We start from the raw sequence: 71,938 nt of genomic DNA on the forward strand, positions 1-71,938 counted from the left end.
AATCTCTATACCCCAACATGAGGCTCAAACTCACAACCCCTGAGATCAAGAGTCACATGCTCTTCCAACTGAACCAATCAGGTGCCTTGGCTTTCATGCCTTTTTATTTTTTTATTTTTTAAAAGATTTTATCTATTTATTCACGAGAGACAGGCAGAGGCAGAGACATAGGCAGAGGAAGAAGCAGGCTTCTCCATGCTGGACTCTGATGTGATGCGGGACTCCGATATCATGCCCTGAGCCAAAGGCAGACGCTCAACCACTGAACCACCCAGGTGTCCCACTTTCATGTCCTTTTAAAAGACTGATCTTCATGGCTTCCCCACGAAGGCTTCTTTGACAATTTAGCCTCCATTAACCTTTCTGTCTTCTGGGGACCTGAGGGGACTACCCCCCTCCAAAATAAAAAGTTCCAAAACAAAACACGACTTACCCATCTTTTTTGTTTTCTTTGTTATTAGTTGATTCTTGTTTCCTTTGTTGTTTTGTTGTGCACCCTTCCCCTTTCCCAATAGAATTTCAGGTTTTTGAGTTTGGTATATTTTTACACCAAAACTCAATGTGTGAGTATGTACGGAGCATGCAAGCAAAACTTCTTGATGGCACCTTCATTGGAAGAAATATAAAAGATAAAAAATATGAGATACCTGGGTGGCTCAGCAGTTGAGCGTTTGCCTTCAGCTCAGGGTGTGATCCTGGGGTCCTGGGATTGAGTCCTGCATCGGGCTCCCTGCATGGAGCCTGTTTCTTTCTCTGCCTATGTCTCTGCCTCTCTTTCTCTGTGTCTCTCATTAATATATAAATAAAATCTTAAAAAAAAAGATAAAAGATATGATGCTTGTCTTTGCAGAATTTAATACATATTTGGAGAGAGAAAATGCTCACCCTGAAGTGAGAAGCCCATGGAAAGACAGCCCCATATCAATCAAGTATTTCATGGTATGGTATGGCAAGTAGCTTCCAGATATTTTTGGCTTGCGACCACAATGAGAATATATATATATATATATATATATATATATATATATATATATACACACACACACACACACACACACACACACAGCTTTATATAGAAAGCTTAATACAGATATATATATAAAGCTTTCAATTCTTCAGTCTCAGTTATGTAGAGGTGAGAGGCAGCTGGTGTGAATATTTGTCTGCAGGGTACATACATACATATTCTAATCTCTGAAATTTATTTCAGAGCGCATGGGTTGATCAGGGAAATTAAAGAAAGAGAAGCCAAATGTGGCATGACAGCAATGTGCTTATTCAAGAAAATAGTTATCTCAATTTTCATATATATACATATATATGTGTGTGTGTAAACCAAATTTTACAAAAATAATATATTTTTACAAAAAATACTTAATTTCTATACGGAATGAATTCTGATGTTTTCTCCTCTGTGTCAGTTTTCAAAAAAATGCTGGTGGAAACCCTTTGAACTGATCTCACAATCTGCTAAGAGAATATGATCCATAGTTTGGAAAACATTGGAATAGCCAGGTGGTGAGCACACAGAGGTATAAAGTAAAAGAATATTGAATAATATGAACCCAGAGATATCTGTCCTGGAAAAGATAATTTATATATCTTTTGAAAGGAGTGTCCTATTTAGATTATTGGGGTCCATGACAGCGTCGATGCTGAGTTGAGACAACAATATGAGCAAAGAAGGCACAGAGATTAGAGTAAGCAGTAGGTTCAGGGGTCGCTGAGAACAGAATTCTGATCTTTTATATGATTGCTTTTGTAGATTACGGAAACAATATAAAAGTCAAACTAAGGGCCTGAAAACAGATTTTGAGGATACATATTTGAGAAAAATATTAATAACGATAATTGGGAATAGTTTAATAGGACAGCAGACCTATGGCATTTAAAAATTCATATCATTATTTGCATTACTATTTCCTTTTGTCAGAATTCTTTATAATCACAATTATTACTATTCCTCAAAGTAAACCTCTGGGCATAGGAGACGCTATTTCTAGAAGAAGAAACTGGTGTATAGAGATAATAGGCATTGCTCAAGTTATATTTACTTGAAGTGACTTCAGCAGATCAAGCTATTTCTAGCTCAAAGGACTTAGTTGACCCCCGGAGTTTAGAAGACCAGGTACAAATGTCAAGCAAAAACACAAACAGAACAAGAACATTCAACCAATGACCACTTATTCTGATCAGCCTTGAAGATTAGGTTGTCCCTTTTCAAGGGTATAAATTGTTTACCTATGATGATCTGGATTGTTGTTGTGTTTGCTGCCCAGTTTGGCAAAGACCTGATAGGGAGTGCATGATGAAGTTTGGGGGAAGGAAACCTTGAGTACCGAAATACTTTTTCTGAAATTTATTTCAGAGCGCATGGGTTGATCAGGGAAATTAAAGAAAGAGAAGCCAAATGTGGACGTACAGAGCATAGTGGCTTCCATGGTTTCCTAGAGCTCTTCATATTTCCTTCTGGAAGCATCTGAGGGGGGTGGCTTTGTGTTACCATCCACCTTTTGTACTTTAGACAAGTTTTCTTTCTCCCTTTCTCTCTCTGTCAGATGTGTGAAAAGGGAAAGAAAAAAGAGTTAGCATTCCAGGGAAATTCCACATGTTGTATGGAAGTAGGAAATGGAGATTCTTAACCTTATCTAAATTTTGTTTCTAATATCTTGATTTTAGTACTTTTCTTCAGAAATAAAATTTTAACCATTGCCTCTGCATCCAATTTGCTTAAGGCTAAAAATAGATGAGCAAGGTTAAGCATGGAAGCAGTGGCCCAGCTTCTCTTTCCTCCTTTTGATTGTTTTATTTTGAATGAGAAGGAGGTGGCTTACACAATGAACAAGAACAGCAACCGGCTGGATGACTGTGTGCTTTGAGCCAATTATGATATTTTTGTGGGAAAGCTTCCAATTCTTCAGTCTCAGTTATGTAGAGGTGGGAGGCAGCTGGTGTGAATATCTGTCTGCAGGGTACATACATACTCTGATCCAATATGGCATGACAGCACTGTGCTTATTCAAGAAAACAGTTATCTCAATTTTCTTGTATCCTAACACAAGACTTTATTTTCACCATTCAAAAAAGAAAGAAAGAAAGAAAGAAAGAAAGAAAGAAAGAAAGAAAGAAAGAAAGAAAGAAAGAGAAAGGTCAAAGCCAAGGTCACCAAAATATTGTGCGATCTCTCAGCCGCCTCTAGTGAAGGATCCCAGTAACAAAATTAAGGTAAGTCTGAATGGGTCACATTAACTCATTATCTTCAGCTCCTCCATTCTCTACCTGAAGTTTTCACTTAATCAACCACTGGCAAAATTCCCTCCAGTTTTCAGAATATTTTGACTTCACGGGCCCAGGTGGTGACCAAATCCTCCTGCAAATACCTTCAAAGCATTTGTCCATTCATTTATTCATGCACTGGTCATGCATTTATTAAATACTTACTGTGTACCACGCACCGTGCTAGACATCAAGGATGACGAAGACAGACACAGCTTCTGCCATCACAGGGCTGGCAGTCCAGTAGGGGCCCAGACAAAAGACAAGTAAACAGGCATTTTCAATACCTTGTGTGCAAGCTGTGTTGGTCGGGAAGTTATAGGGAGAACCTGGCGGCAAATCTAACGTTGGGCTGTCGTTGGGAGATATCCTAGAGAATTGATGATTTAGTTGAGACTTCAAGGTTCAGAAAGATGTAGCCAGAAGAAAAGTGCATTAGACATTCTCCATTCAACAGATTTTTATTGACCCCTTTACTGTGGATCAGGCTTTCTGCTAGACTTTGCAGAGTTAGGTAGAAAGACAGACTCACTCCCTGCTCCTCTAAGTGCTTAGAGGAAGTCAGAGTGGGGGAAAAATAGATGTGATAATATAGGCACAAAATATCTAATGTAACCATCAATGTATACTAGGGAATTAAAAGGTTCATCATTTTCCTGCGGGCAAGTCCAACTGGCAATTGCTTCTGGGTATCCAGTGCTCCTCCCAGTAGCTCTGAGCTCTGCTGTGGACTCTGCTCCCAATCAGAACCCCTCCAGAAGTTGAGCATGGGGAGGGTTCTCTTCCCTGGACTTCCCTGCCTGTCTCTCTATGCTTTACCACAGAGCCCCTGAGCCTTTACTGAAGAGCTGGGTTAATTAAAGAAGATTGCACTATAGGAGGGGAAAACTATAAATTGTCAGCTAAAATAGTTTTCCTCCATAGTTCATGGGAAAAAGAATCTCATTTATATACTCAGTAAATATAAGCTAGCTGTTGTTCCCTGAGGTGCCCACGACTGATAAAATCTATTACCTCTGGAGCTTTCATGTGAGTGAGAAGGAGACAGATAGGAATAAGTAAACATGTACATTGACAACTTAATGAGAGATGGATGAGAAAAATAAACAGTGATACTTGTGATAGCTCCTCCGGGAAGGTGTTTCTGTGACAACATTCTGAAGGAGGGGTGTGTTTGATCTGGGACCTGAGGTTTGGGAAGAAGCTGGTCTGTGAAAAGGCAGAATAAAGTTGCAGTAACGGGAGCCCATGGAAAACCCTCCCCAGGGGCTGTCTCCTGCCCTCACGCCACCACCTGTCTTCACAGGTGTCATGTTCTAACCTTAGGCTGCTCGCAACGCAGCCATCTCTCCTTCAGGACACTTCAGCCCTATCCGTGGCGGCTGTGGGTCCCCGTTCCCCACCCCCCCACCCCCCCCACCAGGCAAGGCCTGCTTCTTGGTCACAGGCAACGTTTAGTGTTAGCCCTGGCTGGTGGGTCCTTTCACCCCAGTGCTGTGCCGGCTTCGCATTCATGACCCTGCTGTGCATTCCCCTTGTCTGGGAACTCAATCTTATTTCTGTAGTCACTGAGCCTAAGGTTGTTCTTGCAGGGTAAAGTGTTTTGATGGATTATGAATCCGAAATCCTTTGTTTTCACTTCTTGTTCCAGTCAGCCGCCTGTTTTTCCGGATCATATTGTTCTAAGCCTCAATTACACGGAGGTCAGGAGGCCACCCAATAACTACTTGAGATGCCACCGGATTGGCTTAGGCGCCACTGGACGAAGCCCGCTTCGCCGAGGCCCGGGAGCCCCGCGGACCCCGGGTGAGGGCGTCGGGATGACGTCACTCGAAAGCGGCCGGCTCAGCGCGGGCGTGACGTCACGCGGCCGGTCCGCTCCGCCGTGAGGTCACCTGGTGGGCGCGGCCAGGCCGAATCCCCAGTGTCGTCACGGGCGGGGGCGGGGCCAGAGCGTGTCAGCGGAGCCGAATCAAAACAAGCCGGAGACCCGCCTTTTCCCTCCGGCTCGGGAGCTCCTAGCTCGCGTCCCGAGCCCGCGGCGCTCGCGCGGCTGCGAGCCTCTGGTGGCCGCGCGCCGGCTCCAGGAAGCCGGGGAGGGCGCGGCGGCCGGGATGGCGCGGCGCGGGCCGCGCGGCTAGACGGGCTTCCGAGGAGCCGCCGGCCCGCGCCCTCCATTCTCTGCCCCCCGGCGCCGGCTCCGCGGGGGCCGGGAGCGGCCGTGCGGCGGGGAGCCGCCTTCCCTGACGCCGGGCACCTGGTCGCTCGCGAGATGCCCAACCCCAAAAACAGCAAAGGCGGCCGCAAAAACAAGCGCGCCAACAGCAGCGGCGACGAGCAGGAAAATGGAGCCGGGGCCCTGGCAGCGGCGGGCGCGGCGGGCGCGGCGGCCGGGGGGGGCCTGGCGGCGGCGGCGGCCGGCTGCGGGGCGGCGGCGGCGGGCGCGCCGGGCACCGGGGGCGCGGCGGGCGCCGGAGGCGCGGGGACTGGCGCCGCCAACGCCGCGGCCGCCGCGGGGGCTGCAGCGGCGGGCGACGCCAGGAACGGTAAGACGGGGCTGGCGGGGCGAGCGCCAACTTCCTCCCCGACGGGGACGGCGGGGCGCGGGGCGCGGGGCGCGGGCGGGCGGGCGCGGGCGGGGCGCGGACAATGCGAGAGTCAGGAAGTGCTCACCCCGCCTCTCCGCCCCGCGGCGGCTGCCCCTGCCCGGGGTCTGCGCGGCGCCCGGGGTGCGCGCCGCGGGGTGCAGAGCGCCTGGGACCCCGGGCGGCGCCCCTCGGGCCCTGCGGGTGCTGCGCGGGCCGAGTGCGTGCGCCCCGGGCCGTGGGGGCAGGGGGGCAGGGAGGGGGAGAGCTGCCCAAGTTGCGGAGATGACCCGGTCGGCAGCTCCGACACCCGCCCCGTCTGCCCCGCGGCCCGGTCCCCCCGTCCTTCCTCCCGAGTGAGGTCCGGCGGGCGGCGGCGGTCCCACAGGTGAGGAGGCCCCGAGACCTTCCTGCTCCGGGGCGTGTGCGTGCTTGTGCTTGTGCGCGCGCGCGCTCTTCGATTCTCCTGCTCGCTCGAGGAAGGAAGAGAATCTGAACTTGACTTCCGTTCTCAGGCCGGAGTTCAAAAAAAAAAAAAAAAGATCATCCTCTATATGATTCTGTTTTACAGCTGTGGAAGGAAGCCTGCTGGTCGCAGGCAGAGCCTGGAAGCACCTTCCGAGGGGCGCTCAGGGCATAGGAAGGTGTGGCCGGACCGCCCTGGTCACTCCAGAGACGTGGCTTCCGCCACAGGGTGCCTGCAGGGCAGGGACTTCTTTCTTGCTAGGACAGTTCTTTGAATTCCTGCAGTCAGGCAGTTTTTCAGGGAAGGGAATAGAGGTGTATTTTAATGAAGGGGGGTTAGGATCTTTATATCTGGCTTTTACCTTGTAGCTTTTCAGCTTTTGAAGCCATTCTTTATGCAGATCAGTCACTTTTTAAACGGACCCCTGTGCTTCTTAGAACCCCACAGTGCTCTGGACATAGAAGGTTGAAGTGTAGCCTGCCAAGAACAGAGGCATAGGCCCCACTGACTGTGTCTCTGCAATATTGAAATAGGAACGTTTTTCTTTTTTCCAGGAACAGGCATCCTGGTTTTTTGTTTTTGTTTTTGTTTTTGGAATCCTGGTTTTGACTGTTTGGTAGTACAGTGTTTGGCCAGGCAGTCTTCTCCATGTTCTCTGGTTTTGCAAGCTCTCAACTTTGTTTTGGTCTTGATGTGGCAGAGGGGAAGGAAGACAAACTTGTGGCTCAGCCCCCTTAGAGCTCTGCCTTCTTGGCAAACTTGATTTCTCAGACTTGATTTCCTCGCCTTTAAAGTGGGAAAAAAAAAAAAAATCTGTATTTATTACATTGGTTCCCTCATAGGGTTATTGTGAGGCTCAGAGTGTCACTTTCCTGCCCAGTTCGAAGTTTGTTTTAAAGTCTTGTTACATTTCTACCATGCTTAGCAAAGTTCCTCAAGAGAAGTGATCTGTGAACGATAGCTGTTATTCACTCCTTCAAAAAATAGTAAGCACTTAGTGTTACCAGTACTATGCTAAGTATTAAAGGGTACAGTGGTAATCAAGGGAAGACATCCTGATCCTCATGGGGCTTGCATTCCAGTCCTGGTGGTCTGGTTTACCTTTTTATTTTTTGTTTGTACGGAATCTTCAAGTTGGCTATTTCCTTTTTTCTCCGAAAGATTAGACCACTTTAAGGCAGTGTGAGGAAATTTTTTATTAGGCTGGTGATACCTCTTCCTTTGTAAACTTCAAGCTGATTATGGCGTTCCTATTATTACTTTCCTCTGAAATGGCAAACTCAGGTATATTTAGCAGTTATGTATATACCTGTGTGAAGCTGTGTATTTCTTATTTGCAGCTTGTTTTATGAAATGAATGGGGAAAAAGGGAAGAAATGGGCCAAACATTGCCATAGTCAGGGTTAGAGAAGGCACAAACTTTGACCAGTGAGCTGTATTTTACGATGCCCCACTTGGCTCTGACATGATGAAGTCTCCGTGAATGATCCACCTTAATTTGAAGAACCTCTCACTGCAGTTGATGACTGAACATGGATGCTAAGGCATCTGCGTGCAAAATTGACAGCAAGGAAATTACAAATGCATCTTAGATTCTAGAAATATCTTTGTGTAGGAATATTACTGGAAATGCACTAGCTGGACAGTGAGGGAAGCAGGATTGAGCAGAGGGAGGAGTTGAACTGCCACACAGTTAGAACAGGGAGCTCTTTAGTGGGGAAGGTCCTGAGGAATTCTTTCACCTTGAAGCATGGAGGCGGGGCCTTTAAACTTGCTCTCCTTCGTTGACCATTTGGACATGGGCTGCCCCCAGAAAGAGCGTATGACTTGGGGAGTGGCATCTCTTAGCTGGAGAGCCCTCTGTGGAGAGGGGCTCAGCTGAAAGGTTTATTTATTCCCCTATATCTGTTTCTTCTCTTAGACCACTAGTGCCATTCACCTAAGACACAGTTTTTGGATAAATAGTTCTCACTACCCTTTATGGATCAGGCTGGGAGTTCACTACCAGCGTGACATTGTTTTGATGGGAAATACTTCTTTACAAATGGGTTTTTGGGACTCCCACCTGTTCCTATAAGCAAGATTTGTGCTTTTCTCTGTACTTAGACCAGTGAACACATTTTTTTTTTATAACCCTAGGTTTATAGTACATTTTAAATAGTTTCTCTTTTTAGGTGTTTACTTGAATTCTTACTACATTTAAATTATCTATATTCATCAGAAAAAAAAGAGTGCTGTTTATTTTCAAATCAAGGAATATTTATTGCAGGTCTATGGTATGTCGAGTACGATTGTCATCTCGGAATATATATTTTTTTTTTATTTAGAAGTTAATTTTGTCAGGTCTTTAAAAATATCTGCTACTTTTGGATCTTGTCTTTTGAAATTCACCTTTGTAATGAGGATTGGTAGAAAATATTGCCTCATCCATCAAAGATCTATTTTGTGTGTTTTTAAGAAGACTATCCTTTGCTCTGCGGATGGAGTTTTGTGCAGTCTTTACTCTTTATTTGTTAGAGGACCTGAGTTTAAATTCTAGGAACTAAACCTTCAATGTCAGCTTTCCTGTAAGTCCAAGAATATATATCATTTTGTAGAGAATTTTTTTTTAAAAGATTTATTTATTTATTCATTCAGAAAGAGCGAAGAGAGAGGCAGAGACAGGCAGAAGGAGAAGCAGGCTCCATGCAGGAAGCCTGATGTGGGACTCGATCCTGGGTCTCTAGGATCACACCCCGGCCTGCAGGCAGCGGTAAACCACTGCGCCACTGGGGCTGCCCATTCCATAGAGAATTGAAAACAGGATATAAAACTAGGAAGTCTCTTGCAGCTTAATCCTCCTATGAATTTACTCCAGGCTTAGCTGTGAACAATTTAAAAAACTTGAAGGCATCAAAAGGAAAACTTTAGGAAGAGAAAAATCTGTTCTGATCGATTTTGTTCACCAGCTCTTTGGCATTAAAAAAATATATATATTTAATTAATTTATTTGAGAGAGAGCGAGCACGAGTTGGGGGGAGGAGCAGAGAAAGAGGAAGAAGCAGACTCCCCACTGAGCAGGGAGCCCAACTCCAGGACGCTGGGATCATGACCTGAGCCAGAGGCAGATGCTTAACCAACTGAGCCACCCAGGAGCCCTTCTCTTAGGCATTTTTAAGGGATTGATATAATTACAAATGTTATTTCGTTATTTTACCAGTAATAAAATGACCACTGTGGGAAAAGAATTAAAAAAAAAATAAAGAAAATAGGCAAAGTTCTGTTTTACTTTCTAGTCTAACACATAAGCATACTGCATAGATCACCACTGTTAACATTTGATGCATACTCTTGTACACTTTTAATTTTTTCTCTTACAAATTTTTAAAAGTACATATATAGTTTTCAAAAAAAGAGTATAGTATATTTTATAATCTGCATTTTACATATGCAGTATTTTGTGGACATTTTAGCAGGGTGGTAAATACGCAGGTGCATCACCATTTTCATGACTGCATAACAGGCCGTCCTATGTCCACATCTTGGATACTTTGATCATTCTACTGTCTGATCTTTAGGTCCTTATTTAGACATCTGTAGGCATTATCCAGTTACTTATGATAAACTTTTACTTGTGGACCTTCTGTGTTAAAGGATATACATTTAAAAAAATTATTACTTAATACATGCTGACAGATGGTCCTGTAAAAAAGTTGTAGCAGTTTGACCCTGCTGTGGTCAGAGTGCCCTTTCCCCATAGCCTTACTAGTCTCTAGTTCTTGTTTTAAAGGTATGCTGGGAGAATTGCTGGTATACCTGAATGTCTCAGCAATAAGAGGGCCCCAGTGGGATTGGGAGCCTGGAGCAGATGCTACCACACTTAAGGGGACTGCATTTATTTCTTTCGGGGACTTCTGTGCTCTTTAGTGATTTGGTGGTTAACAAGGATTCAACAAGATACCTGATAATGGTGAATGGCATTTTGGTAGTTGGTAATAATGAAGATGAAAGCATAAGCTCTTCAAATTCTGTCTGCACCACTATTCTAATCTTAAGAAATAAGGTCTAAAAATTTTAAAGTTTTAGTCAACAGGCACGCAATCTGAAGAGGCGTGGGTACAAACCTAGGTGCCCTGGTTTACTAGCAAAGTGACTTTGGGGCAAGTTATGTAATCTTTCTCAGACTCCATTTTCTAAATACAACCCTTTAGTGAGTTTTTGGAAATGAAGAAAAACCGTACTAAAGATTTGGCTCAGGTCCTGGCACATATGGGCTCTATCAGTAATAGCTTTATAAGCTTTCTGATTTGTTCAACTTTATTCAATTACAAGACTTTTTCAACTATTCTGAATTGAGAATAGATACCAAGAAACAATAAGATGGTGGTGAAAGGTCTGTGAATATTAATATAGGAAAAGATGGATATCATACAGGTTTTTATTCAAGCACTGATTTGATTACAAATGATCTATTCTTCCTTTATCATCTCTGATTATAGTTTACCTGGAAAGATCAGATGATTTAGCAGAAAAGAAACAGAAAAGAAAAAAGTAGAATGTGAAAACGGTTACATCTTCCTTTCTTCATTTATTTATTCATCTCATATATTTATTCATCAGGCACTGTGTTAGGCTCTGGGATTACAGGGACAGAAGAATTGGGCCCAAGGGGCTTATGATCTACTTGGGAGCCTGTATAGAAACAAGTACAAGTAGGTTATTACATGCAGTACACAAGTGCAGCTTAGAAATAAAGACCAGGGCTTCTGAGGTGGTAAAAAGTTGAATTAAAAGATTGGGATTATTATGGGGGGCCTGAGTGGCTCAGGTTAAGCCTCCGACTCTTCGACTTTTGGTTTTGGCTCAGGTCATGATCTTGTGGGTCATGAGCTCCATGTTGGACTCTGCGTTCAGCAGGGAGTCTACTGGAGATTCTCTCTCCCTCTCTGCCCCTCCCTTCCACCTCTCTCTATCTCTCTCAAATGAATAAGTACATCTTTTTTTTTTTTTTAAGATTTTTATTTATTCATGAGAAACAGAGAGAGAGAGAGAGGAGGGCAGAGACACACAGGTAGAGAGAAGCAGGGAGCACACCCTGGGCTGAAGGCGGTGCTAAACTGCTGGGCCACCGGGGCTGCCCCATTCAAAAACAGAATGAGAAACCAAGAAAATTAATCGTTTTTATTATCATTGGATCAGTTTTAAAACAAACTCTGGTTGAGGTTGGCTCTCATTGTTTTGTACAAAGTAACTTTGTGTATGTGTGTGTATCTTAATTCTGTATATTTTATTTATTCTTTAAGATTTTATTTATGTATTCATCACAGACACACAGAGCGAGAGAGAGAGGCAGAGACACAGGCAGAGGGAGAAGCAGGCTCCATGCAGGGAGCCTGACGATCCCGGGTCTCTGGGATCACACCCTGGGCCGAAGGCGGTGCTAAACTGCTGGGCCACCGGGGCTGCCCCATTCTGTATTTTAGAAAGCTTCCAGTTCTCAGTGGTTGCTGAAATAGCTACTTGATTTATTTAATCAACAAGATGTTTCAGTTTGATTGTACTAGAGAGTTTTTATAAAACTGCAAAGAGTAATATTGCTTCTAATGCTTAATTATGTCCTAATTTATTAGAAGTACAAAAGGGGAACAAATTCTTTTTGCTAAATTATACTTAGGAGGATAATACTTGAAAACAATCTAAGAGTTAGAAACAAAGATTAAGAGGAAGTTTAAAATAAGGTAAGAGGAAGACTTAAAGAGGAAGTGTTATGTTAATCATAATTGCATTGACGGTAATTAATAAAAAAGCATGATTCTCATACACACTCACATAATGTATTTTGTAGGTTTAATTTGTCAGGAGGAAGAGATTTTCCTCTATCTTCTTATGTGTAAGAATTGGAGTCTGCAAATTAAGCTGACAAAAGACAGACTAACAAGAGAAAAGACTGATTTAATCACAGAAAAAGCGACTCAAAGTAGGGAGCTAGAATTTGTGGCTTCTATACCAACTTAAGAGAAGGGGAGGAGAGAGATCACTTATGGAGAGAACAGAGGACTTCTTAATAAGAGAAGTGGAGAAGAAAAAGGCACCTATGGGAAAAATATCTTTCTGGAAAAGAAATGTGCCGTTAGAGAATAGATGAGAGAGATGATGGTTAGTGACAGTGGCTGCTTAGGTTTGGTGTCAAGACTTCTGTCTGGTGATAAGAGTCAGTCTTCCCTGATTGCTCCCAGGAAGGAGACTTAAATCAGTTCCTTTGAGAGGCTCTGCTTTTAGTCAGATAAGGGTTTTTAGGAACTCTGATGCCTTCAGCTGAAACTAATTTTTAGGCTATAGTGGCACATTGATCTCTTCAAAATATTTTGCAGTTCAGATTACATTACCCCTGTAATAACAATTGCAGGTGGTCAGATAGCAAAAGACTGTCATAATTCAGGATTTCTATTTTTAATTTTGTTGGAAATTTATTAGAAATAGATGGTCTTAAAGCATATGCCTTTATAAAACCAATGAAAAGGATAAGTTTAGGCAAAAGTTAACAGGGTATCAAATTACACATATAACTAAGGAAGCTGTTTAAAAAAGTATGTTTTCCCTAGGAATAAGCATAAGTTTGATGATACTTCAGATCATGTCCTTTCAAGTTATAAATGCATCTCAGAAGAGTCTTTTGACACTAATGTTGAAACTCAATTACAAACTCTTTTAGGTTTCTAAATGAGCATTCCTGAATGTGGTTATTTCAGTATAATATTTAGTAGAACTATTATAATACAGCTTCTTATTAAAGTGACATATTATTTGTTATGTTTCAGTGCCTGACGAAGCTCAGTGTCTGGGCAGAAATGGAAACAGGGATGTACAGAATCAAGTTCTGGCTATTTTTGATTGGCAGCATGTGCAGTTTGTAATCTGAGAGGCTGAGCCGAGGATGGTTGGTGATGGTTGTTACTGAACACACACATTGCTGCCAGAAGCCATGGAGAGAGCCTGGTATTGAGAAATACGAAGTGTCCTTTTCTGGTAGAGGTAGAAATGTGTACATCTAACATACGGGGCAGCTCCAAAACTATTCCAAATGGTTTCCAGCTCCTCAGATCTGTTCTTATTGGGCAGTGCTTATGTGTTGCAGTACTGTTAGCTCTGTAATGAATGATATGGTTTCACTATATTAGGCATTTTATTTATTTATTCATGAGAGACGGGGAGAGAGAGAGAGAGACAGAGGCATAGGCAGAGAGAGAAGCAGGCTCCCTAGAGGGAGCCTGATGCAGGACTCAATTCCTGGACTCTGGGATCACGCCCTAAGCCAAAGGCAGATGCTTAACCACTGAGCCACCCAGGCATCCCTAGACATTTATTTTTATTTTTTATTTTATTTTATTTATTTATTTATTTATTTTTGACATTTAGTTTTAGATGTGTAGATAATGTCTGGCTTCCAGAGCAAATTGGGTAAGGTTGCTGGGTGGTAAGTGTGTTGGGGCTGCAGAACCCATAGAATCCACAGAAAGGAGAAGCAGCTGCTTCTAGCAGTCAGAACCATGATGATACCACAAGTGCCCTTTGTTAAGTGCTTTCTAGGAGCCAGATACAAAACCCTGCAGTCGGCAGTCTGGACTTAAAGATGAGGTCCCTGAGTTACGTATGACCTCTTTCCTTTTTTGTAGAAAAGGCATGTTTGGTTACAGAAATGTGCCTGACCCTGAAGCCACAGTTTGATTCTGTGTGGCATTAGGTCCATCTTGACTGACACACATACATGTGCATAAATCAGTGAGTTTTTTTTTTTAAAAGATTTTATTTATTCATAGACAAAGAGAGAGGCAGAGAGACAGGCAGAGGGAGAAGCAGGCTCCATGCAGGGAGCCCGATGTGGGACTCGATTCCGGGTCCCCAGGATCACACCCCAGGCTGCAGGCGGCGCCAAACCGCTGCGCCACCAGGGCTGCCCAATGAGTGAATTTTTAAGTTGAGGACTTAAATGCAGTATATAAACATCAAGGAAGCAATGGGGCTGTTTAAATTACCTTTAAAAGGCCTTATGCTCACCATTTGGGTACTTGAAACCAAGATCAAGTTTGTGAAGCAAAACACTTGACGAAGGAAGCACTTCGCTCATACATTTTCCATTCATGTTGATCTGATTCCTTCTCATTATGATGGAAGGATTTCCTGGTCTTGGAATTGTGAAGGTTGTGAAACATTTGAACTGACGCTTCCTGTTCTTAATGGACCACTGTTTGTAACTAGGATGTGATTATCTTCTTTAGGGTAAAGTCCTAGGTGTGGGATCACTGGTCACAAGGCATATGGTTTTTAAGGCTTCAAGTCAAATTGCCAAACTGCCCCCTGGAAAGGGTTTAGCTGTTTGTGTGACCGCTGCCCTCCATGGGGTATGCCTTTCTTCATAGTCCTCAGCATGTTTTTTTTTTTTTTAATTTTTTTTTTAAGATTTATTTATTTTATTCAGAGAGAGAGAGAGAGAGAGACTGAGAGGCAGAGAGACAGGCAGAGGGAGAAGCAGGCTCCATGCAGGGAGCCCGATGTGGGACTCGATCCCGGGTCCCCAGGATCACACCCCAGCCTGCAGGCGGCGCCAAACCGCTGCGCCACCAGGGCTGCCCCTCAGCATGGGTTTTGAGGATCATTTTCATCTTCACCAATCAGATAGTTTGAAAAATTACAAGTCATTGTTATTTTTATTTGCATTTGTTGGATTGTCAGTGAGTGAGTACCTTTCTGTGTGTTGTTTTCCTGTTTGTGCTTTTTCGTCATTTTACAAATGGGTCATTTGTGTTCTTACTGATTGACACAAGGGTTTTGTATATTTAGGATACTTTTTTCATATACATTTCCCCTGGCTTATTTTTTTCATCTTTTGCCTTATTTCAGGTGTCCTTCCTGGTTAGAAATGTTACGGTTTTTGTATGATCAGAGAACATCCACATAGAGAGAGGACTTGAGAGAAAGGTAGGGAGTATGAGGAAAGTAGCCTGTGTGACGATGGTACCGGCAGGAAAAGGAGTGTGAGCATGGCGTAAGCTTAATGACTGAGCTCACTGGGATATCAGTGCACAGCAGTGCTCTTACATTAGGTTCTGTTTCCTTTTTGTATTTAATTTTCGAGGCTCTGTTTTCATAGAATGCGTTGCAGTTCCTGCTGGCTTCTCTGACCCTCCACTTCCCTGACCGCTATTGTCCATCCAGTTGGCAGCTGAGCTGCAGTGCTCAACACCTGTCACTTCTTGCACACTGCTAAAGTCCCTTGCACTTTCTATTCCAGCTACAGAGGACTTGGAAACTTGTAGGTAAAGGTCCATTAGTTACTTACCACCTCTTCTCAAGAATAAAGATGCAAACTGAGTCCTCTTAAGGCTAAAATTGCCCATAACTTCTTTGTGATAACACACTAAATGCCAAGCACAAGAAAGTTCTCATTTTTCTTGTTACAACTTGGATTGAAATTACATTTGTATGTTAGTAAAATGAAGGTATAGCACTCAACTGAACTAAAATTTATTCGCATCTCCATCATGCTGATCCAGTCAGCCCTTGTGCTTCTCAAATGTCTGTGATTTGGAAGAGGTTCCCAAACTCACTGCTTGTTCTAAAGAGTGTGAGATTTGACAGACACGGGTCATAACTTAAGATCTGGCATTTTGCAAGACCAATGAACTTTTCTCAGTCCAAATGCTCTTTTTTCCCCTTATTTTTAAAAAAGATTTCATTTATGTATTTATTTACTTATGTGAGAAAGAGTGTGTATTGGGGGTGGGGGCGGTGAGGGCAGGGGAAAGAGCAGAGGGAGAAGGACAAACAGACTCTGTCCTGAGCTTGGAGCTCCATGTGGGGCTCAATCTCAGGACCCTGAGATCATGACCTGAGCTGAAATCAAGAGTTAGACACTCAACTGATTGAGCCACTCAGGTGTCCCTCAGCCCAAATGTTCTAATCTGTAGAAAATAAAGATGATAATGATACATCGTTTGTGACCAATTCTTTGCAAACAAAATATAGAGCTATTTGAAAAAGCAGATTGTTGGGTCATGATTTGGGAGTTTTAGGGTTTACTAGGTGAATTGTTGGTCCTTAATTACTTGTATGGTAGTGTGGTTGCTTCCCGCTGTGTTGATTGCATACTCTAATTTTTCGAAGAACCAAGGGCAGGCCTTGGCTTTGCCTCCTTAAGTTCGCAGTGAATGTTATTCCAAAATCCTTATTGGGGAAGCCTTTAGTTTCTCTCCACATTCAGGTCTAGGAGCTCTGCTGTGCAGATTTTCCAGGAGAATCTGCAGTGCTTGCCTGCAGTTCTCAGGGCAAGTCCAGCTCCTTGAGGGAGCTCTTAGGAGTTTCTGCAAGGGCTTTCTGACCCTGCCATGAGGAATGACTGTGGTGAAGCGTTGGGTAAGGTTCTTTCAGCAGAGTGAGGGTGGCTAACTTGGGGATTGTTCTGTTGTGATCTGTGAATCATCTTGTAACCAGGTTTCATCAGTAACAGCAACTTCCACTGTGATTTTAACCATTTTATTAACAGAGCCTTGCTTTTGGCTATTGTACTCATGATTTACATGTATTTGCCTGTATCTGTAATCTTGCCTCACTTAGTTTGTACCTTGATTCACTCAGGCCTTTCTACTTTTTGCTCTTTACCTGCCTCTAGGGTCCTATGGAGTAGGAGTTTGTGTTACTGTAAAAAACATTTGAAATGCTTATATGTGGCTTTCATTTGTTTCCTTAACTCCCTTTTAGATTTTGCATTTTAAATTACATTGAAGAATTTTGGATATACCAAACTATATTATAGATTTTATCAAAGTATCTTCTATAGGCATATGTTGCTTGGTTACATGTAAGTTTTAATGTATGCATAAATATATCAATATATCTATATAGAATGATTGTTTTTCTTGAGATTTGATTGATTAAAAACACTTTGTAAGCTTCATCCTTGAGATATTCAGATTTGAAATTTGACTTTGGACTAAATCAGTTTTCCTCATAACTTTTTTTTTTTTTTAAGATTTTATTTATTTATTCATGAGAGACACAGAGAGAGAGAGAGAAGCAGAGACACCGGCAGAGGGAGAAGCAGGCTCCACGCAGGGAGTCCGATGTGGGACTCTATCCCGGGACTCCAGGATCGTGCCCTGGGCCAAAGGCAGGCGCTAAACCGCCGAGCCACCCAGGGATCCCTCCTCATAACTTTTTAATGTTACAATTTTATTTATTTACTTATTTATTTAGTAAGTATTTTATTTATTCATTCATGAGAGAGAGGCAGAAACAGAGAGAGAGAGGCAGAAACAGGCAGAGGGGAAGGTAGGCTTCCTGGGGGGAGCCCAATGTTGGACTCGATCCTGGGACCCTGGGATGAGGCCCTGAGCCGGAGGCAGATGCTCAACCGCTGAGCCACCCAGGCATTCCTAATGTTCCAATTTAAAAAAATTAATTGGAACTGTTTTTCTCTTGACAGATTTGGAAATACTATTTAGAATTCATTTAACATATAACCATATACATTATATATATTTCAGTAGAATTATATTTACTGTGACATATTCTCCTATAGCAAAAAGAAATTTCTAGATATATTTGGTAACTTTATAAATGGCATACATTATTTTTTCCCTCTAGTGTAGAAATGAATAGTTTTGAGTCTTTGACAGTGGCCGTACTATAAAATTATATCTTTGTTCCACAGAAGTAGTTGAGAAAAGAACGAATGTCTGGCTAGAATGACATCACTGGCTTAATATCTCAGTGGCAGTCTATAACTGAGTTTCCTTAGCAGTAGAAAATCTTATGAAATATATATTGAAAACAGGTCATATAACAGCAGGTTGTGTTGAGTGTGAATATGTGGTAAACTGTTGGATCAGGAGACATGACTGATTCTTGAGTCTAGTTTTTATTCTTAACTAAGGTGTGTATAAGACTTAGACATGCTCTCTTCTTTGACAAGTCTTTTCTTGTTGCAATAGATTCTGTAACTTGCTTGTTGGTTGCTGATGCAGCATTTCAGAAATAGACCAGTGCAGCCCCCAGGCAAAAGCTTTGTCTTTTCTCCTTGGATCTCAGCAGAGTGACTGCCAGGCTGGGAGGGATTGCTATGAAGCATTTTCCCAGCTTTATTTTGAAGGGAAGGCAAGGGAGCAGAAAGTATTTTTCAGGGAGCTGAACAGGGCAGAAAAGGCATATGGAAAACAAGAGTATAAGGTTTTAGTTTAGTTTGGGGGATGGATAGGGTAGGGAAATGAACTTAGTTACGGTGTATTATGATTTTATTGATTTAAATACACTAGTCTTAAATAGTCTGGAGAGTTGGTATATTGACCCAGTCTGTTGACTCAAACAGGGTTCAGGCAAGACAGGCTGAGCTTCTGTTTCTCAACATCTGCTTTTTTTGCTGTGTAGTTCACTAGTCTCCATACCAAAAGAATGGTATGTTTCTTTACATTCTTTTCAAGGAAAATTGCTTTATTCTCATTAATGACTATGTAAACCTTTGTTCATAACTTTTTTTTTTTTTCCTGAGTTTAGCAGTTCTGTTAGCTAGAGTAGATTTATCACATCGTCTTTTTTTTTTTTTTTTTTTTTTTTAAGATGTAATTATCTTTGAGCACTTGTGTGTGGGGAGGGGCAGAGGAGAAGGGAGAGCGAATCCTTAAGTAGACTTCCTATGAAGTGTGAAGAGCCTGGCCTGGGGCTTGATTCCAGGATCCTGAGATCATGACCTCAGCTGAAATCAAGAGTCTGATGCTCAACTGACTGAGCCACTGTGGTGCCCCTCTCTGTGTTTTTAAGAAGTACAAAGATGGGGTCAGGAAATCTTTATATCATAATTGAGTTTAAGCAATTGCTTCCTTAACTTGGGTTTCCTTCTTTATACCTAGTTTTAAGGTAAGTCTGAGGAGTAATATGGGTATTGAACATTTTGAATAAGCTTTTGGGTAATCACATCACAGTAAGTAGTGCTACAATTTTGAATAAGACACCATTCTAGGGCAGCCCCAGTGACTCAGTGGTTTAGCACTGCCTTCAGCCCAGGGCGGGATCCTGGAGACCTGGGATGGAGTCCCATGTCGGGCTCCCTGCATGGAGCCTGCTTCTCCCTCTGCCTGTCTCTCTCTCTCTCTCTCTCTCTCTCTGTTTCTCTCATGAATAAATAAATAAAATCTTAAAAAAAAAAAAAGAGACACCATTCCAAATTATAGAACCGCTTATTTTGATCTGGTTTCGCAAAGCTTGTTGGTCACTGCCTCTTTTTATAAGGTGACTTTATGCTCTTTATTGATCTGTGTGCAGATGGGTATGAGTGGAAGAAGGAATGCCTCTTACCAACTGAGTGACCTTGGGCAAATCACTAAAGGTTACTGGGGGTTCAGGAAATGTTTGTAGAATGTGAATGAAGACATTGTCTTATTTCTGTTCTGTGGAACTTCGGTATTTTATTTTTTTTAAGATTTTAATTATTCATGGGAAGCATAGAGAGAAAGGCAGAGAAAGAAGCAGGCTCCCTGTGGGGAGCCTGATGCGGGACTCAGTACCAGGACCCTAGGATCAAGACCTGAACCGAAGGCAGAGGTCAACCACTGAGCCACCCAGGTGCCCTGAACTTCAGTATTTTAAAGAAACATTCTGGAAAACTATGGAACCATTATCTTCATTCTGATATTCAGCCTAAACCAGGCATATTTGGGTCTCTGTCCTTTGGGATCTTGACATGGCCTCTGTTAAGAAAAGGAAAAATGACTTTTCTATTTTATAGTCATAATTGATACAGATTTCTTTTAAAGATTTTACTTATTTATTCATGAGAGACACACAGAGAGAGGCAGAGACATAGGCAGAGTGAGAAGCAGGCTCCCTGAAGGGAGCCTGATGTTGGACTTGATCCCAAGACCCCAGGATCAAGACCTGAGCCAAAGGCAAACGCTCAACCACTGAGCCACCCAGGCATCCCTGATACCGATTTTTTTTAACCGATAACAGAATGATAAAGCCAGAATAGAAATAAAAAACAGGTATAATAGAAGCCTGTAGCTTTTGATTTAGTTTGAACTTGAGGCTAGATAGGTTGTGGGTTTTAAATGAAAGTAAGGAAAGCATAGGTCACAGAGAAGAAACAATATATTGAGAGAATGTTAAAAACCCAAGTTGTTAAATATAGTTGAGGAGCTCTTTTTTTTAATGTAAAACTTCCATGTTTATTTGTATAGAGTGGCTTGTCTGAGTAAAAGCATATGTTTAAACCCCATTCAAAGCATTAAAAACATGTTTAATAGAATGTAATCACTGTGTACTGGATTTGCTACCCACTTTGGAGCAGTCTCAGATACTAAAATAACATAAGGGAGGATAATCTAAATCAGAGGTTAAGACAGATGTGCTTAAGTGAGCTTATTTGTAGCTCCTGTACTAATTAAAACAAGTTGACAAAATATTTTTGTATTAGCTTTCTTTTATGTATAAAACTTAGTGTCTTTTTTTTTTTTTATGTAATAGAGAAAAGGTCTTAAATATCTGAGAAAGTTAAGAAAACTTTTTAGTTTTCACTTAAAAAAATACCAGTTCATCAAGAAATGATATGCCAACACCTAGTCAATTTGAGGTGTGGTGTGGGGCAGCGGTGGGCTGCAGTTAGCCTTCTACAGGCTGTATCCGTCCCTTCCCCTCTAATCTGCTTTCTGTGCAGGCTGCGACCACAGCCAGAGATCATGGCTAAAGCACAGGCTTCGCTTTTGGGCCTGGTGGGTTATCTGGTGAGAAAGGCCAGTCTAGGGCCTAATCGTGGAGCTACTTGAACATACTCAGAGGACTTGGGGACTTGGGGCTTTAGTCTGGGAGTTTCTGAGTTTCCTGAATGTGTATATGATATAATCATAGGGTAATTTTTAGAAGGCTGATTTCAAAGTGGTTGTCCAGCGCTTTTGCTTTTGTGACCCCTAAAAGAAATAAAAAACACAGAGTTTCTCTTGCACATTTAATGTTACACCCAGTTTTTAAAGCTTTAAATAAATGCAGAGGTTACCATTTCCAGTGTACTGTAAAATATCATTTAAATATATTTAAAGAGAATGCCAATATCATAGTAACTTGATGACCATTTATTAGCTATTTAAAAAATAATACTCAGAAATTTTACATTTTTTCTTTATTTTTATTCAATTCTTACCCATAATTTGATTCTAAGACCAAATATTGCCCTGCTTGGTGGGACGCCTGGGTGGCTCAGTGGTTAAGCATAGCCTTCAGCCCAAGGTGTGATCCCGGAGTCCTGGGATCAAGTCCCATGTCGGGCTCCCTGCATGGAGCCTGCTTCTGCCTCTGCCTATGTCTCTGCCTCTCTCTCTCTCTCTCTCTCTCTGTCTCTCATGAATAAATAAATAAATAACCTTTAAAAAACAAACAAACAAATATTGCCCTGCTTGGAAGTCTTTTACTGATTATTCTATCATATTTTTCTGTAACAAAATATGTATATAAACTTGTTTATTTTGCTTATTTTAAAAAATTTTTTTTTAAATTTTTTATTTATGATAGTCACAGGGAGAGAGAGAGAGAGAGAGAGAGAGAGGTAGAGACACAGGCAGAGGGAGAAGCAGGCTCCATGCACCAGGAGCCTGACGTGGGATTCGATCCCGGGTCTCCAGGATCGCGCCCTGGGCCAAAGGCAGGCACTAAACCGCTGCGCCACCCAGGGATCCCATTTTGCTTATTTTTAAACATTTTATTTATTTGACAGGGAGAGAGCACGCGCACTTGAGCATAAGCAGGGGGAGTGGCAGAGGGAGAGGGAGAAACAGGCTCCCAGCTGAGCAGAGAGTGGGATGTGGGTCTCAATCTCAGAACCCTGGGGTCATGGACCAGAACCGGAGACAGACACCTGACCGGCTGAGCCACCCAGGCATCCTAAACTTAATTTTGTATTAAGAAGCACTTCTGGAATGGCAGAGTAAGGACCTCTAGAGATCTGCATCGCCATAAAATCAAAGAGAGCAAAGGCAACAATAAAATCAACTTTTCAGAACTCTGGAAATTAACCATAGGCTTGCAGTACTCCTAGGAGTCTTTATTCAGGGAAAAGGATTCAATCATTGTAAGAACACTGAATATTGTTGTGTTTTAACTTGCTCTATTCCCACTCCCTCTCCCTGGCTCCGGGGTAGCTTTAAACAAGTAGCCTAGTAGTCATTGGAGGGGAAAAAACAAGTTTGGAGCTTCCCCAAAAGCCCTAGCCCCCGAGAATTGTCACTATTGACTTTCCTGGAAGCTCCCTGGTAAAAGCTCATACATAGGGCTTGTCTTTATTTAACCTGGCTCAAAAATTGCCCCGTGGTAAAGTCCTATTCTTAGGATTTCTTTTGAAAACAGTCAGCAGCAGTTGTTAAACATCACAACTGCCTGTGGCAGTGATAGCAGTTGGAGCAAACAAGAGGTTGGCCAAATAACTGAGAAAAGAAAATCTTGGGAATGAGCTGTCCATAGAGGGCATATGAAAAGCTCTGATGTATTTCCGGTGCTCTAGAAGCCTATGCCCATGGGGAGGGATGCATGCATGCCCAGGAAATACTTGAGAAGGTCCTCCTTCTTACCTCTGGCCTTGAGGCTCTGCACTATCAGCAAGTAGAGGCTGAAACAGTTGTGAACTATTGAAGCATTGAAAGCATGTCCCAGCACACATACAGCTCCTGGCTGAAGAGTGGGAGACTTACCAGTTCAAGGCATTTAAGGCAATCTCTGTTCAGATATTAGCTCAGTTATCACTAAGTCAGCTGAGCAGGAATTTTGGTGGCTGCATATGACAAAAAACAAAACCCCCAAAAAACCCAAAACCCCAGACTTTACAGAATTAGCCCAAGAAAATCACTAAACCAATAAACAGCAATAGCAACAGCAGAATGTCCCATGAGGAGAAGGAATCTGGTTTTCAGAGTTGCCACTTTATATTTTTTAAAGTGTTCAGTTTTCAACAAAAGTATAAGATACTCAAGGAATTAGTGAAGTATGGCTTATGATCTTATTCAGCACTTGCATCTCCTGTGCTAAACTCTGCACTGGCTACATAATAGGTATTCAAAAACATTATTTGAACTGATGTGCAAGTAGTTGTAATTAGCTGATTTTGAGAGCCCCTATGTATTTTCTTTCTTCCGAAATAAGTGTTTAACCCCAAGACAAACCCTGGCATTTTTATTATGTCTCCTAGAACAGGGTCCTTGTTAAATGACATTTTAAAAAGTCATACATTTGCCCAACTGTGTGATGATTGAGTATCCTGGAAAATTTGAAAGCTCTTTCTTTAGGCAATTATATACAGTAACATGATAAGAAAACTGACTTATTTAGAGACCAGATCATTTTGAAATGTTTCCTATATGAAATTTATCTTTATAGTTTGAATTTTTAAAGGATTTTGTGAATATAATTATTATACTTTGTTTTCAGATGTCCAGATCTCTAGTGACCTATAGTCAGGTACTCATATTATATTGTATTTGACTTCTTCATTTAATGATTCAGAGGATTTTGGTTTTATTTATTTATTTAAATTTAATTTAATTTATTTGATTCAGAGGATTTTGGTGTGTCAGACCCAGTGAATTAAGACTGCTTAACAGCACATGCTGATTTAAAAAAATCTGGCCTCAACTCAAATCCGTAGTATTTGTAGATGGCAGACTTTTACCATTTTCATGATCAGTTGTGATGATGGAATATATTCAGGGTTGTCATGTACCATATTGATGTTCCCTGATTCATTCCAGGAGCAGACAAAAGGAAACTGGAAACACTGAAGTCATCACATCTGTGCACAGTGTTATCAATATTTCCTGTTTCCAAATACTCATTTGTGTATATTTTTCATCCTTCTCTTTTTACTCTAGTGTCTGATAAAAGATGAAGTAAATCTACTAGACTGACAAGCTTCAAACTCCTACGTCACTGCAAGGGGAAGATGTGGATTGAATTTGCATTGATGCCAGCCAGGGAGGCAGAGGCTGATGAGGGTCTTGGAGAATGTGGTCAGCATTCTGAATGGTGATGACAGATGTCTGTTGTGGCTAATGCTGTGCTGGTCATTGTCCAGAGTGACACAGGAAAGGGGACCCATAAACAGTTGTTTACTGGCAGTTGTAAACAAGGCCAGAAATGACTGGGGTTCATGAAGTGATCCTGAAGTTAAAACTTAATTGTTTAGGAACTTGCTTAGCAAAACCATAATTCCCTTTCAAGGACTAGTTTGGGTTCATAATAAGTTGAAGGCCCTTTCTTTGTAGTTTTTGTTTCACAATTTTCTGTTTGTAAATGTATAAGAACATATAATAAGTAATTTTCTTGTGAAAGAGCATTTTGGGTTTTCTTTCCTTTTTTTTTTTAAAGACTTTTATTTGAGAGAGAGAGTGAGAGAAAGCACAAGCAGGGGCGAGGGGCAGAGAGAGAGAGGGAGAAGCAGACTCTCCGCTGAGCAGGGAGCTTGATGCGGGGCTCCATCCCAGGGCCTTGAGATCCTGACCTGAGCTGAAGGCAGACACTTACCTGGCTGAGCCACCTAGGCACCCCACAGTTTGGGTTTTCTGTACTAGAGTACGTAAAAATAAAATGCAAGGTTTTTTTGGTTTGTTTTTCACTATGGAAATGGTATTGTCTATGGATAGATGTGTGCATATGCGTGTGTATGCATGTACGTATATATAAGCTTACATGGATAAGGTTGTATCTAGTTTTTTATAGATACACTGATGAACATATGGGTGTGCCATATTTCAGTTGACATCTGTTATAAATTTATAACTATTATATATGAGTATACGTATCTGTGATTACCAATGGATATGACTTTTTCTTATTAAAACAAATTGCCATTATAATTGCTAGTGCCACTGATGAAGACTAGATAACTTCAATAATCTATTATTTTCCCTACTAAGTTACTACATTGACGTTTCTTTTTTTTTTTTTTTAAAGATTTATTTTATATATAGAGAGAGCACACATGTGTACTGTGAGTGTGATGGGAGGGGTGGGTGAGAGGAAGAAGGAGAGGAGCAGACTCCTCACTGAGGGTGGGGACTGATGTGGGGCTTGATCTCACCAACCCAAGACCACTACTTGAGCTGAAATTAAAAGAGTGGGATGCTCAGCTGACTGAGCTATCCAGGTACCCCTAGATTGACCTTTCTTTTAAAAATTTTTTTAAAGGGGGAGGGGCATAGGGACAGGGAGAGCGAGAATCTTAGGCAGACTCTATGCTGAATGTAGAGCCCAACACAGGGCTCAATCTGATGACCCTGAAATCATGACCTGAGCTGAAATTAAGAGTCAGACAATGAACTGAGCCACCCAGGTGCCCCTACGCTGATATTTCTTGAGTAGCCATCCTAAGATGGTGGAATTTGTTGGTCTCCCATAATTGTCAGTGGTGATGACAGGTGTACATTCAAATTATGTGGCCATTTGTTTATCACTTGTCATTTCTCAGTTCATCCCATAGATACAGTCTTTGAGGTAAATCTGAGACTCTCCTTTTCGTATTTGTGGAATATGAATTCCCAGGTTTGATAGGTGAGGGAGGAGAATGGGTACAAAGGATATAAAGATAATGGTGTTGAGAAGAGCAAAGCAAAGACAAGACTGGGCCCACATGAGGATGATAAGTACCCCCAAAAGTCTGACTTTTGTGGGTTGGAACCAAGGGGGGATCTCTTGACAGAAGACAAGGCAGGGTAGAGTTGGGAGCAACTTGAGCCCATTACACTATTGTCTCAGTTTCACCAGTCGGTCTGGGAGCAGGTCGGGGGTGGGGGGCAGGGAGAGGCACCTGTGTGGATAGGGTGGACTGAGGGCTGAGTTGGCTGGCAGAGTAGAGTGACAGGAACAGCCCAGCTGAGTCTGAGAGAAGAGAAATGCTGAGAAATAAACCAGGTGAGAGAGCAATAGGTGGAGACCTGGGTATGAATAGCAGAGTCTGAGGTGGAGGGAGCTGAGCCAAGGGGAAGGAGAGGAGAGGTGTGCAATGGATGAGGTGAGTGGTTCAAGGATGGAGAGTACTTGGCTTGTCCACATGTTTCTCTGAGGACGAGAGCCCAGGGCATGGCAGAAAGAGTGGCCTTCCTGAAAGGTGCTATGTTTCTGGGACCTCGGGGTTCAGTGGGTCACCCTGGCCTCTCCTTTTCCTTTGCACTCTATTCTGGTTGATTTTGAAAAGTGAGGAGGGGTGGGGGTGCCTTGGCACCAGTCAAGTATAGATTTTAATATCTAGTAGGCAAGACTGACTGTAAAGTTGGAGAGAGGTGGCAAATGGATTTTTTTCTTTTTCATCTTTTATACTCTCCTTCCTAAAATGGTGTTTAAAAAAATACATTTAATACCATAAGATAAATAATAAATGAGAATATTAGTACTAGGAGCAGTACTATTAGGAAAAATAATGGATGTCCTGAGTCATTTTAAGAGGTAGGTCACAAATTTGGCTTTCATATTTCTAACAAAAGGAAGAGGCAAACAGAAGCGGTGTATACTTTACAGTATCCATCAGATAAAAAACAAAAACAAGGTGATTGGGTGGCTTAGTTGGTTAAGTGTCTGCCTTCAACTCAGGTCGTGATCCCAGGGCCAGGCTCCCTGCTCAGCAGGGAGTCTGCTTCTCCCTCTCTCTTTCTTCTCCTCTCCCTCTCTGCTGCTCATGTGCATGTACCCCCTCTCGCTCTCTCTCAAATAAATCTTAAAAAACAAAAACAGTCACTTAGCCGTTTATAAGGCATTGTAAAATACTAAGCAATGTCCATGACAGTATCCTTTTATAAATATAAGAATTTTATTAGGTTTGCTTGCATCATTAAAAGCAGTCTGTTCAGAGAATGAAATAATGTGGTCTAAGTAACCAGTTGTGTGACACGTAGCTTAGATGAAGGATAGCTTTTATTTAGCAAAGGAGTCCTACACCCAAATGCCTCCAGAGCCCTGGCATGAATAAGTGTGAATGGGGCTAGAATGGAAGCTTGGATGACCGACCTGGAAAGTACGAGATGCACCCCAATAGGCATTTGGGTTTTATTTCATTACAAAAAAACAAACAAACAAAAAACTTGTACTGGTCTAAGAAGTCACACTGCAGGCCAACACACCCCACTGGAACTCTGATCTAGATTATGTGGATATCACCTATGAAATCTTTCTTAAAAATTGTTTCAAAAAAAAAAAGTGTTTCTCTCAGTTGAGCTTTTGGAAAATATTGAACAGCAATGAGTTACGGATTGTATTCTCTGATAGGTACCTGGTCTGCAGATGACCCATGTTGCCAGTTAATCATGCAGCCATATGTTTTACCTGTTGGACAGACTAGGGAGGAGTTAAAGCCATTTGTCTTTTCAACTGAGGCCACTGGAAATTGTAGGGGAGGAAAACTTTTTCCTTCTTCCCTTTTAGGTTCTTTGGTTGGCCTAAAATTAATTTGACATAAGACAGATTAACAGGAGCAAAACAAATTTAATAGACAAATGAGAGGCTGACAGACAATTGAAGTTTATATGCCACCAGGAGCTAAAGAGAGGTAGGTATAGGAATTTGGGACATCAGAGAGGGGGAAGACTATTTACAGGAAGATGGGAAGAGCAAATGTTTGGTAAGCAAGTGTTTACCCTACAGAGAGGTCTTTCTTATGTTAAAAAAAAAGGTTATCTTTGGTAATAGCTCTCTTCCTGGTACAGACTCCTAGTCAAAATTGTTTTAGATAAGTGGGGAGGTAAAAAGCTCTTCTTGAGTCTGTTGTACCTTGGTTATCTTAAGCTCAAAATAATTTGCATGCCAGAGTGGCACATTATGGGGTGACCTGCCTTGAACTGCATCAGAATCTAGAGGTAAGGGGAGAGGGCAAATTCTATCAGGATCGAGAGTTAAGGGGAGAAGGCCGATTCCACTTTTTGGTCTCCAGGCATCATTTTGGGCCCACCAAGAGAGAAGAGGTGAGCCATCATTTTGGGGATGTTGTGCTATAACTTAGATGGTAAATGGGTATCACATACAAAAGAAATGTAGGAGTTTTGATTATGGCCACATTCTGAATATTTGTGCCAGCAAAGGAGAGGACATTGACAAAGATAATCATGTTCTGTGGTGTTTCAGAAGAGCAAGGAAAATGCTTTAAAAATTGGAATATAAACTGTTGATATCCAGTATATAAAGAATTAAAAAAAAAGAATTTTTACAAGTCAACACCAAAAAAACAATCTGATTAAAAAATGTACAGAGGACCTGAATAGACATTTTCCCAAAGAAGACCTACAGGTGGCCAACAGACACATGAAAAGATGCTCAACATCACTAATCATCAGGGAAATGCAAACTAAAACCACAATGAGAATATCACTGCACACTATCAGAATGGCTAGAGTCAGAAAGATGATAAACCACAAGCGTGGACAAGAACATGGAGAAAAGGGAGCTCTCCTACGCTGTTGGTGAGAATGTAAATTGGTGCAGCTACTGTGGAAAACAGTACAGAGGTCCTTCAAATAATTAAAAATAGAACTACCGTATGATCCATTAATTCCACTACTGGGTATTTACCTAAAGAAAATTGAAAATAGTAGTTCAAAAAGATAGATGCACACCTACGTTCATTGAAGCATTATTTACAATAGCTAGGAGATGGAAGCACTCCAAGCATCTGTACGTAGAAGGATGGAGAAGATGTGGCAAATATATACAGTGGAATATTAGTCCTAAAAAAGGGTAAGCTCTTCCCATTTGCAACAACATGGATGGATCTAGTGTATTCCAAGTAAAATAAGCCAGTCAGGAAAAGACAAATCCCATATGATTTCATTTATATGTGGAATTTAAAAAATAAACAGACTCTTCAATATGGAGAACAAACTGGTTAAATATGGGAGATGGGTGAAGGGATGAATATGATAGATGAAGGGATGAGTATGATAGGTGAATGGAAGCTATGAACTTCCAGTTCTAAAATAAGTCCTGGAGATGAAAAGTACAGGATAGACAGTAATATTGTAGTATCGTATGGTGACAGATGGTCACAGATTCACATTGTTGAATCACTATGTTGTGCGCTTGAAACTAATAAAAACCTTGCATGTCAATTATACCTCAATAATAAAAGAAATGGGATAGTTTAACAATTGTCTGGACAGTTTCTCTGCAGTTACATACAAATGCACATACACTCCTGCATGTACACACATACTTAATCTGGAGTTGTGTTTCCATTTTATGATAATGTGATTTGGTTCTGAGAGCTCCTGAACCTACCTTTCCTTCAGGGTGAGTGCAGGCGATACATGTAATGCTAGGGTGCTGTGTGGTTCTCTGTGATCCAGCATCCTTAGGATCAAAAAATTTAAGCAGAAGAAAAGGCAGCCTGCTAAAAGATTTCCTGGTACAGTGATCCCATTGTATGCAAATTTCAACTAATGTCACAAATACTATTAATAAAAGCTTCATATGATGTGCAAAATTTCAGTGGTTACTTTTCAAATTGTGTATCAAGCTATGTCATATTTTCAAAGTTAGGTCCATTGAATTACAAAGATACTTTGATACCCAGTGGCATCACCTTTTCTTATAAAGAGAAATATATTCTAACCCTTGGCAGTATTATGTGAACTTTTTGTTTATAGAACTTCTTCAAGGATTTTAGTGACCTTTGTGTTATTTTTAAATTAATTATTACAAAGTAAGTATTTATCTTGCAAAATACCCAGGTGTGCTAATGCTGGTGCTGAAAAATATCCTGAAAATCAGTAACTTTTGAACAGAAATGTGATAAAAACACTGATATGCCATGCTGTCAGTTTATGAGCTAAAACTGAGAAATATTAGCGATAATGCTAATATTAAAAAGCAGCAGTAAAGAAAAATACAACACAATGGCTGCAGATTTATGTGTTCTGAGGATGCATTCCCCTGCCCTGCCCCCAGACTTTGGGATAATCAGTTTTGAATTATGTGAGTTCTTCAGGGACACATCCCATGAATCTGATGCAGCCATGCTTTAGGTTTTTGTTGTTGTTGTTGTTTGTGTTGTATATTTGCAGCCCTGCTTTATGAAACCTTGTTGCCCAGACTGGAAAATATTTCTTAGGTTGAAAAATATACATATAGCAAGGTACTTATTTGTCTTGACACAGAGTAGAATATCTTTAAGGGGTTAGAAGGAGAAAATTTTGCATCTATTCCCTTAAAACTTGTCAGTAAATAGTCAATTATTTTATGCATGCCACCCTCTGAAAGGAGGATGGTCACTTCCTGCTTGTAGATTTGCATTAAATGCTTTTAAAGTTCTTTAGTTTTTACATCAAGTAATATAAAGTGATAGGGCTTTTAATAATAATTGCTTATATTTAAATGGTGGTTATTATGTGCCAGGCACAGTGTGAACTGCTTTAATAACTCCTTTAATCCTCATGGCAACCCTTTGAGATGATAGGTTCTGTTATTTCTTCTCCCAGTCTACACGTTAAGACAGAAGCACAGGGAGGTTAAGTGACTTGCTAAAGATCCAAAAACTATTAAGTTGCAGAGCCAGAGTCAAATCCAGGCAGGCTGGCTCCAGTCTCTATATGCTCATTGACCAATCTCTGTGGCCTTTCAGGAATCTGGAGTTGAGGATTCTCTAGTCAGCAACTTTGTACCCTGAAGAGAATTTGCTCTAAAAACAAGGGGCTATGTTCCCACGTAAGAGAATTACTGTATGGAAAAGATAATTGTAATAAAATAGCGGCTCAGAAACCGCACGGTTTGCGTTTGGTAACTGCATACAGAAGGAGGATAGAATAGATTTTGGTAAGTTTGGGGGTGATGAGGGCCAGGCTGTGCTCTGAAATTGGTGGGAGTCCTGGGGCTGAGTATGGAAGACCTGTTGAGAACAGTGTTCCTCAGGGATTCACCTTTCCTCCCTTCTCTATCCTTCAGCACTTCAGTCCCTGTATTTTCCTTCAATAAGACATTCACTCAACACTTGATAGGATTTTTACAGTAGTGGGCTTACAAGGCTGAATATGACCAAGTGCCTACCTTAGATTTCACCTAGGAAACCTTCTGTGACTTCAGAAGACACTCCTCACCCCACCACCCTGCTGAACTCTCCACCTGCTTGTGATGCAACTATTTTAAGAGGGGTGAAAACATTTAATTTTACAGTTAAGCTGACAGTGGCAATGTCTGCCTGGTTTATAGGGCTCCTGTTGGTGTGAATGGGTGTGTCAAAGGGTTTGGGTTTTGTTGGGCAGCCAGTGTAAATGACTACTGTCAGATCCCTCCTTTTTAATAGGTGTGGGAGGCAGGATTCAGGATGAGAAGGCTGGGAGGAGTGACTGCCTAAGTGATGTCAGCGTACCTATCTTATTGTCCAGACTTGAAACTACATGAGATTTTTGCCTGGAATGAGGTGATCCCTAATTATTTATACTTGGGCAGGGAGAAATAGAAGCTGAGTACTGAATATCTGACAGTGAAGCTGTACAAACACAGTGGAGAGTTTCTATACATTTGTAAAGCAGTGCTGACTGCATAAAGGAACATTTTCTCATACTGCTTGTTAGTTCAACCATCACAGCTTTGACGAATGTCCTAAGGGGTGTACATGACACAAACCCTCACTGGATGTGGGATTCCTTTCTCATCTCTCTCCCAGAGGTTTTGTTGTATTGATCAGTCTATATTATATTTATACCTTTACTTTTGTGGGACTGCAGTTGTTAAGAGCTAGGAATTTTATAAGTTTAGAGACCACTTTCAGGAAGTAATCAAATGTATTTCTGTAATACTGCTTGTTTGTGGGGCACCTGGGTGGCTCAGTCCGTTAAGTGTCTGCCTTCAGCTCAGGTCATGATCCTGGAGTCCCAGGATTGAGCCCCACATTGGTCTCCCTGCTCAGTGGGGAGTCTGCCTCTCCCTCTCCCTCTGCCCCTCTCCTCCCTATTCATGCCCCCACACCTCTCTCAAATAAATCTTAAAAAAAAAAAATAAATAAAAAGACTGCTCATTTGTTATAGGTGTGATCTGAAGGGATCTTGTGCTGCTTTTTAGAGTTTCAAAATCTTTCCTGTATGTTTTAGTCAACTATAAGACTTAGGAAATTGAAGAAGAGGCATAGCCTGTTACTTACTGAACCCCTTTTGTATGTCTAAAACATTAGATAGAAAAAGTAGGAAATCTGTTGGAGCAGTTTGCATTTAGTTGTGGAGCCAGATACATGGATATCAAGCTACAGAAGACATAGCTTTGGAGAGTTGTGAGGAAACTTGATAGAGCGCTTCCACATATACATTTGAGGTGAATGAAGGCAAGCATTTTTGTCCTCACTCTACAGATGAGGAAGCAGGAAACTGCTCCATGTCAAACAACTAGTCACCCAAACCCCTCTTGCACTATTCCAGCTGCCTTTCCAGTGTGGACAGTGGGAGGGAGAGGCCAAGTTTGGACTAAGCCACAAAGGTAATCATGTCTGAGTTCAGAGGCCAGCCCATTGTGGCCTCATCAGAAGGCTGCATGAAATATAAAAGCATGTCAGCAGCCCTTGTGTGGTACCCAAGGCTCCCCCTGTTTCGCCCCATTCCTTGGAGCCTCACCCTTGGGCTGGAGGTATGTAACAGGGTCAGGTATCTGTTACACATAGTATTTGGTCTTAAGACCTTGTCTTTGTTTTTGAGGCCTAGCCACAAAGACCACATCAGAGTGGCTGAGATGTCAACAAGCAGGCTGGCAGGTTGGAGTGGGAGCTCTTCATTGCAGAGCTGTGGAGGGGGGTGGAGTGCAGGTGAGGACGGCTGTGGTGAGGATGGGCAATGCTAGAGAGACAGGGACCTGGAGTAGTGCTGCCTCCTCTTTGATTCCCACAAATATTTCTGTTAGAGCCCCTAGCACCATTTGCTGATTCTTCAGCTCCAAAGACCTGGTGCACAGGAAGTGCTCAGTATTGGTTAAATGATACATTTGCAGCTTTTTGAGAAAGATATAAAAAGGACTTTTCCCCTCTTAGTCTACCTTCTTTAATATGAAAAGACATTAAAAAAAATCAGGCTGATCTCAGCATTTAAAATTTTAGATATTGGATGTTGTAAATGCAAAGATATAGTTAGGCCATTCTTCAATTTGATTTCATTATTCCTGGGTTAATAGTACTTTGGTTACTGTCATTACATTTCAGAGACACTTCTCCAAGGCTGTTTCTCTGAAGAATTGAAGATAAAAGCAACTGAACTTTGTTTAATTGACTAATTAACATTTTAAAGGACACAAAAGGTCACAGCCCAGGTGACTACGGTTAATTTACTCAGTTTACAGACCATTTTTCTACTTTTTTTCTGCATGGTTCAGTACATGTAGGTCTCTCTCTCTGTCTAGGATTTTAGCTTGCTCTCTTCTTCTGCCGTGTTTGTCATGTTTGGTTTCATGTGCCAGTGTCGTTTTAATGCAGCTTTATTCAGCATGAGATGTGTGTCAGGCCTAAGCTCAGTGGTGCAGGGACACAAAGATGAATCCTATTTGGAGTCACCACCCTGGTAGGACCACAGTGGAGACTCAAGTAAGGTTCACACCAGATCGAGCTGGGGAAGGGGTGGTTCTGGTGAAATCAGTGTCTAGAGTTGGGCCTGGAAGGATGGGAGGAAGGGGAGAAGGCTTACTGTGTGCTAGGCCCTGCTCTGAGGCGCCACCTGGGTATTGGTAGGTTTTATCCTTACAACAACCATATAAAGTACATTCATTTGTTATCTACATTCTGTACAGGAAATTAAGATTAAAGGAAGTAGCTTGTCCAAGAGCACACAGCTCAACAATGGTACTGCCAGGATTCTAGCAGGCAGTCTGGTTGGGAGTCCATGTTGTGAGTCACTGCACTAGATGAGCGGGATTTGGACAAATGAAGACTCCCAGGCAATAGATGGAGGAGCCACAATGATCAAAGGAATGGAGGCAGACAAGTTGGTTAGGGCCTTTTGATGCCCTGGAGTCCCACACTGAAGGGGATGATTGTAACACAAGAGCAAGTGTCATAGGCTTTAGAGGCTTTAGGGGATCCCATCACCTGTGCGAGTGGAATGTTGTATTTGTAATTCAGTGGGCAGTGGTGAAGTTGTGAAGGTCCCTGAGGACTGGAATTGTAGGGCCCCTTGCCTCCTCCTCTTCAAGCTGTCCTGAATTTCTGGCATTCATTTCTGGAGTGGGTGAACATGTGTAGGGCTCAGCCCTTGCTGGCCTCTTCCCCTTGTTTTTCCTTCCCTTCCTTGTACTTCTGGGAAGCATTTTCTGGAAGATCATCCAAACTGCTGCTACTTTTTTATCTTACTGTACGCTCTTCACCATCCATGTCTGATCTGTCCTTTGTCACTCCACAGGAACTGTTCTTACTAAGGTGTCACTGACTGGCTTACTGCTTCTTCTGGTGAGGACCTTTTGGTTTTTAACTGCCCCAGTAGTTTCCAACCAGGGGCAGTTTTGCTGCTTCTTCCCTTGGGATATCTGGCAATATCTGGAGATATTTTTGGATGTCACAGTTGTTCTGAGTCAGTCCTCTGTTTTTATAACTTTGCAACTGTCTTGATATAATTCTCTCCTGCCTTGTGGTGAATCCTTAGTTCATTACTGACCAGCCTCTGTGGAGGACTCCTCTAGCCTTTTTATTGTTGCTTCTCCGGATTCTTTTCCTCTCCCATTCTTCTTGGGCTAGCTCCTCAGTCCAGGGACTTAACTTCCCTGGGTGTGTGGCCACACATCTGTATTTCGTCTCCAGCTCTTTTGACTCTTTTGTCTTGTCTTTCTCTACCTCAGTGGTACACAGGCACTTTCAATTCAGCAAGTCCAAAATAAGGCCAGCCCAAAGTTGTCATGGTGCAAACCATGTTTGCTGTCCTTCAGCATTTGCTCACCCCCAACATTGAATGCCATTTTACTCTGCTGCTACTGTAGCTCAGGCACGCATCTCTCATCAGCCTCATGTCCCATACTGCCAACCAGGGGGAGCTTTCTAAGAACTCTGAGCGTTCTCAGCTACAACAGATAAAGTCTAAACTGAGCTTGGCATGTGGAACCTTCTAGATCAAGCCCAGTGGTTCCCAACTAGGAGTACTAACTGCTGTCCAAAAGAACCTTTTGAAAATGTTATGGATGTTGGAGTAACTGGAATCTAGTGGAATTCCAATCTCAGAAATGGGTTCTGCTTTGTACCACCAAGTTTTCTCTCCTTTTGGGGAAACTGATTGGCTTTTCAGATGTCCAGAGCGGCATGTGGCTAAATAGGGTAGAAATATCTTGGTGTTTCTGTCTTCTTCCTTTCTGTCCTGATGGCTTTAGGAGAATTCTGTTTTTTTTCCTTCCATGTCCTAGCAGTGTAATTATTCTGTGTAGACCAACAATTAATTGGACCAAACATTCCTGCCATCAGGTATCAGACCATTCTAGAAGAGAAGAGGGGACGAGGTAATTCTGTTTTCTAGCTTCTCTGTGGTATTGAGGATAACCTAAAGCTTGTGATAAAGGGCTTTGAGGGTCCTTTTGGAGCTGGTTGATTAAGTGGCTTCATCATAGTATTTCCTAGTTCACTGAAGTGATTCCTTTTTAAAAGAACCTTGGAACTGCCTGTCATTACGCCCACATCTTTGGGAAAAACTTCATACTACACTATACTGTTGCAAGTACTGACATACGGCTAATTGTACTATGAAGGATTTGGACTTTTTGAAGCTTACTGGTATGTTTTTCAGGCGATAACAAATATTTGAAAATCAAATCCCTTGGCACAACCTAATACCAGGAGAAAGTAGTAAATGTTTTTTAATCCCATCTGGTGTTATTCCAGTGGTGGAAATGTTAACACCAGAACAACGTGCATGGGCTAGCGTGAGGATGGTGGCTTTGGTCTCTGACTCGGTGCCAGCTGGAACCCTGGCCCCCTGCGTGCTGAACCTCTCTCTCTGTGTCTCTTCCCAGAAGCCCCTTGTGCCACACCCCTGATCTGCAGCTTCGGGAGGCCTGTGGACCTAGACAAGGATGACTACCAGAAAGTGGTGTGTAACAACGAGCACTGCCCCTACAGCACCTGGATGCACCTGCAGTGTTTCTACGAGTGGGAGAGCAGCATCCTGGTCCAGTTTAACTGCATCGGCCGCGCCCGCAGCTGGAACGAGAAGCAGTGCCGCCAAAACATGTGGACAAAGAAGGGCTACGACCTGGCCTTCCGCTTCTGCTCTTGCCGTTGTGGACAGGGCCACTTAAAAAAGGACACAGACTGGTACCAGGTGAAGCGGATGCAGGATGAGAAAAAGAAGAAGGCTGGGTCAGAGAAGAACACGGGGAGGCCCTCCGGCGAAGCAGGGGAGGAGGCCAAGAAGTGCAGGCCGCCGAACAAGCCCCAGAAAGGCCTGAGCCACGACCTCCCCCGGCGGCACTCCATGGACCGGCAGAACTCGCAGGAGAAGGCGGTGGGCACAGCGGCCTACGGGGCGCGCTCGCCCTGCGGCTCCCCGGGCCAGTCGCCGCCCACCGGCTACTCCATCCTCTCCCCCGCCCACTTCAGCGGCCCCCGCTCCTCCAGGTACCTCGGGGAATTCCTCAAGAATGCCATCCATTTGGAGCCTCACAAGAAGGCCATGGCGGGGGGCCACGTGTTCCGAAACACCCACTTTGACTACAGTCCGGCTGGGATATCCGTGCACAGGGGGGGCCACTTCGACGCACCGGTGCAGTTCCTGCGGCGCCTGGACCTGTCCGAGCTGCTCACTCACATCCCCAGGCATAAGTTGAACACTTTCCACGTGCGGATGGAAGACGATGCCCAAATGGGCCAGGGCGAGGATCTGCGGAAGTTCATTCTTGCAGCCCTCAGCGCCAGCCACAGGAACGTGGTAAACTGTGCCCTGTGCCACCGGGCGCTCCCGGTGTTCGAACAGTTCCCTTTGGTGGACGGAACTCTGTTCTTGAGCCCATCGAGACACGATGAGATCGAATATGATGTTCCGTGTCATCTTCAAGGTACAGGTGTTCATTCACCTTGCCTGCTTTGTTAAAAAATGGAAAAGCAAGATGGAATTTACTCTGTTCTGCCTTAGTTTTTACTGATGGTACTTTTTAGTTCTAGTCAGATGCCAGGCAATGTTTGAATATTTCAGCTTTGCCCATTGAGGTGGTGGAGGTAGTTGGCGTTGGCTCTTTTTTTCTCTATTCTGCTGTCACTGTACGAAATACAGTTTTTCTGGTGGGTAATTTTATGTTTTTTTTCTGCTGTAATTTGAAGGGGGGATGCCTCGTGTATAGCTTTCTATAATTGGGAGGGAATTTAGACTAGGAATTGCATAATTACGTCATGGTGTAAAATAGTTGCCTTTTAAACCTGTAGTAATGTGCCCTGTATGCTGTGTATTATCTTTTGATCATTGTAAACATAACAGAGTAAGGAAAAAGGAATATCAGAGAGGACTAAAGTGTTTTTATTTTTTTTTATTTTTATTTATGATAGTCACACACAGAGAGATGAGAGAGAGGCAGAGACACAGGAGGAGGGAGAAGCAGGCTCTATGCACCGGGAGCAATCGCGCCCTGGGCCAAAGGCAGGCGCTAAACCGCTGCGCCACCCAGGGATCCCAGCTAAAGTGTTTTTAGATTAGTTGGATTAATCTTGAAGTTTATGGAAGATCAGGCTTTCTTGATAGTGGCAAAAGGAAAGTGGGTGGTTAGTGAAAGCTGAGACATCACCCTGGTGGCCAAGGCAGGGGTGGGGAACTTCATGCTGTGGCTGACATTTAAGAATGTAGGGATAACTTCAGCCACAACTTGAATGATGGGGATTGGTTAGTATAAATGAGAAATCTGTCAATTCATGTAAAATTATTGTATTTACATAAAGGTGAGATACATGATGTATATAACCTGTTTGTAACTTTAAAAATATGCTTAAAAAACCTGTGCTAGAAACAGTATATCCATACCTATCTTCTTCTCACCAGCTCCTGCTGTCTCAGTTCCCAGGGATGAGCACTTTTCAATTATAATCGATTCTCAGGTTCTTACCATCATAATTTGAAAACCACTATCTTTATATCCAATTTTTAAAAAGATTTTATTTATTTATTCATGAAAGACAGAAAGAGAGAGAGAGAGAGAGGGGCAGACACAGGTGGGGGGTGGGGTGGGGAGAGGCAGAAACATAGGCAGAGGGAGAAACCGGCTCCATGCCGGAAGCCTGACGCGGAACTCGATCCCGGGTCCCCAGGATCACACCCTGGACTGAAGGCGGCACTAAACTGCTGAGCCACCCGGGCTGCCCTTCATATCCAATTTTTGATATTGTCTGTTGACTGACTCTTAAGGTGGATGACTGTGCTTTCTTAAATCTCCTTTCTCTCAGGATAACATATCACCATTCTTGGTGAAATGCTTAATGTTTTTGCTGTTAGGATTATGTAAATATTTAGTGCTGAGCAAGATGTATAGGTGTATTTCTTATATAGAATACAGTATATTTTAGGACATCTTTTGTTTTGTTATTACAGCTAATATTTGTTTCACAATTTCATTTGCTTAGTCTTTTTGGAAACATTGTCTGGTTGTTCCCACTCTCCAGCAGCTCCCACAGAGCTTTCAGAGGCATTTGCACATACCTATCATCCATTTAATGAATTACTTTTTGTAGAAATTCCCTTCAATGAGCCTTTCCTCTTCCTGTTCCCATCTGTCGGGCTGCACTCATTACCTGCTATACTACATGGCTGCCCTTCTACTTGCTTTTCTGTTTTTTATCTTCTGTTTCCTAGATCTCATGTTTTCTTTTTTCTTGGTTTATTTCCTCAGTTTGTTAAGAAACATCCCCAGGAGCTTTCTGAGAAAGGAAGCATGGGAATAGGTATTTTCAGACTTTGAAAATCTGGTAATATCTTGATTCTGTCTTCACACTTGATTGCTGTTTGGCTGGGTATAGTTTTCCAAGTTATAAATATTCTCCCCGTAGGATTTGAAGTCATTGATTTCTTTACTGTCTCTGGTCTTCCAGTGTCACTGTTGGGAAGTCAGATTTATTCCTGTCTTTTTGTTCTCCCCTCCCATCCCCTGAAGGTTTTAAGATTCTTTTTTTTTTTTTTTTAAGATTTTATTTATTTATCATAAATAAATGTCTGTCATGAGAGACAGAGAGAGAGAGGCAAAGACATAGGCAGAGGGAGAAGCAGGCTCCATGCAAGGAGCCCGATGTGGGATTCGATCCCGGGACTCTAGGATCATGCCCTGGGCTGAAGGGAGGTGCTTAAGCACTGAGCCACCCAGGCGTCCCAGGATTTTCTCTTTATACGGAGTGTTCTGAAGTTTCACTGTGACATAGATCTTCCTCTCTACCCCCATTCATTGTGCAGCACCCTTCTTGGATTTTTGGCTGTATAAATGTATGGCCTAGTTTGGGGACATTTTCCTCTGATTTATTTCTCTGATGATTTCCTCTTTCATTTTTAAAAACAACCGTGAAACTATTGGTTAGATATTAGACCTCTTTTTAAAAAAATATTTTATTTATTTATTCATGAGAGACACAGAGAAAGTGGCAGAGACATAGGCAGAGGGAGAGAGAGGAGCAGACTCCCTGCAGGAGGCCCGATGCAGGACTCGATCCCAGGACCCCAGGATCACGACCTGAGCCAAAGGCAGATGCTCAACCACTGAGCCACCCAGGCACCCAATATTGGACCTCTTAAACTGATTGAGATGGAGAGAGCTCTTATAAATCCTCTTGTTTATCTCTATCCTTATCCTGCCTTCTGGAAGATTTCTTTGATTTCATATCCGAGTATTTTTACTGAGCTTCAGATTTTCTGTTCTGTAAATATATAAATGATAATTTAGAATTTCCAAGAGCTCTTTTTAATAGCATCTTGTTCTTGTTACATGGATGCAATTTCTTGTCTTAACTTTCTCAGTAGGGAAGAGGAAGTGAAGTTACAGGGAATGGCCTCATTCCTTTCTAGAGTTTCACCTAATCCTTTATATCTTTTAGCCTTGGTTAAAGGCAAACAGCTACAAAACTCAGTGTTTTAAAAGAGTGATGATGATTTATGATTTTTCATGGTTTTATGAGTTGGTTAGGATGGCCTCTTACATGCATGTCTGATGGTTGGCAGACTGGTTGGCCTGGCAGAGAGCCTCAGCTGGAATGAATGGCTCATGACTGTTCTGTGTGATCTTTTATCTTCCAATAGGCTAGACTGTTTTTTTTTCCTGCATTCAGGGTGGTGAGTATGGGGGCTGCATTCTCTCTCGAGAGGTGTAAGCTTGGAACTGAGTATCATCACTTCCATCACATTGTGTTTTTCAAAATAAGGCTAGCCCAGATTTACGGGATGATCAAATAGATTCTACTTCTTGATGGAAAAAGTTGCATAGAATGTATGGTTACTTGTCTACCACACTCTTTCCCTTTTGGCACCTTGTCTCACTCTCCACTCTGTTTGCTGTCCAGTTTCAGAGCTAAGCAATTTAAAATTCCTTCATCTGATGTCTGACCTCCTATTTTGATTCAGGTTTGCAGATATCTCCTAGTTTCCTGGAAGATGGAGTTTGTGTTTTATTTCTTGTTCTTGATCTTGGTTGGGGATAATTTTAGAGGGAAGTAGGTGGAAACTACATTCACTTCATTTTAAGGCTGGAAATATTTTCTGTGAAGATGAGAGTACAGGGGTTCAGTTCAGCATACAAGAGAGGAGTGTTGTTCTTTTTCTATTTGTGATGGACAGATTCTTTTCACTTAACCCATTCATCAGTGAATCAAATTTAATGAATTTCATACATGTGTTGAGTACTCTGTCATTGCCTTTCATCAGTTTATAATCTTAGGATATAAGAGTCTTATAGAAAAGTGTAACTAACTTCGCCAGGCCTAAGGCTCTAGTACCCCCTGTGGAATTAATAAAACTTGGATAATGATGTACTTTAAGCATCCTATAATTTCACTTTGGCCTGGGTAGTTAAAGGAGGCGGTGTGAAGGCAGATATCAGAAGGGGGGCTAGATTTTGATAAGCAGAGGGTCTGGCCACATCAGGCCTTAGTTGATAAGGACAGGAAGCAATGCGAGCAAAGGAATGGTAGTTAAAAAAAAGTCGAGACTAAGAGAACTGGAGAGAACAGACTGGTGAGAGTAGAGGTTCTCCAGTGGAAAACAAGTAGGATACATAGGGAGAACAGATTGTGGATGTCCTTTCAAGCCATAATAAGAGTTTTGCTATGTTCTTTAAGAACTGAAGAAGTTCATTTTTTCTCTTCAAAGCAGATGATCTCTTGGGGGAAAAGTTGTTTGAAAGGGGTGAAACCTATCTCCAGAGAGGTGGAACTTAAATCTTCAACCTAGATGGCAGGAGATGAGAGACTGCTGGGTGCTAAGAGTGGGAACTGAAAGGAATAGCTACAAAATATTATTTTAAATAAAAAATTATGGTATTGGGGACAACTTGCCTGTAGAGGATGAAGATGCATCCTGGTTGGCTCCCTTTGGCTCTAGAGCAGATAAATGATGCTGCAATGGACAGGAGCCTCTGCTCCTGGGAAGGGGGACCTGTCTTAGGGGAAGGAAGATGGGGGCATTGGTATGTGTTGGATTTGAAGGGGTGTTAGACTTTGGGCAAGGGAAGAGTATGTGACAAAGCCCAGGACTACATCTGAAGGGTACCTGTCGTGGAATTGATGGAGAAAGATGAAAATGAGATAGGCCTGGGAAGTGTCTGTATGGATGTGTGAAAACATGGTTCCTATCCTCAAGGAGGAAGAGGGAGCTTTGTAAGCAAATGCAACAAAAAGCTATGCTGTAAGTACCGTATACCTTTCCAGTGGGTAAGGAGCAGGCTGGTCCTAACCATTGAAAGGTGAAGACCCATGATCTGGCTGCTGGCAAGGAGCAGCACATCCTGAAGGGCTACGTGTTCTCCTGAGCATAGTTTTCAGCATGGTGGAGCTACCTGGTCTCTACGTAGAGAGTAGCAGTGTTGCTGTTATACACTGTTGAGGTGGATCCTGGACATGACCAGTCTTTCCTAATGATTTGAATCTTAACCCTTCCATGTAAACAAGGGTGACATCTTTTCCGTCACAAGCATTAGATGTTAAACAAATGATGGAGGAATGGGGTTGTATCTCTTAAGAGCCCAGTAAATACTAAGACATTGAACTTTTAAATAACTACTTAAAAATAGCATATGATTCTGGTTCCTAAATTAAATATGGTGATGGCTGAGAAATTTTGGAGACAGGGACACTCAACACAGTAATTGTGGCTATGGTATAATTCTGGGCCACCAATACCAAGACAGACGTTTGAATTTTTTATGACGGGACTTGTCAGTGGATGAAAGCTCGTGACTGCAGACCAGCATTGTTGGATGGTCTCTGTGCCACACATGGACTTCTGTGCAGAGAGTCCTTCATGATTGCTAGCTGGTTTTTAGCACTTAGGGCTTGGTCATTTGAATTTGGATGTCCATATTATAAACCTGGCAGTATGCCTTTTAGAAAAGTGAATTGAAGCAGTATTTAATATGATAGAAATTTTAAGTATATGTCCCATTGACAGTAGTTAGTAATTCATTATTATTCTAAAAGGACAGCATGGAGATATGTGATAAATATGACCTATTTTGCTTCTTATTTTATCTGGATCATAACATGTCTGCTTATAATCAGTAGATAAGCCACTTGTTAGCCCCATGACAGCCACTCTTCAGCATTGTGTCTTTTGTGCACAGGGAGACTCATGCACCTATATGCGGTGTGTGTAGACTGCCTGGAAGGGGTTCACAAGATCATCTGCATCAAGTGTAAGTCGCGATGGGATGGCAGCTGGCACCAGCTGGGCACCATGTACACCTACGACATCCTAGCCGCCTCTCCGTGCTGTCAGGTTGGTATGGACCCCACAGGGCGAGCAGCGGATGATCTCAGGCTTCTGTCTCCTGGTGAATGTAGTTAAATAGGGAGAGGGTGAGGAAGGTAGTGAGCAGTCCTAAATCTCACACAAAGTCCAGGACTGACGGCTGACCTAGCACAGTGTGATGAAGCAATTGCTGGAATACTGTGCAGCCATTAAGAGGAGACATTGTAGAATCATGTACAATTAATGGGAAATATTTTTAGTGTATTAAGTGAAAAAGGTGATTTATAAAATAGCCTAATAGTATGAAAAGTGACTATGGAAAGGGATCTAGTAACCTGTAACCCAAAGGTTGTCTCTGGATGGTGGGATGCTAAGTGGTTCCTTTTTTGCTTGTAATTTTTTATGGTTTGTATGATTAACACATACCTCGGTTCTAGTAAGAAAAAGTTATTATTTAAAAGGAAGAAGGAGGTTTTACTTTCTTTAATAGACATGATTTTCTTTTTGTTCCCTTTCTGTGGGATAGCACAGTTACCCAAGAACTGCCTGCCTGCGTGGTATTGGAGGTTGAAAGATCTGTAATCCTTAAAGTACTGCTAAGAGGAAGCATTTTCCAAAACTTAGGGGTCACCAGAAAAAAAGGGAAGTAATAGCCTGTAAAAACACATTAAATAAGTCCATGGAAACACCAGAGACAAAACAAAATCCTTGAAAGTACATTGGGTTCATTTAGGGAAAGAGAAAGGGAAGAGAAAGCCTTGTCATTCCTTAATATTCACAGATAGGAAAGAATTTTCCTTTGCTCTTTGGTCACCGAGTTGGCTTTTAATAGAAATAACTGATAAACACCTTTATTAATTACTACATAGCTTTGTATCTTTAGACTATGGTTTGATTTTTTTAAGAAGAATATCCTGTGAAAAACTGTCGGCTGAGTGAAAAGTTTGGTGGAGTGAGTATTTCAACTCTACTTTGTCTCTACTAGTGTTCTCAAAGAGACGTATGGCCATGAGAGACCCAAATGGCCATCCATAGCCTTTCATTTGACTCCAGATAGGACTGACTACTTTTCTGCTATTCTAATATATTGACCACATTTCCATTTTAAAATTCCATCAGCCTTGGAAATGGATCTCAGTCATTTAGTATGTGCTGTAGGATTTTGTAATGCTCACTGCTGCAGTGCCAGGTCTTGAGACGAGAGAAACAGAAGGAAGTGGTTCCTCTCTCTTTACACACACAAGAGAGGGTTCTCTTTTAAAAGAACTAAGGAAGTGAAAGAATTTGGGGCCATTTGTTGGTGCTAGAAAGGACCTGGGAGAGCTAGTTCAGCCTCCTTGTTTTCCACACATAGTGGAGGTCTTTTTACCCAAGTCTTTACAAATGTGTCACAGCCATGCTAAAACCTATAGTTCCCAGTCTACTGTTCTTTATACTATACCACTGAAAGGCAGCGAGTTTATTTCCTTATCTTTAAGGAGGAAAGTAGAATGGCATCCTGCCATAGCTAACCTGTTGGTACTCATGTATTTCTTCCTTAAAACAATGTAAGCCCAGGCCTTTGTTTTTGGGCCTCCAATTAAAATGGAAAACATGTTTAATTACTCTTTGGCTTTTAGAAAAATGTCAGTCAACTACAGTTCGCTCTTGAACAACATGGGGGTTAGGGGCCCTGTCCCCCATGCAGTCGAAAATCTGCATATAACTTTTGACTCCTTAACACTTGACACTTAACTACTAGTAGCCTACTATTGACCAGAAGGCTTACGATAACATAGTTGATTAATCTATTTTGTTAATACTGTATTCTTACAATAAAGTAAGGTAGAGGAAAGAAAACATTATTAAGAAAATAGTAAGGAAAATAAATTTGTAGTATTGTATTACTGTATTTATTTAAAAAAAAAATGCTTATAAGTGGACCCATGCAGTGCAACCCATGTTGTTCAAGGGTCAGCTTGAACAGCTGAACCATATTGTTCAACCCGCTATGAAGGTACAAGTGTTAGATGCTACTAAGGAATCAAGAGAAGTCTTCTAATAAGACTTTTAGCCAAAAATAAGCTAATGGTTAATTATTTGAAAGGAATAACAGACTGAAGAGAGAGGTTGGCCCAGAATCCCGCTTTTGTTGTTCAAAGCGATTAGTCAGCTGAAAGGGAATTTATCTTAGCTCCAGAAAGGTCGTCCATGTCATGGCTAAGAATGTAGACCTTGGAATAGCTACTTTGGTTCAATTCTCAGCCTTTCTGCTTCCTATCTACATGGTCTTGGCCATCTATCACTATGTGCCTGTTTCTTCATCAAAAATTCATCTACTACCACATACCACCCATGAGTGTATTGAGGACAAAACGAGATTATAATTTTTATTACGTTATTACAATGAATTCTAAATTGAGAGTCTGTTGTATTTATCATTTCTGATTATTCATTTAAGTTCTTGGAACCTTTTGAATGTACTCTTAGAGACCCAGGCATGAATGAAGATCTGGTGTGTGGTGGTTTCCAGAAGCCTCAGGATAGACAGAGCACTTCTTCGTGGATTGTTAATTTTGCTGGAGTATTTTCAGGAAATTTTATTTTTACATCAAAGAAAAGTGTAGTAAGGAGTGGAATGAGAAATATATATGAATTTTTAAAATAAATTCAACACATTCCATGAAGTTTCATGAGGCTTTGAATGAGGGAAGTCAGCATCAGCCACTCCTTATAACCCCACAGGGAAAGGGTGTCCTATTGTTAGGGGAACTTCAGTGGAGAAGTTCAGGCAGTGCGAGTTTAGAATTTTCTTCCTACCAGTAGATGCAACTGCTAACAGGGCTGCCTATCCAGAGAGAAATCAGGAGTCAATCTGTCAGATTGATGGTGAATATTTGAATATACATATCTTTTGCTCTGCATACCTTGCCTTCCATCATAAGAGGGATGCTTCGCCAAACTCTTGGTGGGCTTCTCAGGCATAATAGTGTTGCACTTTGGCTTAGGTGACCTTGACAGTGTCTTGAGGCAGGAGGGCATGGTGGCTCACGCATCTGTGTTTTCCCCCTCCCCCCAGGCCCGCCTGAACTGTAAGCACTGCGGGAAGCCTGTGATAGACGTGCGGATTGGGATGCAGTACTTCTCCGAGTACAGCAACGTCCAGCAGTGTCCGCACTGTGGGAACCTGGACTACCATTTCGTGAAGCCATTTTCCTCCTTCAAAGTTCTTGAAGCTTATTGATGAAAGCTTTGCTTTAGTAATAGCTATTTTATTGACTTTATTTCTTTATTACATATCTTTTATAGGGAAACATTCTGTGACATTACCTTCTTTTCTAATTTAAAGGAGGGTTCCTTTGCGTATGTGTGCCACTAACATGGGGTTGGCCCCTTGCCCTCTCTCAACTCCTGAGTGTTAGTCTGTGGTCCCTATGAGAGCCCAAACAGATGGTTCTGGGGTAGCGGTTCACTGTCATTAGGTGTGGTGGGGAGGATAGGGTGAACTTAACTAGCAAAGGGATTCTGTGGTTAGGAACTAAAAGCATAGTAGGAGTTGGAAGGAAAGTCTTATTAAAATGTTAACTGTCCAAAGACCCACTTTCAGATCTTCTCTGGGCCCTGGGAAAACCCCGTGACGTGTGAATGTAAGTCTGTGCCTGGGGATCTGACAGCGTAGTAGTCGCCTGGGTTCTGTGTTCAGCTGTGCACACTGACTCACAGATCGTTCAAAGTGGACATGAGTGCTCCTTCTATCACTGTTGTGATTTAGCAGGCAGTTTTCCTACTGAAAATATATCCAAATCATAAGACATAAGAAAACGAATGGTGTTAACGGATATTTGTAGGTAAAGTGACCTGTAACAGAGAGAATATGCTAAATGAATTTGGAAGTGATGCATACTGACTCCAGGGGCCAAGAACACGCAGAATCCTGTCCTTGGAATTGTGTCCTTGAAGTTGGTCAAATGAGCTCATAAGGAGAATCCACGAATGACCTGGTTTGGGTAGTATGGTTGTATGTCGGCTGCGCTGTCGAAGTGCTGTTTGATGTCACATCCTTCTCACAGGTCAGTCCCACAGCCATAGACCCTAACTGGTGGTTTCAGAACCATCATTACCATGCTTTGTCTTCCACAAAATTGTTATGGCCACATTTTACCCATTTGATGCTGTTTTCCAAATCATAGGTTTGACTTTAAGAAAGAAAGGAAAAAATTGCTTGTGAGGATGTGAGGAAGATGATAATTTTAATATTTTACTTTAAAGTGTGTTTCATTTTTCAAAACCACTGATTGTAATGTGTTAACGTTATGTTTGAAAATAGATCGTTCTGAAGCTCTCCATGATACTTAACCAGTAGTGAAAAAAGATGATAATTTAAATAACTTGATTAATCAGAGCATTGGGCTTTCCAAAAACCAGCCTTTTGTTAATTAGAGCTTGAGGATTTAAATAGACTGACATCCCATATCGTCATAGAATTGGAATTGGAATATGACTTCTTATAAGTGCATTTGATAATTTCAAGTCTTACACACATATGCTAGTAAAATGCTGAAAATACAGTCTTTTATGGATAGCCAAATTTGGGGTTATATGAACAGTTTGTATGACTCATTTGGTTTATGCCATTTTTTTTTCCCTCAGAAAAACAGCTGTTTTTCCTCTCAGAAGTGTTTAGGTATTACTGCAAGCAAGTTTCAGTTCTACTGTATGAAATATTTGATGTTTTGTTTGAAACGAGAGCATTGAAGAATCAGTATATCGACTAATTCTTATCTTTCAGTTTGGATGATTATACTTCGGTTTACTGCATCTAGTTTGGTGTTTGATGGTCTGAAAAATATTTCACAGTGGGGCGAAATGCTCAATGCCTCTGCGAAGCCACAAATCGATATTGCTCTGACAGTATTCAATGCAACTGCAAAGATCTGTAGGACATAGCCCTTGCAAATTTGTCCTTAATACACAAAGCTGCATTTGTGAATTAACTGGTTCCCCATTGATTCTCTCATGTACCAAGTATAAAAATTGGTAAGTTTCTCATGTCCTGAGAGTAATATTTGGATTTCAGTTCTGAATTTCCAACGGATAGTAAAATATTTCTAATGCTATTTCTTAATCCACTTAAGATTTTATCCCTATTATTGCTTATTATTGATGTTCTGGATCTTAGAGTTTATGTATAGATCCCATTCACAAGCCCCTTGGCCTAAAACTGCTGTGAATGTGTTATCTGATGCATACTGTATTTTCTCCTCCTTTTGGTTTCTACTCTCTGAAAAATAAGGAGGAGAAGATTTATCCTGTAATTAGATAAAGTTTGCTTTTGGCCTTTCTTTGGACAAGAAAGTTAGGATTCTGTGGATGCTGTAGTTCTGTAAAAGGAGAGGCAGAGTTATCATCTGAGGGTATTGTTTGCCTTTAAAGCATCACATTCTCAGCTAAAGTAGAAAATCTGGCTTATTTGAGAATAAAATATAATGAATATGCAATAGTGTGGAGAATAAATCTTAGTTTGGAAATCTGCTGACCTGAGTATTTTCACCACACTTTATCAAAGTACCTTGCTCTGAAGACCTTGGTGGAAATTGGAGCATGTCAAAAAAAAAATGACTACTTTTATTATGGTTTGGATATTAAAGGATATCATCACCCAAGAGATCCATTTTCTGTGTTTCTGATAAATAGTGTTCAATAAAATGAACCACTCAGAAGTGTTTAATAATTTCAAAGTGATTTTTCATCTGTTCTAACTTTTTTTTTCCTATCATTTATTTTTAAGAGTTCTGTACCTGGAACAAATAAAGTTTTACCTGCTTGAGTTCAGTGAGAAACCATTTCTGATGGCTTTATCATTTCCTCTTCAGGCTGACTCAGTTCTCTACTCTCTTCTTGTTGCATCTGAAGCAAGTGATACACCGAGTTTATCAACTGCTTGAATAAAAGATAGACGTTGGCCGTGAAATTGAGGAGTGGAGTGTATTATTCTAAGTGAGAAAGAGCTCTCCCTAGTCCTAATTTCCAGTTTTTGCAAAGGAAATTTATTTTCAGAGTAAAAAGTATTTTCATATCTTTTGAGGGGACGTTAGCTCATCAGGAAAGAATATTATTAGGTGTTTAAATACTAATATTTAGGGTGATGCATAACTTATTAGACCCTGAAAACTAATTTGCTGAAATCTGTTTTGTCCTGTAAGACCAACCCTTAACCTACAGTCTGTTTTTCTGTGCTCAGGTCAGGACCTCCACTTGGCTTTTCCTCTTTGGTCTCCCGTTTGCAGCTCTTAAACAGTTTTAGTTGGACTTTTGAGGAGGACTTGAGGAGAAAGTGCATCTGTTCAGTGTTTTGGTTCCTTTAATAGGATGCTGCCTAACCCAGCTCATTTCTATGTCCTGTTGACTTTGTTATTCTTGCAGGTAATTGAAAGAAAATGTCATGGATGGGCGTCATTAAAACCAGCTCAAAAATATATTCCTGTCCTAAAGATTTCTTGTCAAGATGTCTTGGATTGCACTTTTGTTGAGGGAAGACAGTGTAAATAGTTAAAGAATGTTGATAAAACTGAAACATTTGGTTATGGAATTGTGTGTGGTGTTTGAAGGTTTCTGTTTGTGAAATGTATGTATTAAAAATAATAAAATTTCAGAAACTAATATTGTACTCTCTTCAGTGTGTCACTTAATTTTTTGTTTGAGCTTCAAGGTTTCAGAGCTTGGGGTTGTTTGATCAGAAAAGACAGGGAAGACTTTCTGGGGTTTGATCACTGCTCAAGGTCACAGTCACTACTGCAGTTCACAAGAACTGTGGACGTTATATGCTGTTTGATGGTGATGTGTTGCATGCAGCCTACCTTCACAATAAAATAAGTGTTGCTGTACTAGTAGATTGGTCCCATATGGATAGTCCAAAATTATTGTTCTGGTTATAGAGAATTCTATTGAATGGGTAAATGGTCCTATTCTACAGATTTTTCTGTGGTTCTGAGGCCTGTAACAATTTTCATAATGAAAAGACTTGATCATATGCTTCTTCATTGTAAGAAATGAAAACTGAGTTGTAATTAAACCTATTGTGACTTTATGCACTGTGGTCAGGTATGTTTTATCTTTTAAATCTCGTTGTTCCTTTCATTTCAAATATCATTCTCAGCTAGTGGATTGAAATCCACAAAAAACATTAGAATAGGATAAGATGTGGAAATGTGAGTGAGGGAAGTGTCTCTAGTCTACCAGTGGATTCAAAGGCCTGACTTCCCACTTACTTACTACAGACATCTTATGCATAAATTTATTTTATTTAAAGGCTTAAGGACATGGGATATTGTGGGTTCTGCTGATGTAATATATGTCAACAAAATTCCTTTGCAGTTGTAAGAAAAATACACTTCTTACTGTGACAGAGCTGAAAGAAGAAACAAAGTTAAGCAGTGATTGATAAGAATTAAGTTTAATGGGAGAAGAATCTTGTTTGTAGTGGTTTCCAGTTTCTTTAAATCTGGCTTATATTGTTTTCACTCAAATTTAGCAGCAGTTAGATTGCTAATTATGCAGGCTATTTCTCTAGTAAAGAGTTAGATTTTGGAAGAAAAAAGCTGGCTTTGAGCTTGTATTCTTTTCATGTTTCGTTAGCTGGCCATAGTTGGGATAAGTCCTATTTAATGAATATGAAATATCTTTGAAGATAGTTACAAATTATTTTAAGTAGTTTTTTTTTTGTTTGTTTGTTTTTTGTTTTTAGGGAATATTTTTCTTCTAATGATGGCCTCTAGTTTTGTGGTAATGACTTCATACAAGCTCAATCTGGTATTGCTATGCCTCAGGGACAGCAAAATGAAAATTAACAAAGCACTTTGTTTTATGGAGTTCAGTAGAACGACACTGTTTACATTTGTTGGTGTTCAGCAAATGGAATTGGCCACCATTGCATCATTTCCTGGTGATGGATACCATGCCAAGTGGTTCTGATACACGTGATTGATAGTTTAGGTCATATCTTAAAATCAAGTTTAGAACTATCTAGCTAAATTTCTCACAAACCTAAAAGTAAAGAACTCATAAACATAAAAGTCTAGAATTTAGAGATACCAGAATTTAGAGCAAGGGCTATGTTTTCAGTTGTATTCACAGTAGTGCATGTTAAATTGCATTGACTGTTGTATTTATTTTAGAGAGAAACAGAGACCCTGAGAATTTAAATCTATATAATAAATTGACATGGTTAATAGCTGAGAGTAGTAAGCCTGGGTTTCCTCTCAATCCTCCAGATAAGATCAACAAATGGGTATTTTGTTTTCAGGTGAGAGATAACTTTGGGTTTGCTTTCTTCATTGTAAGAAGGCAGATTTAAAAGGTATAGTAGCCCTTGCTTTGGCTGCACAGGTTCAAAAATGGAAATAATTCTGAGAAGCTCCACTGATTCCTGTATAAGGGTGACAAGTACATTTTTTTTTAATTTTTATTTATTTATGATAGTCACACACAGAGAGAGATTGGCAGAGACATAGGCAGAGAGAGAAGCAGGCTCCATGCACCGAGAGCCCGACGTGGGATTCGATCCCGGGTCTTCAGGATCGCGCCCCGAGCCAAAGGCAGGCGCTAAACCGCTGCGCCACCCAGGGATCCCCGGGTGACAAGTACATTTGAAAGCATCCCCTATTTTTAGAAGAAAAAAAATAAGCAGGAACATATTTATAAAAGGGAAAAACAGTATTTGAAATCAGTAATTGTGTCTTTCCTCATTTTTCATGCATTAATTTATTGACATTTGTTCCCTTTTGTTCAGCGTTGCTTGAGAGAGGAAGGTGACACTTCAATAGTCTACACTAAGAATCCATCATTTTATTCGCTTTGTGAGCTGATTTTCAGTTATGTTTTGATTCAAACATGCCCTGCTGTTGGATTTGGTAGCCTTGGTCTCTGCAATTTGGGCAGGGTTTTCCTCTTTTCTAAATTTTCAGTTTGTCTTGCTGTGTTTCATTTTCAGCTTCTCACTATTTTGTCTGAAGCTCTGATATCTCAGACTTTTCTGAGTTGCTAAACCTGAGCACTTTATTTGTATTCCACACAGCCTTTGGGGTTAGAAATGCTGGTTATATATTTGTTTCAGAGACTTAAGATTTTTGATGGTATAGGGGCTATATCTTGAAGTAGTAATTAGCAATACTCCAAATTACTGTAAAACCATGTGTGGGCAATCGGTGCCTTCCTTATACTTGTTTTCATCACATTAACTTCACACATTTTTCTTTTTTTCAAATCACACATTTTTCTGAAGCTCTGTTGTGGTTGATAAAAAAGTAAAGCTAAAGTGAAGCCCCTAGGCTAGAGTTTGAGGCTCCAGAACCCCCTGGCTCTAAAAAAGAGTGGGCAAAGGAGCAAAATGGTGGCAGTTCTGGGGACTACTGTGAATATTTCAAAAAGCTTAATGGGGATGTAACATGGCCCAACCAAGAGATTGCACAGAATATCTCAAAGATCAATTTATTTTTGGCAGGACTTGTTGCAACCTTGGTTATCTCATCAGAAACACTGGCAGTAGCATATGTCTCTGATGAATAATATATGAGAAAACAAATGAATTACTACCTATTAAGTGCTGTTTATTTTACAGACATAATCTTTCAGAACAGGATAAGGTCAAGTTAGGTGGGGGTGGTCTTTGGCGATGGCAGAGTTTGGAAAATGACGTTTTTTAGAAGTGTCTACTTTTTCTAATCTTTTTCTTCCCCTCTGCTGTGATACTTTTGCCTTATCTTTTTCATACCTGTCCATCTGTCTTTTCTACCTTGTCCTTTCTCCTGCCTGTCCTGTTGTATCAAGTTTCTTAACCACTGGAATAATGGTAAAAGCTCCCTGACCAACCCAGACATGAATTAGTTAACACATTTGAAAAGTTAGTTTAAAAAAGAGATCCCGGGATCCCTGGGTGGCGCAGCGGTTTGGCGCCTGCCTTTGGCTCGGGGCGCGATCCTGAAGACCCAGGATCGAATCCCACGTCGGGCTCCCGGTGCATGGAGCCTGCTTCTCCCTCTGCCTGTGTCTCTGCCTCTCTCTCTCTGTGTGACTATCATAAATAAATAAAAATTTATAAAAAAAAAAAAAGAGATCCCTACAATTGGCGTAGGGATAGACAAGTTAGTTGATCACTAGAGGAATACAGTAGACCCATACTTACATATGTGGCCAATTGATTTTTAATAAAGGTGTAAAGAGAATTTGGTGAAGAAAGGGCAGTGAAACACATGATGCTGGAACAATTTGCTATCCATATGCAAAAAACAACTAAACCTGGATCTATACTCACACTATATTTAAAAAAAAACTCAGAGTGGATAATAGATCTAAGTGTAAAATCTGTAAAAAGCTTCTGCACAGCGAAGGAAAAAATAAGGCTAAAAGGCAGCATATGGAATGGGAGAGGATATTTGCAAATGACATATCTGATAAAGGGCTAATATCCAAAGCATAAAGAACTGATACAACTTAACACCCCAAAACCAAATAACCCAATTAAAAAATGGGCAGAAGACATGAATGGACATTTCTCCAAAAAAGACTTACAGATGACCAGCACATACATGAAAAAGTGTTCAACATCAGTCATCAGGGAAATGCAAACCAAAACTACAATGAGATATCACTTCATACCTGTCAGAATTGCTAAAATCAACACAAACAACAAATGTTGGCAAGGATATGGAGAAAAAGGAACCTTCATGCACTGTTGGTGGGAATGCAAACTAGTACAACCACTGGAAAACAGTATGGGGGTTCTTCAAAAAATAAAAATAGAACTGACCTATGATCCAGTAATTGCACTACTATTTATCCCCAAAATACAAAAGCACTAGTTGAGAGTGATGCATGCACCCCTATGTTTATTGTAGCATTATTTATAATAGCCAGACTATGGAGGCAGCCCAAGTGTCCATCAAAAGATGAGTGGATAAAGATACGGTGTGTGGGTATACACACACACAAAACGGCATATTATTCAGCCATAAAAATAGATCTTGCCATTTGCAACAACATGGGTAGACCTAAGAGTATAATGCTAAGTGAAATAAGTTAGAGAAAGGCAAATACCACATGATTTCACGCCAATGTAGGATTTAAGAAACCGGACAAGCAAACAGACCAAGAAACAGACTTTTTTTCTTTTTTTAAGATTTTATTTATTTGTTCATGAGAGACACAGAGGCAGAGACAGGGCAAGAGGGAGAAACAGGCTCCCTGCGGGGAGCCCAATGTGGGAAGCCCAATGTGGGACTCGATCCCAGGAAGCTGGGATCATGCCCCAAGCCAAAGGCAGATGCTCAACCACGGACCCACCCAGGCATCCCCAAGAAACAGATTTTTAACTGCAGATAACAAACTCATGGTTCAGAGAGGAGGTGGGTGGGGAGATGGGTGAAATGGGTGATAGGGATAAAGAGTACAGTTATGATGAAAAGAAAATCTAAAAATCTGAAGATGAATGAGTAGGATTTTAGTAAAATTAAGAACTTCTCAAAGTTACTGGTGAGAATGAAGATGAACCATAGACCGGAAGAAAAGGACTTGTGTCCAGAATCTATGAAGAACTCCCAAAATATAGTAAAACAAATAAACAACAAAAAAAAGGCAAAATAATTGAACACTTTGCTAAAAAAATAAGAATGGTAAATGAACACATAATAAGACATTCAACATAATCATTAGGGTAATGCCAATTAAAACCACAATGAAATATCACTACGCACCCATTGGAATGACTATGATTATAGACAGAATACCAATTGCGGCCAAGTTGTGAGGTATCAAACTCACATTTGCTGCTGATGGTGAACCATCTGGCAGTTTCCTAAAAAGTTAATTGTGCTTATTCTGTGTCCCCGCCATTCTACTCTGTGGATATACCCAAGAGAAATGAAAGCATGTCCATAGGAAGACTCGTTCTTGAGTGTTTATAGCAGCTTTATTTGTAATAGCCACAAAACAGAAACAAACCAAATGTCCATCAGCAGGAGACTGGGTGAACAAAATGTGGGATATGTATACAATAGAATATAACTCGGCAGTAAAAAGGAGCAAACTATTGATAATATGCAACAACATGGGTGAATCTCAGATTACACTGAAGGGAAGAAACCAGAGGAAAACAAGAGTACATACCTTATGATTCCATTTATATAAAACTTGCTAAAATGCAAATAAATCTATAGTGTGCTGTCAGTAGTTGCCTGGGGCTGGGCAGAGAGTTATTATTGGAGAGGAGAGAGAGAAAATGGTGACAAAGGGGTGGGAGGAAACCTTTGGGGGCTACTGATATGTACATAATCTTGATTGTGATGATGATTTCATAGGTGTATACATTTGTTAAAACTTGTGTACTTTAAATGTGTGCATTATTTTATGTTAATTATACCTTCATAAAGCAGAGAGATTCCCCCCCCACCAAGGGATGCCCTATACCATAAACATTTTATTTAAATTAAAATCAGGAATACTCATTCATGACAGATTCTGTTCTTTTGTTTTAGTGTGTGGTTCCTGCACAATGGTGCAGTTGTGGCATCTTGCTGCCTTTGCTGCAATATCTTTTGTGGTGCATTCTCTAAGAGTACTTCCTGTTGAGTTTTCTTTAAAATGGAACAAGAACTTAAAGACACAGGAGAAACCATAAATATAATAACTCTTTACCCTTTTGGGATTTCTGTCCTCTAATATTTAAGTGTTTTATTCTGACATTTAGTTCAACAATATTTTTGTGTATGTGTGTGAGAGAATTGCCTTATTTCCAAACATCCTACTGAGTTATTGAAACAGTATTTTCTTTTTATAATTATGCGTGATTGGTAGGTATTTGTATTAAATTACATTATTGCAGTGACAAATATAACTGGCATGAACAAGATCGGGAACAAACATGGACTAACCCTTGGTTAGCACACAACTGTGTAGTGGGGAGGGAAACTGTAGGCAGAGAGCCTACCAGCCACAAGCGTTCATCACAGTGCAGCTTTATGACATGAGTTAGAGTGATGTAGAGTCATGCATTTGTTGGATTGACTAAGCAAATGTCCGTTGAGAGCTGAAGCTCTCGATGCTTACTTTCTTCACCTGTAAATATTAAGAGTCCCTACCTGAAACAAGGGTATTACTAAGAGTTAAGTGAAACAGTGTAAATAAAGGGCTCTCTGCAATCCCTGGCATGTAGTAAGTGCTGAAAATGTGCCTTATTATGGTTATGTGTGTTATTTCAGAAAGCATTCTTATAATGGCAGGGCAGGAAAGACTCAGAGATTATCTGACTCACTCTGTTTATTTTATAGGTGAAGAACGTGGTTCAACACATCAGCATACAGGGCTGAAGGTCTTGGTGTGTCACCAAAAGTGGGTAACCCTAAAGAAGGCTCTCTGGAGGCTTCTTACAGAGGGGTTCTTGAAAACCTAGGGTGTTCTCTGATACTATGGAGGAATTGCAGACCTTATGTCACTCCTAAAAGAGCTTCGAGAGCAGTCTTCCTAGTTCAGAAGGATGGTCGCTTTCAATAGCTGTGAACATTTTAAAATCAGTGGGCGTGTGAAGCAAGGCAGCAAGGTAAGAAGGCAGTTGAGAAGGTTGTGGGATGAATAAACATGAAATCTGATTTAGGAAGGTGGGTTAGAAATTTTGTGAAAGCCGTATTTGTTTTTCTCCACTTGGGTTTAGCTTCAAACTGAGACCTACGCTCCAAAACCTACTTCTTGGGCTGGAAAACAGTTCATTTCTTCCCCTTGGTGGTGAAAACAAAGAGCTGGCCATCTGTTTTGTTATAGTGATAATATCTTCACTTGAAGCATGCCCATGAAGGATGGCATCCACACTCATGACTTAGTGCAGTGAATGCCACTTGCAAATGATAACACTTGCTTGGAATGTGATAGAAACAGATTATGATCATTCTTTGCTAGTCAGGACAATGCCCTTTGGTGTTGGAGGTTTGCTTCTACTGGCCCCATCCAGCTTGGGTGTTCTATCTAGGTTGCAAGATATGTCTGTTGAAATGCTGGAGGGTCATTAACCCCCCAGTGGGCATCTGAACTCGCTCAGCCAACAGGGCCGTGCCTGGCAGCAGTGCTACTGGTTTCAGAGGCAGGAGGCTCCGGTTTATATTGTGCCTCTTACACTCAGGCAAATCACTTAATCTTTCTGTTACAGCATGCTTTAACATCTGCTTTCTGTTATAGCATGAAAATACAAATACCAAGGCAGCTGGGTGGCTCAGTGGTTGAGCATCAGCCTTTGGCTCAGGGCTTGAGCCTGAGGTCCTGGGATCGAGTCTCACATTGGGCTCCCTTCAGGGAGCCTGCTTCTCCCCCTGCCTATGTCTCTGCCTCTCTGTGTCTCTCATGAATATATAAATAAAATCTTTAAAGCAAATACAAATACCAACTTTCTAATGTTCTTAGAGTGAGATTTAATGAATTAATAGGCTAAATTAATTTATAAGCTCTTCAATGAGAAATAGACATGAGACATTATTAAAATGAGCAAGTCAGTGATATTCCATTTAATTCTACTTTGAAGATGTTTATTTGCGTATTTATTTGAGAAAGCACATGAGTGAGAGCGCAAACAGGGGGCTAGGGGTGGGAGGAGCAGAGGAAGAGGGGCAGGCAGATTCTGGTGTAGGGCTTGATCTTGCAACCCTGAGATCATGACCTGAGCCAAAATCAAGAGTTGGATGCTTAACTGACTGAGCCACCCAGGTGCCCAATTCTACTTTAAAACAGTAGCATCTATCCCAGATGCCTTTGATCCCTGGTTTTAAATAGCTGTGACTGTGTTACTTTCACCTGTCAACCTTGACATGCTAAATGCTATCTAATTCAACTTTTATTGAGATACACTGTTTACTGAGCATGTACTATGTGCACATGCTTCTGCTATTCTTCAATAGCTGTGAAAATCTTTTTTTTTTAATTTTTATTTATTTATGATAGTCACAGAGAGAGAGAGAGAGAGAGGCAGAGACATAGGCAGAGGGAGAAGCAGGCTCCATGCACCAGGAGCCCGACGTGGGATTCGATCCCTGTTCTCCAGGATCGCGCCCTGGGCCAAAGGCAGGCGCTAAACCGCTGCGCCACTCAGGGATCCCTAGCTGTGAAAATCTTTTAAAAACTCTTACTGAATTCTACTTTTGAAGTGTCATCATTCCATGAGAGAGGACAAGCTCCTTGAGGTTATGTACACCTAAAATAGTTCTTGCTGAGAATGACTGCTCATTGGTGATATTACCCTAACATTGAAATGAAAGCTTAAATGTAGATCCTTTTTAAAAGAACTAATTGAAATTCTAACAGAGCATTTGACTTATAAGATTTGCGTTTTTAGGTTAAGATTTTTATTAGACTGAAAAAAGTCTGAAAGGAATTTCACTCCTGGCATATCTGTCATTTACATTTTTGTCAGGTTTATTAATGCATATGCAGCATGTTGTGTGCAGAGAAGCAAGAGCTTCTTGAAGAATTGTGTTGGAATCTCAATCATTTTCCAGATGCCTTTAATCTGGTATCTGGGTAGGCAGGATATGGGCTGTTCTTATTCTTTTAGAATTGGGATTTTTTTTTTAAACATTAAGCATTTATATGATGCCTAGTGTAAGAAGTACTAATGCTTTATTATAGCTTTTGGGGTAAAAATATTGCAGAAGAGGTGACAGGCATATTCTGTTTCTGTTGCTAAAAACTTTATATGATTTCTCTTAAAGTTGATGTGCATATTTAAATTTGCATTAGTTGAAAGTTTTAAGAAAATATCTCTAGCAAATTATTTAAGCTATGTGAGAAAGCTTATTCAAAATTGCTAAGTTTTAAAATTCAAAAGAGATGATTTTATCTAAGAAGAAGAATGTTTCTTCTTAAAATGATCAAGTTGAAATTTTTTGTCATTAGGACCGCTTCTATTTTGAGGTTGGAACAAGTACTTTAGTACTTTTAGTTTTCTTGGTTTACACATAATTTCAGTTAACAAGATACTAAATATGAGTCTGAAGATTTCAAAATTTATTATTATACCTCAAAGAAAGGAAATCTGAAAGGTCATGAAGTAAATGGAGTTCATGGCTCATGGAGATGTGCTCATTTTGAATATATACACTCCCAGGTCACATTTCTAATATGGGTCAAGGAAGAAAGCTTTCAGCTCTTCAAAGGCAATAGTGTCTTTGCAGCTGGTGGTGGGGTGGTGTAGGAGTGTGGTGAGGAGGGCAGGGCCAGATGAAAACAGCTTTGACCAATTGCAATGTTAGCATTTACCAAGGATGATGTGTTGGCATGAAGTTGCTCCATCGTGGGGGTACAGAGAACTTGGTAAGGCTGTTGTGCTGTAGTAACTATATGATGGAATTCCATATCGAGTCATTGATTTTGCTCTCCTATGTTCTTGACATCTTGTATTTATAATGTCAGTACAGGGTCTTACCCACTAGCTATCTGTTAAATGTTAAGTGAATATACTGGCAATTCTACATGTCAGGGACATAAATGAGCTACCTGTGGGAGAATTCAGACAATTTTTCTTTTCACCTAGTATACTATGCATTATATCATGTTTTGTATTTTTGATGTCTGCTCCTTTGGGGATTCCTTTTGGAAAATCAAATATCAAAATTTTAAAAGTAAAGAAACTATCTCGATCATAAGAAATTACTTCTGTTCTGGGCCATTGGTAAAAGTCCCTTCATCCTTTACACATTTAGGAAAAAGGTGATCATGTTTAAGATTAGGTAGTTAGGGTTAAAAAATTAGAAGTAGGAATGTCAGTGGTAGAAGGCACCTTAAAACTCCTTTCTGGAAAGAAAGGGAAACAGTAGAAAGACTGCTTAGAATCAAGACCTCTAGAACAGTGTCATCCAGTCCAGTAGCCACTTAGCCACAGGTGGCCATTCAAATCAAATGAACAAATTTTTAAGTTAAAAATCCACTTCCTAAGTTGCATTAGCCATATCTCAAGTTCTCAATAGCCACATGACTAGTGGCTACAATACTGGACAGCACCAATTATAAAACATTTCCATCACTAGAGAAAGTTTCTTGGATCGTGCTCGGACTAGACTTTTTCATCAAAGCTCTTTTTTCTCCACTTAAAACCTTAAAGAGTGTCTAATGATGGGCCCCTCACTTACTATATATTCCAATAAGTGATTTAAAACTGGATACAATGTGTGGAATGATTTTGTTACTTGTTATTCATTTTTGCTTATCCTTGGAAAGAGGTGTATCAGGAGCTTATGGAGTGAGTGTAGGGTTCATTCAAACAGCCTGAGGAGAACAGTCATAGAACCAAGAAGGAACAGAAAAGGCCTTATTTGGCCCTTGTCTGCCTCATGTGACACAAGATTAATTTGGCCCTTCAGCCCAGGTGGCTCAGCGGTTTAGTGCAGCCTTCAGCCCAGGGCGTGATCCTGGAGACCTGGGATCGAGTCCCACATCAGGCTCCCTGCTTGGCGCCTGCTTCTCCCTCTGCCTGTGTCTCTGCCTCTCTCTCTCTCTCTCTCTCTCTCTCTCTCTCATTCTGTCTCTCATGAATAAATAAATAAAATCTTAAAAAAAAAAGATTAATTTGGCCCTTGTCTGTGTCAAGTCTGGCGCTCTTAACATCCCCGCTCAGTTTAGTCTCTTCTATGAGCCTCGAAACATATACTTAATTTAGTTTTAAATAATCTAATAGTGATGGATTTTTGTTCTTGGTAATGCTCTATGAACCTCTGTCAGGCTTAATAGGAAATAATTTTTCTCTGGTGTTTCTGATAGAGCACAGTACTAATTGGATTATTTTAATGGTAACAGCAAAAGAAGTGAAGATTGAATCTTGGCTTTTTACCCTTGGTTAATTTATTCAACTAATTACATTTTAGATAGACTTTAGAGTCACTCACAGGTCTTGTACATGTACTCGATTACTTAATGCCAGCTGAGGGCTGTAAACAGGGCATGGAAAGTAAAATCCTGAGAAAGTCTTGGATCAGAGAATCCGCTCTTTAAAGCTATAAATCAAATGTCACCTTCTTTATGAAGCCTACCCTGACCACCTTATTTAAATTGCAACCCCTCAGGAATTCCTGATATTTTCCTTTCCTGCACTATTTTTTAAATAGCATTTATCACCTTCTGAGTCATTTATTATGCTTCTTGTTTATGTGTCTCTCTCTCCACTAAAATCTAATCCTCTTGAGGGCACAGGGTTGGTTTTGTTTTATTTTGTTTTGTTTTGTTTTGATTTTGAAGGGAGAGAAGTGGGGAGGGTGTGTGTATGTTTCATTGGTATATACCAAATATCTAGAATAGTGCTTGTCACATAGTAGATGCTCAAGAAATAGTTATTGAATGCATAGGTGACTATGATCACAAAGAGTGATGTTTCCATTTGATTGTTCCATTAAAACTATTGAGAAGTTCACAGTGACCTCCACCTGCTAAAACTATCATCTCTCAGTCCTCATCATACTTAAATTGTTAATAGTATTTAATATAGTGATCATTCCCGGTTCCAGGACACAGCATGTTACAGTTTTTCCTCCTATCTTGCCGCTAGCTCCTTCTCAATCCCTATTTAGTGGGTTCTTCTTCATCTCCCCAGTCTCTCCCTTTTAAAAAAGATTTTATTTATTTATTTGACAGACAGACAGCATAAGCAGGGGGAGCAACAGAGGGAGAGGGAGAAGGAGGGAGAAGTAGGCTCCCCATTGAACAGGGAGCCTGACGCAGGACTCAGTCCAAGGATTCCGGCATCATGACCTGAGCCAAAGGCAGATGCTTAACTGACAGAGCTGCCCAGGTGCCCTTTCATCTCCCTAATCTCTTAACAATGGAGTACCCCAGTGTGCAGCCTGTGACCCTCTTCTTCTTTTTTTAAATTTTATTTTTTTATTCATGAGACATAGAGGGAGAGGCAGAGACATAGGCAGAGGAAGAAGCAGGCTCCCTGCAAGGAGCCTGATGTGGGACTCAATCCTTGGACCCAGGATCATGCCCTGAGCCAAAGGCAGACGCTCAACCACTGAGCCACCCAGGTGCCCATTGACCCTCTTCTTAATTCCATCTCTACTCATAATCTTGGTGATCTCATCCTGTCTCATGGCTTTGTATGTATATATTAACCTAGATTTCTCCGTTAAACTCTAGACTGCATTAGTTTAAAAGAACATAACCCCCAAATTTCAGTGGCTTACACTGACAAACATTTATTTCTTGTTCATGGATTTGCAGTTCAGCTACATCTCAGCTCCAGGCTATGTGTTAGGTCCAGATTTTCTTTGTTCCACAGATGAATCTTCTCTCCTTATCTTCTCATTCTCAGACCCCTAAACTGGCGAAAGGTATTACCTATATCTGACTTGAACTATTTTCTTGTAGCAGAGGATAGGAACAAGAGGGCAGGTGGAAATTTTTGATGCCTTTAAATGTAGCATATGTCACATGTGCTTATATTCTATTGGCCAAAGCAAGTCATGTGGTCAAGACCAAAGTCAATGTGACAAGGAAGTGTACTCTGTCAACTGAAAAGGGAGTGAATTATTTTGAACACTAACATAATGCAGCAGAATGTGTAGTAGACATTTTAGGCTTAACATATCCAACACTGAGTTCCTGATCTTCCTTCCACACCTATTCTTCTTTCATTCCTGCCCATTTCAATTGCTGGCAACTCTAGCTGCGTAGACAAAAATGCTTGGAATCATGCCTAACTCTTATTTTTCATATTCTATATCCAGTGTTTTAGAAAATCTTGTCAACTCAGCCATCAAAATACGTTTAGAATCCAATCATTTCACACAGCCCAGTGCTACTGTGTGGAGGAAGTCATTGAGTCTTGCTCAGCTTACTGGGATAGCTTTCTAACCCATCTTACTGCATCTGCCCTGCCTTCTCAGTGTATTTTCAATGTAACAGCCCTGCTGGAAACTATGTAATGTTTCCCTTCTCCTCTTTGGAATGGGAGTCAACATCCTTAAAATGGCCAAGAAGAAATGACATGATCTGGCCCCCAATTATTTCTCTAGGGGCAAGTATTCCACTCCTTCCCTTGTCCACTCTGTTTCAGTGATGTTTCCTTGCTAGTCCACTAACTTTCTGATGTGTTTCCATGTGTGTTGGTTTCATGTGTGATACAACACAATTTTAGTATCTTATAGTTCTGTTTGTCTGAAGCCTGACATAGGTCTTGCTCAGTGAAAATCAAGGAGTTGGCTGGGCTGCATTCCTTTCTGGGGGTTCCAGAGGAGAACCTGATTTCCTTGCCCTTCCAGCTTCTAGAGGCTGTCCACTTTCCCCAGCATGTGGCCCCCTTCCTTCATTTTCAAAGCCCACAATGGTGAGCTGAGTTCTTCTCACATTGTATCCATCAGATATAATTTTCCAGCTCTTCCACTTTTTTTTTTTTTTAAAAAGCTTTTATTTATTAATTCATGAGAGACTAGAGAGAGAGGTAGAGGGAGAAGCAGGCTCCTATGGGGAGCCTGATGTAGGACTCAATCCCAGGACCCTGGGATCACACCCTAAGCCAAAGGCAGATGCCCCACCAGTGAGCCACCCAGGCGTCCCCCAACTTTTCCACTTTTAAGGACATTGGGCTCACCCAAGAATCCAGAATAATCTCCCTATTTTAAAGTCTGATAACTAGCAACTTTGCCATCTAACATTGTCACAGGTTCTGAGGATTAGGACTTGGACATCTTTGGGGGAACTATTATTCTGCCTACTATATCCGTTCCCTAGGAAACTTTCTTTTTCTTTCTTTCTTTCTTTCTTTCTTTCTTTCTTTCTTTCTTTCTTTCTTTCTTTCTTTCTTTCTTCTTTCTTTCTTTCTTTCTTTCTTTCTTTCTTTCTTTCTTCTTTCTTTCTTTCTTCTTTTCTTCTTTCTTTCTTTCTTTTCTTCTTTCTTTCTTTCTTTCTTTCTTTCTTTCTTTCTTTTCTTCTTTCTTTCTTTCTTTCTTTCTTTCTTTCTTTCTTTCTTTCTTCTTTCCTTCTTTCTCTTTCTAGATTTTATTTATTTGAGTGAAAGACAGAACACAGCAGGAGGAAGGGGCAGAGGGAGCAGGAGACACAGGCTTCCCGCTGAGCAGGGAGCCCAATATGGGGCTCGATCCCAGGACCCCAGGATTATGACCTGAGCCACAGGAAGATGCTCAAGCGACTAAGCCACCCAAGTACCCCAGGGAGCTACCTCTTCTACCTGTTGCTATTGTCTGCCTGAGTTACTTTCCTTTCAGTTACCTGCAAATCATGCCCTCTTGTAGGGTAGTGCTTATATGTTGTCTTCATAAGTCTTTTGGACTGCAGAAAATCACAACTCTTATCTAACACTCCTTTTCCCTTTGAAGCTTTATTTTCCTTCAAGTGAACCAACTGACATGTATCTATGCATATTTAAAGTCTGCGAAGTTCCATGAAGACAGATTTTTTTTTTCCTATTTCGTTCACTGCTGTATCTCAGCATCTAGAATGGTACTTAGCACATAGTAGGCACACAATATGTATTGAGCAAAAGAAGGAAGAATTTTAATCTTTCATCAGCTGGAAGTATGATTCATTACCATCAACTGAGAAAATCAGCCAATCACTAATTGACAGATATTCCTTGAGAACTATGTGAGTAAGAAGATGTAAAGCAAATGGTCTCTGTGGTTTAGAAAGATTATGAATCACAGGAACCTGTGGAAACCTAAATAGATATTAGGTCATAAAGTTGTTATATGAGGCAAAAAAAAGTTTTTCCCTTCTGAAAACTCATATCATCTTTCAGGAAGTCCATCTCTGGCAATGTTTCTTCAATCATTGTTTAAAGGAAGGTCTACTTAGTATTCATTCTACCTTTTCTTTACTAAAGCCCCTGATTTTTTTCTGGGAATAACATGCCCAGCCAAAGTACTGCATACCTCTTCCAGGCTCCCTTGCAGCTATGGGGAGTGAATGAGCTATCTGTGGAGGTCTTGGGCTGGCTACTAGAGAATCCCTACTCAACTGGAAAGTCTCTTTCAGCCTTCTCTCTTTTCTCCTTCTTCCTTCCTGGAATGAGAATGGTTATCAGAAGCACCAGAAACCATCTTGACCATGATATGACTGTAAGGAAGGAAGCCAATTGTTAAAGACAATTGATCAGAAAGTTAGAAGGAGTCTGGGTGGCTGAAGACCATGGAGCTGGCATCTTGGTCATGGGGCACCTATATCAGGATCTGCTGTAATTTGAGATCAATAAGCTGTTGTATTGCTTATTCTCCATTTGCATCCCTTTCCCCCAGATCCATTCTTCACTTTTGACTTCCATGGTCTGTACCCTAAGAGGCCCCCTTGCCCGCTGGCTTCTGTTTGGGTTTGGCCAATTGAGGCACTTGGCAGATCAATGAGGAGAAGAGAACGATGATTTTTTTCTGTTACCACCCTGCTTGCATTGTTTCAGTTCTAGCAGAGGCTCGTTCCTCTGTGGCTAGAGCTCCTGCCCAGTGGCCTCTTCTCCCTGGCTCCAGCTCCTGATGGGCTCCAGTAACACTATTGCTCCACTGTCCCTTCAGCCTAGAGGTGGTAATGGCTTCTCACTCTTGCTAACCTCAGGGAGCTCCCTCACCCATTCCTTTTTGGTTTCCTTCATCCTGCCATACCTCTGTAATAGTGCCTTCCTTAAATTTTGTTCTGGTTAAACCCTTTTGGATGTGCCATCTATTTGATGGATCCCTAGGATCCCTGATGGATAGAGCTTCATATTTAGGTTCCCTGCTATATACAGATAAATTTAATCCTGACTGAGAACAGCCTTCAGGTGCCATGTTGTTTGAAAGATACCTATAGTTATATCCTAGATTCACACTCAGTTCAGCAAAATGCTTACATTGTTAGTGTGATCTTGGCCTTAATTTTCCTTTACAGAATAAACCATTTTATTTGACTTTCTCTTCTAATCCTGCTTTAGGCTGCTTACTAATTTTTTTCCCTAAACCTTCACCGTGGCTGGCACTGTAGGACTGTGATTTTCCTGATCTTGCTAGCAGCCACCTTCTACATGATCTTCTTTTACTGAGCAGCCTGTCAAGATGGATTATTGCATATCTCTTGAGCATCAGCCATATATTGGCCCTGGGGTCCAGTGGTGAGTGAGAGATGGGTCCAGCTGTCATGCAGCTACCTCCTCTGGCAGCAAAGTCAGACACTAGACAGATGCTTAATCATCTGACCTATTCTATATCAGAGAACTAACCATCTCAGGAGCACATCACGAGGCACATAATCCAGTCTGAGGGATAGTGGCAGGGGAGTTGAGGAGATGGTATTTAAATGAGGACACAAGCAAAGGCTGAGTAAAGAACATAGATAAGCCAAGGTGGGGGTGGGATCAGAATGAGCTTTCTCCATAAGGGATACAGAATGTATAAAGCCTTGAGGAAGAGTAGTGTGTTGTGTTCCTGGATTTGAGAGAAGTCTGATATAGCTGGAGCAGAAAAAACAGGGCTGGGTAAGGCTGGAATGGTGAGTGAAGGTCAGATTTTATAGGGCCTGTGAAACTTTATTAAGGATTTGAGAATTTAGCTAAACAGGAGGCCTGAAAGGCCATCTTCAGCCCAATGACTCCCCTGCAGCATGCTACACCTTCCTGAGCCTGCATAGAGATCTGAGCATTCCACCCACCCTGCGCCCCCTCTGTCCTTCCCTGGACGTCTGACTGCATTCTGGCCCCCTAGTTCTCCTATCTTCCTCTGTCCCTTAATTTTCTCTCAGAAGCATTTTCCCTGATAACATTCTTGTATGTTTAGTCCCATGCTCTCTAGGATTTGGGCAGCATATTTGAGAGGACACTTACTAACTGAGGCATGTCAGGTTAGAGGGTTTGTAGGGGAGAGAAAGAAAACCATCTTGTAGGCTGTGTGGTTGCAGTACCTTGATCTTTAGCTAAGATCCTGTCTCACACACCACTAAAGAAGTCTGAGCAGGCAAAAGCAAAGTAAGTTTAGGGGTTTGTTTTTGTTTTGTTTTGTCTTTACAGTTCAGAAGTTTTTGTTGGTTTTGTTTTGAACACTTACTATGCCTCATAAATTCATAGGGAATGATTCCAACTGCTTAGGGTCCTTTCTTTTGGTTCACATAAAGTGTGCTTCCCTGGATAGAGCAGGCTGGTGCTTCAGTTGAATCTAAGTAGATTTCTTTTTGGCTTTTTTCTTTTTCTGAACACTTCTCATCATGTATGTCAGGAAGCTATCTTGGCTCTTTGAGGGCTCTGTATGCTCACCATGCACATTCATTCTCTTGGCTAGAGTCTTGCCCTTAACTTGCTTGTTTACAACAATGCCAACAGCATGCTGGGTAACACTGTAGATTTCCGTTTGCCATACTAACATTTGTGGGGCATTGCCTTTTGAATAGTACCTATTTCCCCTTGATGTCAATCATCTTTCTTGTAGATTTGCATGTATGTGGCCAAAGGAACAACTCCATGCTTTTGAAAGGCCCAGAGAACAATTAGCAGTGCCTTTGCTCTTCCCCTTTGAGTTGGTCATTTTGTCCTATTACTGGAAGATAGCGAGTTGAAAAGGCAAGTTTAGGTGTTTAAGAAAAAGATTTCTCATTGCTGTGATCAATGGTGGATGTGGGAAATGCTGATGGTGGATGCTGATGACTGTGTGGTGAGATCACGGAAGTGGAGAGAATTCAGGGATATTTACAACATAGAGTCAGTAGGGTGGGGCAATTATGTTTGGTGGGAAGAGGGCTAACTATTAGGTTTCTAGTTTTCTTCTCTCTCTGTGAACAAGAATTTATGGAGTGACAGGTACTCCGATCCAGCCTAGTCTTCATGACCCAGTGCTTCAATTGCTGTCTTGCTAACATTCTCCTAGTTACTCCTTATATCCTGGCTGGCATTTGTATCCTGGAGCACCTCTGAGCCTCACATGGCCTGGGCAGCTGTTGGAGAGCCCCCCAAACCTATGCATTCGGGGGCATTTCACCTTCCTAGTCTCTGTCCAGGTCTCAACAGCTCTACAATCTTTTCATTAGTTCCCCTGTCATGTATCCCATGGCAGGTTTTATTTATTTATTTCTTAAATCTCCTCTCTATTTTCTTCAAACACCTCCCACTACACCTCCAGCTCTCCGTTCACAGGTGTCAACCTTGCCTTTGACTTCATGTTGATATTCAAGTCAACAAATGAAAAATCCTTCAACTTCTTGCCACCAACCTCCCAAGCATCTGTAACTTTATTCCTTCTTTCTTATCTTTAAACAGTGGGCTCTTCTCCTCTCTAATGGAAGTATCTGTTACCTGTTTTCTTCCTCTGCCTCAGAGATGCTGGATCCTGATTCTCCCACATCTCCTTGTCTATTGACTTTTCAAGGTTTGGTTTATTTATTTGTTTGGCCTTGTGAAAGCAGGAATAGAAACTGGAAAGCATGACCCTGTTCTCAAACTGGCTAACTGAAATGCTTTGGGATAAACACTGGACAGCCACACTGGAGAGAGGCCTTAGACCAGCCCCAGAGCTTAAAGCACCAGACAAAATCAAATGCTTCCCACTTAGCCAGAGTTAACTTTTCGTGTGTGCTCTGACCCCTCTCCTCCTGCAGGACCCACACCACTGCTTCTTCTTCCAACAGTGATGCATATTCTTTCATTATTCTTATTTTATTTATTTTTAAGTAATCTACATCCAATGTGGGGCTCAAACTTTCAACCCCGAGATCAAGAGTCATACATTCTAACCCTAACTCTTGGGCAGCCCCGGTGGTGCAGGGGTTTAGCGCCGCCTGCAGCCTAGGGTGTGATCCTGGAGACCCTGGATCGAGTCCCACGTCATGGTCCCTGCTTCTCTCTGCCTCTCTCTCTCTCTCTGTGTCTCTATGAATAAATAAATAATCTTAAAAAAAAAAAAAAAAGAGTCATACACTCCACAGACTGAGCCAGCTAGGTGCCCCCTAGTGATAGGTATTCTTAATTTCATTATTTTCTTTTGGCTGAAATGACACTATATAAAATTTCCATTTAAAAGGTTCTTAGTCCTATCTAGTTACACAGCACAGTTTAGAAACCTGAGACTTTATGAATAACCTATGGAAAGATCATATCCATGTGTGTATGCGATTATAACATTTTATTTTACTGGGCTCACCCGGGACCATTTCACAGGTGCAAATTGTTTAGCTGAAACAATCCGGGGTTTCTCAGAAAACTTTATAAAGTCTTCCACAGGGCAGCCCTGGTGGCGCAGCGGTTTAGCGCTGCCTGTGGCCCAGGGGGTGATCTGGAGACCCTGGATCGAGTCACACGTCAGGCTCTCTGCGTGGAGCCTGCTTCTCCCTCTGCCTGTGTCTCTGCATCTCTATGAATAAATAAATAAAATCTTAAAAAAAAAATAAAGTCTTCTACAAGTTGCATAAATTGGACATTTCAGGAATTTCAAACTTTGAGTCATCCTTTAGTTCCTTTTCTATTTCATTTTTATTTTGGTTAATGCAGCAGAACTTAAACAAATGAACTTTGACCCTTGTTTTAAAGATTTCTAAAGATTTTTAGAAAGATTTTAAAGATTTTTTAAAGATTGTTTTAAAGATTACTAAAACATTTAGGTGTACATACATACAGCTCTCTTCAAGGCTCATCACTTTCCCTGCACTCCAGGGTGGGATCTCCATGGAGTACATATAAAACTGCAGGTTGATTTCTCTGGAATGCTTTATACTGATAATTTAAAATGTTAAACATTCTTCCCTGGAATTTACATTTACTTTCACTGATCAGTCTTTCTCTCTATCCCATTTCACAGCCTAATTCAAAGAATTGTCTGGACTTTCTGTCACTAGCACGTTACTTACTGTGATCTCACTTCCACTCTTACCATTCTGGGGAAATTGCTCTAATCAAGGAAGCCAGTGTTCCATTTGCTAAATATGAGCAATGCCTTCACTTCTTAGCTTAACATCTCAATAGCACTCAGCTCACTCCCCTTTTTCCCTGAAACTGTTTCTTTCCTCAGTTTCCATGACAATATACTCTTCTGATTTTCTTTCTGCCTCTTCAGATGCTTCACAGAGTCTCTACCCATCTCTAATGTCCTCTACTACCACCTCTGATAGATAGGAGAGAGATGGCACAGCAGTCTGACAACTGCCAAGACATCCTCACCCACCAATGTGTCGTTTCTTTATCATTCTGATTTTCTTAAATATAGACTACAGGCAACTGGCAGATTGCTGATGGTGATTTGAGGCCATCCTAAGAAAGTTCTGCAAAGACAGTCCAGATTCAAGATTATGGAGTCCTTTATCACTTGTACTCCATCTTGGGGCTTTAGTTGAAATTGGGGCAACAGGCAAAAAATCTCAATGTCCTATTAGACATATGTTCATTTAAAAAATGTTCTCTTTGGGAGCACCTGAGTGGCTCAGCCAATTAAGTGTCTGGCTCTTGGTTTTGGTTCAGGCTATGATCTCAGGACCCTGGAATTGAGGCCCACATTGGGCTAGATCTATGCTCAGCAGGGGGTCTGCTTGAGGATTCTCTCTCTCCCTCTGCCTCTCTCTCTGCTCTCTCAAATAAATAAATCTTTAAAATGAAACGTTCTCCTTGAAGTCTTGCTTTTTATTGCGAACTGGTTTTTTTTCTCTAAACTTTAAATCCATTTCTCTATTGCTGTTTGACAAGCTAGACAGCTGAAACAAAATTTTCATTAATGTCTCAGGTTTTAAATTCTTCTTCATGGATATGGGAACATGTCCTTGACTGAGTGAGTTACTAAATGAGGAATGACCATTAAATAGTTCCCAGAGTCAAGATGAGTTTAAGAAAAAAATCAAGGTAGATTGAACTCATTATATTTCTTAATAGGTTGTTATGGAGTTCAGGGCAGTGTTTACAGATTGTGAATACGTGCTTTAACAAGAGATTTGACAAGAACTCTCATGAAATTCATGGAAATATTATAAAATCATAGTCTTGGAAGCAAGGATAATTGTGATTGAGTGACAATGTTCAGTATGTGGAAGGGCTTTTCTCGTGTTCTGCGTGTGTGTGTGTGTGTGTGTGTGCGTGCGCGCATGTCCGCGCCCATATATGTGAATGTGCCTCATCGCAGAAAGCAGTCTAGTCAGGTGAGTGTGGGCAGTGGATCCAGTCAGTCCTGAGTGTCCATGAGGATATGTATATAGAGTGCTGGAGTGCATAGCACAGCTCTTAGCACATAGAGAGCTCTCAGTAAGTGTTAGTTACATTGGTTACTCACACACCATTAGCTGTGTTTCCTAAAGATGTAGCAAGTATGCTTAGCCAACTTGCAGGTGACACAAACTGGTGTGAGAGTCCCTAAATACTCTGAATGACTAAATCAGATTGGGGATGATTTTAAAAGACTGGAATGATCATGAAGTGACATCTGTCAAAGATAAATGTAAAGTATACTCAGAGGTCCCCAAAGCCATGAGGATTAAAGGATGAGGATAACATAATTAAAAAAAAAAAAAGATTTATTTATTTACTTGAGAGACACAGAGAGAGAGTGCATGCACATGCACAGAGAGGAGGGAAAGAATCTTAAGCAGACTCCATGCTGAGCGCAGAGCCTGATGTGGGGCTTGATCCCAGAACCCTGAGATCACAACCTAAGCCCAAACCAAGAGACTGATGCTGAACTGACTGAGCCACAGAGGTGCCCCTGGGATGGCATATTTATTGAGAACATTCAGCTTAACATGAGTCAGGATGTGATTTAGAAATATAGAATCTAGGGATGCTTGGGCGACTCAGTTGGTTGAGCATCTACCTTTGGCTCAGGTCATGA

At 41.2% G+C, this 71,938-nt stretch overlaps 1 protein-coding gene and 1 long non-coding RNA gene across 4 annotated transcripts; both read left to right on the top strand.

Annotated features, from left to right (window-relative positions):
• The first annotated feature begins 5,424 nt into the window (after window positions 1-5,424).
• Window positions 5,425-49,811, top strand: HECA (hdc homolog, cell cycle regulator). Of its 3 annotated transcripts, none has more exons than XM_072825627.1 (5): window positions 5,425-5,822; window positions 36,265-37,305; window positions 43,045-43,199; window positions 46,231-46,411; window positions 47,000-49,811. In XM_072825627.1, exons 1-4 carry the CDS (start codon window positions 5,549-5,551, stop codon window positions 46,393-46,395), a joined length of 1,635 nt encoding a protein of 544 aa, XP_072681728.1. In that variant the 5' UTR covers window positions 5,425-5,548; the 3' UTR covers window positions 46,396-46,411; window positions 47,000-49,811. The 3 variants fall into 3 exon arrangements, 2 of the variants coding, with proteins under 2 accessions (XP_072681728.1, XP_072681722.1); XR_012030923.1 differs by having other exon boundaries at window positions 5,426-5,822; window positions 46,231-47,221; window positions 47,941-49,811; XM_072825621.1 differs by having other exon boundaries at window positions 5,426-5,822; window positions 46,231-49,811.
• A 6,004-nt stretch (window positions 49,812-55,815) lies between these two features.
• LOC140633298 (uncharacterized) lies at window positions 55,816-59,899 on the top strand. Its single transcript, XR_012030926.1, has 2 exons — window positions 55,816-56,354; window positions 56,471-59,899. It is a non-coding gene; the product is annotated as an uncharacterized lncRNA (long non-coding RNA).
• The last annotated feature ends 12,039 nt before the right edge of the window (window positions 59,900-71,938 follow it).

This window comes from Canis lupus, chromosome 1 (genome assembly GCF_048164855.1).
Source record: "Canis lupus baileyi chromosome 1, mCanLup2.hap1, whole genome shotgun sequence".
Lineage (NCBI taxonomy): Eukaryota > Metazoa > Chordata > Mammalia > Carnivora > Canidae > Canis > Canis lupus.

Bases quoted from the DNA above. Each gene is read 5' to 3' on its own strand.
- HECA (XM_072825627.1), top strand. From the start codon at position 5,549: ATGCCCAACCCCAAAAACAGCAAAGGCGGCCGCAAAAACAAGCGCGCC. The intron at 5,823-36,264 runs GTAAGACGGGGC...GTCTCTTCCCAG, and splicing joins GGCGGGCGACGCCAGGAACG to AAGCCCCTTGTGCCACACCC. The intron at 37,306-43,044 runs GTACAGGTGTTC...TTTTGTGCACAG, and splicing joins TGTTCCGTGTCATCTTCAAG to GGAGACTCATGCACCTATAT.